The following is a 72,089-nucleotide window of genomic DNA, read 5'->3' on the forward strand; positions in this document are numbered from 1 at the left end:
TTGATCTGGTTTTGCAAGACACGGGATTTTGTTTTTAGACTCTGCCAATTCAAAGTTCAGTTAATTTGTTTGCATTTTGTGTGTCTCATTGGAAAGCCTGAATGACAAGTGAGAGTGATCCCTGTTCTATTTAGGTCATAGGGCATGTAAGGAGGGGTCCCAATACCCTGGCTAGGGCAGAGCACCCTGCTGAATGAAAGGCACCTTGTTTTGGTTCTAGTGACAGAGGTCCTGTTTTTCAAATGAAGCTTACATTCGACCTACCGTGATACACTTGCCAACCGCCCCAGGACAGGCTCTGCAAACCAGAGTCTGGATCTCCACTAGTTGTGGCTACTGTTTTGGGGACACCAACACAGACCAGCTCCTGCCCGGGTGCTTTGCCCAGCTCCTCCCCAATCGTCACAGCCGCCTTGCCTGGAAATATGGGAACTATTGTCCCTCTTTTGCTAATAGGAAACCTGAGACTAGGAGAGGCCAAGTTCCTTTCCCAGGGTCACACACCCAGAATAAGTAACAGTTTCAGGATTCAGTCTCAGGCATCCGAACCCCCATGTTCTTTTCTGTCACGTGTTTAAGAGGAGAGCCCCTGCCCCTTTGGATGCCTGCAAGACGGGTCTTAGTGCCTGAGGAGATGGGGCTATTTCTCCCTCCGCGGGAAGGGCATGCCTGGAGCCCGTAGCCCACGGATGTGCTCGCCCCCTGCAGCTGCGGGAGACAGAGACCACACTTGTCCGGGTTTGGGGGCGGGGCCGTGACTCAGCCTCCCTTGGAAGAACGTGCCGAGCGAGATGGCAGTGGACTGATCTCCGTCGTAATGGAGAGAGAATACGAGAGCGGGGCAGAAACAAAACAAACGAGCGCAACGGCTCCTGAACGCCCAGCTCGGGAAGAGTTCGGGCAGATAATCGGCTAATCCAATTTCCAGCCGGCTTTGCAGTGCGTGTCAGCCACCATCATTTTCCACCAGGCCTTCAGCTTCTCCAGGAGCCTGGATTTTTGAGCGAGCAAAAGATAAAGAACTGACCCCCATTTCCACAGCCTCCCCTCACCTCTACCTCGGCCTGCGTTGGCATTGACATGCATCCTTCCCACTCCAGGGGCAGCGCAGCTCCAGCACCTCCTCCCCTCCCCTGCACCTATAAACTCCACCCCAGCCCTGCATTCCTTTCTGGTCCACAGCAAAGCAGGGGCTGGGGGCACCCGTTCTGGATTCGCAGAGCTGGGCTTCTAAATCCGATTCTGCCACCCACAGGTTGCATGGCCTTGCCTATGGTGCTTGAGCTCTCCTGCTTCAGTTTCTTCATCTGTATACGGGGATAATAACCCCAAAACGGTATCTACCTTTATGGGCTGAACTATGTCTCCCCCAGATTCGTATGTTGACACCCTAAGCCCCCATATTTCAGAATGTGACTCAATTGGGAGATAGGCCTTCAGAGAGGTGGTTAAATTAAAATGAGGCTGTTGGGGTAAGCCCGAATCCAAACTGACAGGTGTTTTAACAAGAAGGAGAGAACAAGGGGGCAAGGTCACAGGGGAAAGGCCATGTGAGGACACAGCAAGAAGGTGGCCTTCTACAAGCAAAGGAGAGAGGCCTCAGAAGAACTTAATCTTGCCTGCACCTTGATCTTGGACTGCAGAGTGGGGACGGAATACACGTCTGTTGTTTAAGCTGCTGTATTTGTGATGGGAGGCCTAGCAAATCCATACCCTACCTCAAAGCATTGTTGTGGGGTTTCGACTAGATGGAGCATCTAAATTGCTCTACAAAGTGCCTGGCTCCTAAGTGTCTTCTATTAGGATGGCCAGTTCTATTAGTATGGGCTCACTTTCTGTAGCACTCATTTGGTAAGCCTTGTGCCAAAGTTGTGAAGGGTTGAGTTCCTGGGAGATCTAAGTAAGTTCTCCGAGGGCCCTGGTGGTAGATTTCTGGCCTCCGTCTCCAGCCTACCCAAGTGCCTCATCTATAAGAGCTGTTCAAAAACATTTGTAGATATAATATTCTTGGATTTCAAGAAATATCTAGGGACTGGAGTAGGTAACAAAGCAGACCATCTTCGGGACGTTGAGGGTTTAGCGGGGAAGGAGGAGACACTGATCATGTAACATTACTTGCTTTGAGTGGTGTCCTTTTGCTTCCACCAAGAAGCAAGTGAGCTCTGAATGGAGGTGCTCCTTTGAGTCTCCCGGTGAGCCCGGTGAGAGAGAGACAGCAGCTTGCACCTGCTCTGTGCCCACTATGTACATTGTCTGCACAACAGCCCCAACTGGTTGACTCTGTTCTTACTTTAGTTTTTCAGATGAGAAAACTGAGGCACAGCGAAATAACTTCCCTAGGCTCAGACCACGTGTAAGAGTTAACAGCCAGGATTCAAACTCGGGCAGTCTAGCATCAGAGCCCAAATGAGCAGGAAGCGCGTGCTGATGGAACCGCAAAGACAGTTCTCGCAGGCTTATGGTTTTCTGTTTCCGTGGCCAGGCACGCAGCCACTATGATGTGGGGCAGGGACCTGGTCTCCCCTCTGTGTTCTCGAATCAGTCGTGGACAGGGGAGGCAGCACCCACTGACGGGTACCCGCACTTTCCTTCTAGCCTTCAGAATGGCTTTGTCCCATACCTCCTGGACAGGGGACAAAGACAGACCTCAACTAAGAAATGCAACCACAGGAAGGAGTTCTATCAATGACTTCTCTTCTGTTTTCCTCTGGCCACTTTGTTGATGTAGACAATAGGACCAGAAGGGATTTTGCTTGTTTTTCCCACATTTACCACGTGTTAATGAGATGCTCAGCATAGTGTTAAGTGTTTTCCTCTGAAAGAGGCTTTGTTAAGGCCTCGGAGACGGATCTTGGATCCAAAGGGTTCCAGACCAAGCAAACACCGCAGGGAGGGAGTAGAAAACCAGTGAGGGGCATTCAAAACCTGTCCCACAGAGGAAAAGGTCAGGGGCTAGAGAGAATTTGTGAGGGTTTTTGGAGAGAGCTTTTAGCATAGGGTGAGTCCAGCCCCCCTCCCATGGGGCTAGGGGCCTGCCTCTCACCTCACCCCCAGGGAGAGCGGGTACAGTGGGTCCCTCGGAAAGGGAGGCTTGGGAACCTGACCCCAGCCTGGAAAATCAAAACCATGAGCTATGGGCTGGCTGGGGGCCCTGGCTGCAGAACACAGACAGAGCAGCTGCCGTTCTTGTAATTCTAGGGCGAGGAAGACCCAGATGCTTCCAATGGGTCAGCTGTGGAGCTCTGAGATGAAGAGACTGGCATGGGGTCATCTGAGGAGCTCTCCAAAAGGGACAAATAGATGACAGCAGCGAGAAGTTCGGGCATTTCCCAGGACAGGGCAAGCCACCAGCCAGAGTAGGAAGGCATTCAGCCTGTTTGGGGGGAGCTGGGGTAAGAGGGGAGGACTCCTCAGAGACAGTATCTCCAATGAACCCAGGAAGGACCCGGCAGAGTTCTCCCAGGCCCAGAGAGCCTGAGGCCTATCCCAGAAGGCATGCGTGTCAGGTAGGACCCCCTTGCTCCCTTCCCTCTCCTCCTTCTCCGCTCTTCTCAGTCCTGGAGGGGACAGAAACCCAAGTGGCAATAGGGTTGGGGGGCGTAGAAGGGGGAGTCTGGAAAGAGAGGAACCAGTCACCCGCCCTCCCCAACAACAGTGTCCTGTCTGCACCAGCCCGGGCTGCTGCCACTCATATCCCAGTCCACCAAACTGGAATTTGGAAGCCGTCATTTGCGTTACAGAAGGCTTTTTCACTCAACCCAAAGCATTCACCTTTGAAGAAACATCAGCTTTCCTTTAAAGATAGACCTTCTCTGGTGCATTTTAATTATTTGGATTATTAAGATTTTATATATCTCTATCTTATCCCCATACCTGACAAATGAGCTTTGATGAGCAGACACTACACCTTATTCTCCTTCAGCCCTCTCCACGGGACCCGATCACCAGAGACACTCAAATATTTGATGACTAAAGCACACTTTTCAGGGACACGCTGACTGTAAAAAGTGAAGTGCAGTCATAAGCAGGATCAACCCACTCCATTTTCAGATTGCTCCAGCTGAACAAATATATAAACCATCCCTCAGCCTTTTCTCCCCCTGCATTTCAAGCAGTAGGTGGTACTAATAAAAACACCACCTCATATTTCTATAGCACTTTACAGTTCCAAAGCCACCCTCATTGCCCAAAGTCACTCTCCACCCCCGCACAACCCTAAACCCTTGCCACCCCAATTGCACCCACGTGGCTGCCTTTCCCGATGGCCCGCCCTGTGCCAGTCCTTGCCTGGTAAGGCCACGTGCCCCCCTGGGGGGAGGCCATGTGTTATGTGAAGCGTCTCCTCATAAAGAGTCAGCTGGCCAGAAATGTGGGCAGAGAGCGAAGGGCAGCGTGTTCAGGTTCTGTTTATTATGTTCTCACAGCCTTGTTTATAGTAAAGGTGAACGACATTATTCCACTTTGCACAGTAATGAAACAACTCACTGAGGACTCCACCAGCCAAGCGGTTTATATGGCAGATGAGCTGCTACGAATCTCCTGTGCACGCCGCGTGACTCAGTTCTGCTGCTGTGGCTGGGGGGCACGCCAAGCCCAGCCACCTTCTCCCGCACGTGGCAGAGGGAAGGCCGCAGAAGGGTCCAAAGGGAGTAACAACCAAACAAGGGCACAGTTTATTGAGAGGGCCTGGATCCCACACCCGGCAAGGCCAGTGGTGCCCTCTTGGCAGTCTCCCATATTGGTCCCCAGCACCCTGTGGGGTCCTGAGAGGCCACGGGGACAGGAAGACATTTCTGCTCTTGGCTTCTTCCTCCACGATCTTATGCCAAGTGGCACAGGTTCTCAAAGGCAGGGGTGACTTTGCCACCTCTCTTGCTTCTAACCCAGAGAGACACATATTTAAAGAGGGCTGACACTCGGCCGACTGCAGGACAGTGTCAGATGGAAAATGAAATTCCTCTGCTTTGCTTGGAAGTAGGCACAGGCAGGGTCCGGAGAGTTCCGGGCGCTCATGTCAATGGGAGCCATCTGGCCTCTGAATGTGCCGCCTTTCACCTGTCCCTTCTGCTTGGTGGAAAAGCAGACGCCACGTCAGCTGCTTGTCTTTCCTGCACTGTTCCTTCCTCTTCTGTCTTCCCCACTCCTACCGTCCCCCAGCTCTCAACACAATGGGTTCAGGTCTTTCCCTCACAGTCCAGGGCCCGGGCTACGGGGACACCTCGGCCCTGCTGAGGAAAAGCACCCAGGCCCTCCCTGCACCCAGAGGCTGGGCCTGCAGCCTGGGCAGAACACCATTTCCCAGCTTTGGTTTGTTCAGAGCAGCAAGTTCTGGGGGGAGCACCAGAGAAGAAAATCAACTAGGAACCTTCCAGCTGCCCATCCAGCCTGAGACCAAAGAGGGAATCACGAGGGCTTAGAGCAGGAACTGAAACCCCACCGTGGCCTTGGGAAAGAGAGCCCCGAAGAGCATGATATTCCCAGGATGGGACACACCCTTCACCCACCACCTGAGTTCCAACTACCCTGTCGCAAGGCCTTGGACACAGAGGCACAACCTAATGCAAATGGCCAAACATCGAGTGCACGAACACACACAAACAAGGGAGAAGCCCAGGAGGTGAGCTTGGAGGAAGCACTATGAATGAGACTCGGATGCGTGGCAAAGCCTCTCTGAATCAAATACCCTCCAGAGCTGCCCGCCATCGGCCTACCCGCTGCCTCAAGCCCCGTGCAGCTGGGGCAGAAACATTTTCTCAAAGGGGCACCCAGAGTCCGACTCGGGGCTGGCAGATTCCTGGTTATTGTGCCGGTTTGCCTCTGGGTGTGCTCCAGCCCTCTAGGCCCTGCCGCTGGGTAAGCTCAGCCATACTCCTCCTCACTCCCCAGGCCGGTGCTTCCTAACCTCATCCGCATGGGGAATCACCAGGGGTGCGTTAAAAATGACTGCTGTCTTGGGTCCCAGCCCCAAGCTGCTCTGGGGTAGGACCTGGACATTTAGGTCTGAAAACTCCCCAGGTGATTCCAAGGAGAAGCCAATGCTGGGAGCCACTGTCTCAGACCATCTTCTTTCAAAGCCTACTACTCCATGGGAACGTATTAAAAATGCAGTTTTCTGGGTGCCCCCCAGGTCTTTTGGATCAGCATCTCTGGGTGTGCCACCTGGGAATTAGCACTTGTAACAGGCTCTCCCGGTAAGCCCTGGGCACGCTCAGAGGATGCTGGGCATGCTCACCCCACGGGCGCCCTGGGGCTATGAATGGTTGTCATTGATTAGGTTCTATTTGGTTTGCCGAAGGTAACAGGTAATCTCACACCAGCCTAACAACAGGTTGACACTCAAGTAGGGCCAAAAGGCCACTTGCAGGGTGAAGAGCAGCAATCCTAAGAATCGCAGCTCTGCCTGGCCCACTGCCCTGGCTTCCCTGGGTCTTCAAAGGGCCCAGGCCCAGAGCAAGCCTTGAGCCTGGAAGGCAGTCCACAGCACGAGCCCGGCCTGAGGACCAAAGGAAGACCTTACACGGAAGAAGTGGCACCTGCAGATGCCCACCTAGTAAGGCGGACGAGGGCCCATAGAAGAGGAACTAGGAGAGAGCGTAGGACTAGGAGACATGGAAGGTCAGGGATGAGGTATGCTTTGATATTGCTCTAGGTGTTGTAAACATTTCTCTTTGTTTCATCACAGACCAAAATCTGGCTTGGCATGACCTAAGTGCCTGAAAATAGACATCAGAGCAGAGAGCTCTGGGCCTTTTGTGGGAAGCAGGACAGAAAGGGTGTGAGGACAGCTCCACCCCATGGGAAGACCATCTCTGTGGGGTACTGGCCTCATGCTCACAATGGTCACATACACACGCACACATGCAGACACTCCACGGGAGTACCATAAATATAGCTATCACATTCCTCTACACACAGACACACGCCCACATACCCTCCCATAGCGGCAAAATTCACGATACCCAAGCTTGGTCCTTCACACCTCCCCATCGTGGAAGAAAGTCACCCAGCGCCATGACACCACCATTTGCAGCCTTCATTCCACAAACGGTTGGCAAGAACTCCAGGCCTCAGGTGAGGCCACTGCCCAACACTCTTGTGCAGACTTCTCCTGGGGATAGTGGAAGTGGTAAAAAGGCCCCTCTTAAACATTTCATTTTTCCGTAACTCTGTGCTGTTCCAATTTACATGCACTTCATATTCGACAGTAGAGTTGGCAGCAGATGCACATTTCATATGTAAACAATGTTTAAAATACCCTGTTCAAGAATTTGATCATTAAATTAATTCTGGCAGCTTTAGCTAAGAATGGTTTTTTACCAGTGGGTGCAGGGGAATACTACCTGATCCAACTAGGAACACCCTTTTGAGGCTTCAGAGTTCTTGAACATGAGATTTCACAGGATGCTTCAGTGTGAGGGCTAGGAGGCATGTGTTCTCTCTCTCCTTGACGGTTCAGACAGACTCACCAACCCCCGCTTACAGATACAATGTGTTTTGGCAGGGCAATGAACCCTAACGCCAGTGGGACTCAAGAGCCTCCTTGACCTTGTCTAGCTGCAGCCAGAGAAGGGAGAGATTCACAAAGTTACTGGACAGGAATGCAAACGCTGGAATCCCGTGTATCTAAAGAGGCCCATCACCCCATAAGGGGAGAATGCAGCCCAGTTCTCGATCGCCTAAACTCCAGAGCTTGTGCCTAATCATAGCTCTTTCATTTAGTCAAGCTGAAAGTTTTGGAGATCTGCAGTGAATCCAAATCCATCGGCTGTGAATTATCCCAGTAGTACATCCACCACATTCTCTATGATTTGGTCCACCTGGAGACCAGCCTCTTCCAGACTCCTCTTCCACTTTCTGGTCTCTCTGCTGAAGATTCACATCCCAGGTACTGCAAACTTGTGCCAAAGTCCACTTTTTCTCAGGCAGCTAGAGTGTTTTATGCTCATCCTCCAAGGAAGAGTTTCCTGACACAGTTCCAAAAGCAGCCTCAGGGTACCATGAAAGCATTTTCGGAAGATTCTCCACAGCCAGATGTTCACAGTGATCTTAGCCTCACCTCCTGTTCCATGTTCAATCCCAAAAGGTCAGAGATCAAGAAGGAAGTTGCTGAATAGCCAAGGTGGCCCTCATGAGAGAGACCTTTCTAAGAAAGCATGCTCCCAGGAAGCAAGCTGAAGAGTTACAGCCTAAGTTCCCATTCTCCCCCATCATAATTACATGACCTGCATGGAAGGGGGGACAGGGAGAGACAAGGAAAGTATTAGGCACCATGAGAGCTGTCCATGCTAGGGGAATTCATTCACCTCCCTTTGTCAAGCTGTCTGTCATTCTAAGAGATCAGTGATGTGTGATGCCACAGGGAGGTGAGGGCAGAGAATACAGTAAGCAACAGAAAGGATATATGGTGCCGCATTGCACAAAAGTCTACTGGTGCTATGTTCCCTGGTCATTTGACTTCTGGAATACTTCTTGGTAGAATCGAGGAAGATTTGCAAGCTGTATCTTTCTTAAAAGCAGCTCCACATCAGAAGTCATGAAAGACATCTCCCAAGACCCTTCCTGGAATTGCGAGGGTAAAAAAAGTCTTGTGAATTTCCTAGGCTAAGATGGGCAGTGATCACAGTTTTTCATACTGGTCCAGTGGAAATGGAAGAAATAGCCAACCTTGTGGAGTTTGCCCCTTCTCCCAGGGCCACCTGTTAATGACAGTGCTAGAAACCTGGGATTCCTCCAGAGACCTCTCTCCTACATTGTGAGGTCCCAGCACGCAGGACTGGCCATTACATTGTGACAGCAAATCACAAATATAAGCCAGAGTCTTCTAGCTCTTCCTCACAGGGGTATAGTCCAAGTTAGAGTCAGGAATCTTAACTGAGGAGGGTATGGAAGTGGTGGAAATTGCATTTGCATTATTTACACATTAGCCCAGCTAGCAAATCTGCCTTCTCAGTGGAGATGACCCAAGGCATTATGGAGGGCAAGTCGCTGACCCAGAAGAAGGGTAACAGCAGCAAGGTGCTACCACTAACTGAAACACAAACATGGGTAAATGGAATAGAGTCCAAGCTCTGGTGACTGGATCTTACTTTGGAATGGCCTTTCATCCACTTCTCATTCCCAGGCTCCCAACCAAAAACCATTGCTTTTTGAACACCTATGACATTTCACGTTAGAATATGGTCTTGGCAGCAAAAGGGAGGGGAAAAGCCAGTGATCTCCAAGAGTCCCCATCTGAGGTCTAACTGAGCCTCCTCTGGCTTTGGGACAGCAAATCTAAGTACATTTTGGACCTCAGGAACCTGGGATAAGAGTCTTTCTCCATGAGGCTGTGTACTTTTCCCTGGGCTTGGTCAAAGCAAGTCAGGGATGGCTCCTGCATGTTCTTCCTCGTGGCTTCTCGGGTCTGGAAGTCTATGTTTACCTGGAGACAAACAGAGAGCATGGTCACAGGCCCTCAAGGGCCAAGGTGCCTGGCAACTGCTCTAGCTACGTAATAATTATTAATGACAGTATCTTATATATGTCAGCTTATTCATGCTTTTCACACTGTTTTCCTGGAGGTCATCCCTTTTGATCCCAGAAAGAATCCTGTGAGGTCTGAAGACCAGATATACCTCACCCCAATTTACAGATAAGGACACTGAAGAAAGGAGATACTGGAAAGCTGGTCTAAAGTAGTATGGAAAGTTAGTAACAGAGTCAAGGCAAAACCCTAATCACTTAACTCCTAAGCCAGGGGTCTTCACCATATCAGGCAAAGGGTGAGACTGAAGGTAAGTATTAATGTGGATTCCGTAAAGAAAGCTTGCCCTACCTACTAGGGAAACAAATGTCCCCAGAAGAGAGACCATGGTTATAATGGACATCTCTGTTCCAAGTATTATAAGGAGCCTACAATGTCCTGGCCACTGACCAAAGATCTCCTACAACCCAAGTCAAAGGATAATTGAAGAGTTCTAGGTATATAATGCACTTAAACTCATAGAGAGCAAATATTTTTCTTCTATAAAACCATCCCAAGTAAAATTCTACTTTATAACTCAGCATAGCAATTCATTTTATTATTGTAATGATACTAAGTTATAATAAGATAATATAAATGACTGTAATGACTCATTAAGAAGCAGTGACAGGGGGCGCCTGGGTGGCTCAATCGTTAAGCGTCTGCCTTCCGCTCAGGTCATGATCCCAGGGTCCTGGGATCGAGCCCCATGTTGGGCTTCCTGGTCAGCAGGAAGCCTGCTTCTCCCTCTCTCACTCCCCCTGCTTGTGTTCCCTCTTTCGCTGTGTCTCTCTCTGTCAAATAAATAAATAAAATCTTTAAAAAAAAGAAGAAGCAGTGACAGATGTTGAATAGGTACTTTATCCCTAATACTCAAGAGTAGTCTTGAAAGGTAGGGGATATTATACACTTCTACACTGGGGAAAATGTGATTCAGAGAGACTAGCTGACTTGGCCAAGATCACACAGCTAGTAACAAGATTCCAAAGTGGATGCTCATCCCATTAAGCCATGCTGCCTTCCACTAGGAAAACTAACATGGATTCAATGGCATCTACCCTTGCAGAATCCCTATAGGAACACAGGTCCTGCAGGCGCATTTTTGACAGCTAAAACACTCCTAATAGAGCTCTTTTTTAGAAGCCCTGGGTTCTGCACCTTAAAAGTGATCCTTTTTTTTTTCATTAAGAGCCATCAGAGAGGTAAGGCTCTTTCAGAAGACAGTACCCATCAAGACTGGCTCGAACCCCCACAAGGAGAGTGATGTGAGCCAGGAGCCATGGATAGAGGTCTTACAAGACTCTCGCCACTGCCAACACACCTCCCTTGGAGCCTGCACATCCACAAACTCCTCAAAGATCCTATGGGCCTTGGAGACCAGCTTTGCAGTTGACCTGGTCTTCTTGAACTCCTCACACGCCAGCCAGAATTCCAGGTTCTCCTCGCTGAACTCCGTCTTCAAGAAGGCGCGGAATGCAGCCACCCCATCTGTGGATGTGGTGGGTGGGGGGAGGAAGAGAGAGAGAGGAAGAGGCTTAAGCTCATGAACTATAGAAGCAAGAGAGAAAGGCAGCAACAGTGTGAGACCAGCCCGGACTGTCCAACCCCCAGTGCCCCACATCCGCTTGAAGACTCTCTCCCAAACACACAAGTACCCTCAGAGGCAAGCTCTGCTCCTACTCAAGGACTGTAGCAATGTGAGGGAGAAATGTTGAGGAAGCCATAGTAATAATGATTATGAGAAGCCCTGGTCACTCTTCATAGCCTTCAGGGGTCACTGCCTGTCCCCTAATGCAGAGTCCGCTGTCCCCTGAGTCCACTGGTGAACCTGTGTTTCTAATTAGGCCAAAGTAATATTTGTAATGCATTTCCTACCCTAATCCAAGTTAACCACCCTGAAATAACAGTCTGTTACAAGACAAACTACAGGAGGGTGTGAATGCCTCAGGGCAAATCCTTCACTACTACCAGAAGAACATCTGAAAGTAAACACTGAAATTCAGTCACTAAAGCCATTCTATTACCTTCACAGGGTTCCCAGCCTCTTCTAAAAAACTTTCAAGGCCCTGTGTTTTAATGGTTTAGCCTGTGGATACTTTATTTTAAAAGATCTTGCTTATCAAATTACATGGTTTAATTAAGATTAATTACAATTTTTCTCCCGAATGATTTAATTATGAACACACCTTTTCATTTTTTTAAAATCCATGTCATGCATATTGCCAGAGTTTCCAATCAGAATAAGATGAGCAGAGTTACCATATAGATTTGGAAAACAACATCCACTGATAGCCTATACATTCAGTTAATGTTTTTATATTAAGATAAATTTTATAAATTATCTTAACCCTCAAAACACTCTCCTCCACTCAAATTAGAGCTATATCTTTCTACAAACTGTCCTCAGGGAATGGGCAGACACAACCTAGAATGAAGTGACTGCATTGGTTAAAAATGACTCTGGTCAGAATGTTTTCTTTCTTTTCTAAAACTTGTTAAAAGGACAATTATGTCAACAGTTCTTAGTTCTGAGAGAGGGGATCACCTGAGCATCTGAGGCCCACCAGTGTGCACCAGGACAACGTGCCGCCCGGGATCATCCCACAGATCAGTGGTGCCCTGCTACTGACATATTTAAATGTTTGTCTTTACTTTTGTGAGACATTTTCATTTCTAATTAAAAAGTCATTGGGTATCTTTGTCTTTCAAAATAGATGTTGTAATGCCCTACACTGGAACTGTTGTCGTTAAAAAACCAAGACTTTTAGTTGCCAGAGCCAGGAACTTGAGAGAAAAGGGTTTTGATGGAATTCCCAAAGTTAAACTTTAAATCGAAAAGAAATCTAAGTTTGGAGGCCTGAGTTTGAAGTGTTTAACAAAAGTAGGGTAGCCATGAAAACTAGCCCCCAAGCCAGTACGTTTTTGAGAGTCAAGGGAGGCATGCCTATTAATTACACAGAGACAATGGGCATAAACCACGGCCACCATAGACAAAAACCAGGACATATGATCACCGTAAGACAAGACATATGGTCCTCTAAGATAAGGAGTATGGAGAAAGCAGAACATGATGTAAGGCTGTTTCCCGTCAGGCAGGATGGAAATAAAATTGCTCGTGTGCCAGGGAAGGAAGAGGAGAGTAGTGTTTAAACTCATATGAGAGTTTGGCTCAGGGCCCCACGCACCCTCATTCCTACATTGGGTTTAAAACCCTGAGAGGAGGGAGTAGAAACCAAAGATAAAATGTGAATCAAAGAGAGCAGTAAGCACTAAGATGACAAAGATTAGACAGAGAAATGGCCAGAGAATCATTCATTCAATTTAACGATTTTTTTAAAACTACCAATGTACAAAATACGTCAGGTCATAAAATCCACCCATAAAATCTCTTGTGGATGCTCTTTTTTGCCACACCTTGTCTCCTCCAAGTTCTTTTAGAGGTAACCCAGAGGTTTCCCCGGGCTCTGAGGAACTCAGATCTGAGAGCTAGCCTGCCTGCCAGGAGATTGCCATTGCTTGCAGAAAGGGCCCCTGTAGCAGAGGCCACAGGCAGAGGTTGGTTGGAATACCATTTGGAGCTGTGGAAGCCTCCAAAGAGACTCAGTGCCCATGAGATCCAAGGTGCAGCTTGTCCAGCAAGGTGGTCTCTGAGCAGTGACCGGTCCACACATGACAAGAGCCATGGATGCTATTGGTGGATGCAGGGAGGACATGAGGACCACGGGCCAAAAGCCTTCTCCTGTGGGCAGGGAGTGGGAAGGAAAGGGCAGGGGGAGAACCCTAAAACACTGTGCATTTATCTAAAAGATTAAATGCAAAGTGGCTTGGAAGAGTCACTTGGAAGGGCCTCTTGTTTTTAAACTGGAAGAGACCAAATCCTTTGAATGGCAAAGCTGAAGTTTGTTGTTTGTGTTAGATTTTGTGTTGTTTTCCATCGAGAAAAAATTGAATCCAGTTACAGATAAAGAAAATTACCTTTCTGCCTCTCTTGATGGCATTGGTGGAGATAACCCGCTAGGGAAACTCTCCGACCTCATGCGAGACAAGAGACAGACATTATCTCCCTTCACTGAAGTCTCAGCTTTGTTGGGCCTTTGTGTGGATTGAAAGAGAGAGAACACCTGCAAGGTGCTCTCAGGAGTGTTGCTGTACTTCTCCAATCTTATAGGGAGAGAAGCTGATGCTTGGAGATCAGGCTTGGCCGAGTTCACACAGGTAATACTGACAGCATTAAAAATACAAAGTATACTAACTCCCAATCCAACATAGCAATAATGCCTCCTCCATTCATTCATTCGCTCATTCACACACCCATTAAGGGACCCAGGCATTCTTCGAGATGTGCTAAAAACAGGCACAACTAAGCCCTCAGAATTTGCAGTGAAAGGGCCGTTTGAGCCAAGAAAACATAATTTGGTAGTTATGATATATGTGATAAGTGGGATGGCAGGGTAAGCACAGGTTGCTGTGAAAGTACCCAGCAGGGATGCCGAGCCAGACCTAAGGCCCTAAGAAGGACGGAGAAGCTTCTAAGCTGAGATGTGAAGTAGAGGAGCAGGAAGCTAAGTGAAAGAAGGGAAGGGGGGATGGAGAAGCGAATTGTAGGAAGAGAGAGCCACACCAGCGAAGGCCAATAATTAAGAATGTTTGAGTAATTAGAAATAGCTCAGGAAGACTAGTGTTCAATAATAATCACGTAAACAATTACTGAGCCTACTTATAAGATACATCAAGAGTTCTGTGAAAGAGCCAGAGAGACAGAAGGATAACACAGCACTGCAAAAACCCAGGGAAGCGAAGGTTTTGAGGAGGGGGGAGCGGCCATGTGGCCAGTGCTACCCAGAGATCAAGCTAGCCACGGTCCAAGAGGTGGTTGTTGGATTCGGTGACGAGATTCAGCGACCATGGGCAGTTGCAGCTCTAGTGGTGTGATGGGGGCCCTGGGCACTGGGGTGAACATGGGGGTGAAAGAGAGGAGAGGAAACAGAAATAGTTCATTTAGATGTTTCTTGCAAGAAGGGGAAGAGAGAGATCAGACAGCATAACTGGAAGGAAATCAGAGGTCAGGAAAGAAGGGTTTGGGGTTTTCTGGTTTTGTTGTTGTGTGTTTTGTTTTTTGTTTTGTTTTGGTTTGGTTTGGTTTTGGTAAGATGGTCTTGAGTATGTTTGAATGCTGATCTAATCAGAAAAGACTGCTTGACTAGAAGGAGTTGAAATTAAAGGACAGAAAGAGTTTAACTGATAGAATGTTACAGAAATAAGCCTGAGAAGAGAATTATGATGGAGAGAAAGAGAAAGGGCTGCATGTGGATACAGGGAAGTTTCTAGTTTGGGTGCAGGAAAATGAAGGAATTCCTGTCTGATTTTAGCTGGAGAAGGTGGTGGGACCTAGGGATGGCAGGGTTTTATTTTTACGTATTTATTTAGGATTTGGGGCAGAAAATTTTATTTATTTACTACATGCCATATTTTTTGCTGGGGATTTTGCAAACACCAGCTCAATTTATTTTCACAACAATGCTGATACATAGATAGTAGCACTCTGGTTTTCCAAATGAAGACATTAAGACTTACTTACAGAAGTCGAAGAAGTGTCCCAGTTCCACAGCTGGCAAGGGGAACCAAGTTTTGCTACCAGGTCCATATGACTCTAAAGCAAGATCTTTTTAGATGTATTTGCAGGCAGAAGGAAAAGACCAAGGGAAGAGAAAGATTAAAGGATCAAAAGAATATATCTGGTGAAGGCAAATCCTAGAGAAGGAGGGGGACCAAGAAAGAGTAGAACTTGTCTCCCTTAAAGTCAAAAGTAGAGAAAAAGAAAGTGGGGTGGGTGAGGATAGAAAGACCTGACCAGGGAAGCGGCATCTTTGAGATGGATAAGGCTGAACAGCTTTGCTCTTCATTAATTTGGGGTGAAGTCCCCGTGAAGGTGGTCTGCCTCCACGTGCTAGGCTGTGAGGACATGGCATGAGTAAATCAGATGAAGTCACCACCTCACAGAACTCGAAAGCTAGTCCAGTATCACAGACGTTGAGCAATAATTTAAAATAATTAGTTGAATATTATAAGTCCAGTGTGTGATACAGGGGCTTGGGAAGGGTTTGGAATAGGTACTTCGGAAAAATAGGCAGGAATAGGGTAAGAAACAGGCCAAGACTTGTGAGGTCCGAGGTGCCAGCTCCTGAACAAGGTTTACGAGGCACCAGGAGGGGAGCAAGCACTTTTAACTCTGAGGATGCGCCCATCATTCAAAGAAAGGACCGTCAGTTCCAGGTTGGCAGATGAAGCTTGAACCCGGAGAACAGCAAGGATATTTAGGATCTAAACGTTGGAACACAGGAAAAGGAGAGAAGGACAAACATGAGGTTAAAAAAAAAAAAAAAAAGGTTGACGTTAGAGAAGGAATTTTGAAAACGGACCACTGCAGGCCCTGAATGTGCACTTACTTTGGGCCAGGTACCACCTTAGATGCTCTGTGAGCCCCCAGCACTTGCTCCATATGGCAAAGTTAGAGCATAGGTCCTGAACTACTGCCATTTCGTAGAGCGACAAAGGAAGCTTAGAGAAGTGAGACCACTTGCCCGAGGTCACAGGGTTAATAAGCGGCATGGATGCCAAACTACAAAGCCAGTGTTCTTACGTGAGCCAGTGGTCCAGTCCCTGGCTCGGCATGATGGCGGGGCCTACAGGACGCCTACACCAGCAATGGCTGGAGGGGCAGGGAGGGGAGTGCCATCTCAGCCCAAGACGGGGGGGCCAGGAGTAACTCCACAGATGGTAATGTTTCCAGGAATGATGGCAACAGATGAGGTGGGGAGAAATCGAAAGTCACTGTGGAAGGCAGAGGAGTATCTTGGAGCAGCAGAACAACCTGGAGACAAGGATGGACACGGGCAACAGAATTCAACTGAATGACACTGGAAGCAATTGAGACTGACTCAGGCGGGGATGGGGGTTTGAAATAAAATGTGTGGTAAACTCGTACCCAGCTCATGATCGCCTGTTGGCTTCACTGAGGCAGCCTATGGAGCCCTGCCGGTCCACCTGGGACAGAAGCACCACTGTCCCAGTTGGGAGCGTCCGTTCTGATCAGAGTCAGGCCCATAATTAGCTCTGTGACCTTGGATAACACATTCAACTTCCCTGGGTCTCAGCCTCCTCAACTGTGAAGTGAGAGGGATGGATCCGATGAACTCTCCCTGCGTAAGGTCGTGCTCTGTTCTGCACTCCTTTTGCAACTCAGGCCTGCGTCAGACACAGCTCTCAGCCAACTGTTTCCCACCTTCCCCCCAGCAACATCGCCACCACCACACACTGAGGACCTACCCTGGGCCCAGTTCTGTGTTGTCCTATCTACGTATATCAACTCATTCAATCCTCACACCCACCCAATTGTCAAGGCAGAGGTCCTGGAGTCAGACAGCCTGGGTCTGAATCTGTGCGACCTCAGAAAAGGGTCCTAACGTCTTGAAGCCTGCCTCATCTCATCTGTAAAATGGGACTTGCAGCCCCAGATAGTTATGAGGACGAAATGAGGTGATCCGGCAGTCAATACACGTTAGCTCTTATGGAAGCTCATTTCACAAAGAGGGAAAGGGAAACTTGGAGAGTTTAAGTTCAACACGTGGGGTCACTCGGCCAGAAGGAGGTGGACAGTGGATTCGCACCCACATCCGTGTGACTCCAGAGCCCACTCTGCCCGTGTCTCCTCTCGCGATCGGAGAGCCTCATGTTGGCTCTCCCTCCAGAGGAGGGATGGACAAAAACCCCAGATCAAGCAATCACACTGAAAGTACCAGGGCAAACGAGATGTCTAGCTCACAGAGCTGGAGATTCCCCTGCAGGAGGACACCTGCCATCACCTTATCTGTGGTGACAACCGAGGCCATTAGGTGCTACCGGTAACCTGGAATCTGTCTAAACTCTCTTCTCTCCCGCAGCACGGCCACCTCCCTGAGGCACAGGGCCATCCTACAGAGCAGACTGGCACACTCCCCAGTGGTAGCCTGGGGACACTGTAACAAAGTGTGGCTAAGTGACCTTGTAAAGACGTCAAGCTCTTTCAGGTGGCCTCAACCCAAGATGCGATCACCTGAATTTCCAGAGCTGGCTTCAGAGAGTGTGGGAGGGGGACCAAAGCAAAATATGGCACTTAAAATTTGTCAGGGATTTCAAAAGAAGAGCTTGAGGAGAGATGGGAAGTTGGGGGGAGAAGGCCTAGGGAGGTGAGATGGAGAAGTTAGGGGGAGAAGGCCTAGGGAGGTGAGATGGGGAAGTTGTAGGGGAGAAGGCCTAGGGAGGTGAGATGGGGAAGCTGCAGGGAGAAGGCCTAGGGAGGTGAGATGGAGAAGTTAGGGGGAGAAGGCCTAGGGAGGTGAGATGGGGAAGTTGTAGGGGAGAAGGCCTAGGGAGGTCCGGAGCTAAGGAGCTGCGGCATCTAGAGAACAGACTGTGGCAAAGAAAAAGCTCACAGAGCCCCACACAGACTGTGCCTGTCCACAGCCCTCGTCCTCTGCTCACCCACCCCTCTTGGTCCCCATCTCTTCCCACCCTGCCATATTCCCAAGGCTGCCTCTGAACAAGGCCGGGGTGAGGGTCACCGTGCAAACAAAAACTTCACCTGAGAACAATGGAAGTGAGAAGGGGGTGGAAGGCCCCCTGAGGCTGAAGGAGCCCCTCCCCTTCCCAGAGCAGACAGCACCAGCTGCCTTGGTATACAGACCACCTGGCCCAGACCTGGCCCACCTTTCCTGCTTAGGGGACCCAGCAAGGGAATTGTATGGGACCAGGACAGAGGCTTTTCTTCCCAGCTAGATCCTTTCCTCCTCCTTCTAACCCTTCCCACCTCTTCCCAGCAAACTTTCTGCCTGGTCCTCTCTCTGACTCTTCAGCATCTTTCTCAGCCCCTCATCCTTTCCTTCTGTCTTCTGTCCCTTTTTGCCCCTCCTTCCCTCTTCCTCCTTCCTTCTCTCTACCAGGACCCTCTCCTTCCCTTCTGCTTGTCCATAAACTGGGGTTGGTTAAAATGAAGGATGCCCGTTTACTTCTGAAAGGCTCATGAGCACTTACTGGCATATCTCTCAGTGGGACCTGCTTTGCATTAGCGGTGCTCCTCTGCCTGGGCCCCTGTGTACCCCAGACCCTGCTCCTTCCCAGATACCTAGGGAACTGGAGGCCCCCCCTTTAGTACCTCCACAGATTCCAAGAAGCTGGAAAGAGTGACTTCTCTCTGATCCCTCACACTATCCTGCCTGGGATTCTGTCCTGAAGCTCTTCTGTCCTGGCTTGGACATGTAACTAGCTCAGCACTACCGCGGGCACCATGCTTAACCGCTCTGTGCCTCAGTTCCCTCATCTGTGAAATGCAGATCCTAACAGGACCTGCTCCATGGGGCTTTTCGGGTGAGGTGAGTTAATACACGCAGGGCCCAACCCTCAGTGAGGGCTCTGTGCGTGTTCGGGACCATTATGCCCGTAGAGTCATCATGCAGAGTAAACACACCTAATTCCCCCAAACAATCCTGGTCACTTAAAGGTGGTAGGTGGTAAACAGCTTAGGAAGATGGAAGAGTAAAAGGAGGATCTGCCTTTTTTTAAGTTTCATTTTTTCAGTTCACTTTGGTTTTCTTTGTAGGGCATGCTAAGAAGTCAAGGCTCTATGAACATTACACATTTTTTTAAATTAGTATCTGTCCAGTCGCAGGAAGGGAAAGGCTTGTGTCCAGAATTCCTGGAACACTCGGCAGAATCCTGGCATCCCCCTGAGCATGCACAGAATCTCCAAGAACATCCCCATGGCCACACATGCTGCTGCCCACCAGCATTCTCCCGCTTGGTTCTGTGATGCAGGGTGCTTACATAAGAAAAGAAACTGGGTCACTATGAATGAGCAGTGCAGCTGGTGCAGCAGGGAGGGTGGCTTAGGTAACAGTTCAAGGTCCAGGAGCCCTGATTCAGCTGGCATGTGGGTAGGCTTGAGCCTCACTCAGTTCCCAGGCTTGGAAACATACCAGATCACAAGAAAGACTTTTTTTTTTGGGGGGGGGAACCTCTCTGTTTACCAAAGTGTTGTCCCAAAGACCAGAGTCCTCTTGCATCCCTGATCGATAGGAAAAAAATAAACTGGTGAATGGGTTCCAAGGTCAGGCATTGGATGGGAAAGGAAAATATGTTTATAAAATCCAGGATACATATACTAATGGTGAAGTCAAAAATCTCTTTCATTCACAACTGAGTTCACCACTTTGAAATCTGTGATGAGAACAGCATTAGGATCAAAGTCTTTTTTGTGTGTGTGTTATCTGTAAAATACAGGTTTTTTTTAAAACAAATAACTGGGGCTTAGCAAGGTTTAGGTAAGGAGATTATTTAGAGAATAAACCATTTCCAGTTACTGACATTTACTGGAAGCAACTGCCATGCTAATTATACTTCAGTCTTGTGATTAACATAATTTTCTTCAATGATCTTCACTTTGTTAGTATACATAGAGCAAGATGGTATGTTACAACAGTAGTAGGACCTGACAGTTGTTAGACTCTTTGAGCCAGAAGGGACATGAGAGACCCTAGGATCAAGCCCTAAATTGGACACCAGGGAATGGTGAGGCTCTAAGGTTGAGTGGCTTCTTATTCCTAGGACATGGTAGCAGCCGACTGAGGACAGCCTGGGTCTTACAACTCCCATTCCAATGTTCTTTTCTATTTTATCAAGCAGAAGCTGGGTCCAGTCACAAAAACCACAAAAAAATCAAGCTAGAGCCTGTATCTGCAACTATCGTGAGAAATTAGCAACGAGTTTTCTCTTGAAGGGAAGACAAAAGAGAAGGGTCCCTAGTAGGGTAAAAGCATTCACAAATGACTCCTTCAATGTGAGAGAAGTATTATAAAACTCCAGGTGCACCAGTCCATCACCTAAAAGATTCTAAATGTCCCGGAATACTTGTCTAATTAGCCTGATATAGGAACACTGAGGAGAGGCTCAAAGAGGGAATATATCAGATTCGCCTGCAGGGCTTTTGAAAACCAAATCCCCGGAGGGAGTCTCTCACAGCCCCTGAGGGGAAATTGGGAAGGGATGAGGCAGGGATACCAAAAGCTCATGAGGCAAAGGAGGGTGAGGTATTATGGAATTTGAATAAGCCCCCCTGCGATTCTAATACTGTCCCCACTCAACCCTTGGGTTCAACCTTCAGCTGCCTGTGGAAAGAAGCGGATGCCATCTCTATAGCTTACAGGAAGTGTGAAATCCATGTTTCCTCAGTGAATTGAATGTTGTATTATAACAAAAATAATCAAAATCATTCTCCTTTATGGAGCGCCGCCCCCCCCCCCGTGTCACGTTATCATGCTTAGCGTTTCACAACCACAATCACAATTAATTCTCAAAACAACTGTGCAAGGCAAGTCTTACTCCCCTTTTACAGATGAGGACAGCAAGGTTTAGAGAGGTGATGTAATTGGCTGGAGGTCACATAGCTGGTAAGCAACGGAATGGGTGTTGGAGGCCCAACCAATTGCTTTTCATTCAAACTTTTTGCAGCAGGCTTGGAATAGTTGCCTTATCTATTCCAGGCACTCCTTCTAGAAAGGTTAAATGCACCCGCATTCCTGGGTGCAAGTAAAAATGATAGCAATGCAGACAGGTTGGCAGGGAGGAAGAAAAGCTTCTTTTCTATCCGTGTGGACTTCCCGTATCTCTTTCTAACCCTTAGCCTCCATTTATCCAGAAAACACACTTGCTGTATATGTTTACTGCGAACAGCATCCACCATACCTGCTACATAGCTGGCATCAGTGATCCATGGACGTCATACCACCGAAGGGACATTGGAAGGCTATGTGATCCAGTGTTCAGTGGGTTTCTTGGAAAGCACAGGCCACCTGCCTCCCAAGATGCTCCAGATTCATGCTTTACTTCCTTATGTTTTAGAGCAGTGCTTCTCAAGCTTTGGTGGGCATAAATATTACTGGAGGGCTTGAGGAAAAATTACTGCACCCCACCCCCCAAAGAGCTGACCCAGTAGGTCTGAGACAGAACTCCAGAATTTTCATCTCTTCCAAGAGCCCAGCAGCTGCTGGTGCTGCCTTCTTTGGATCACACTTGGAGTAACACTGTTCGAGGATTTTTTGGCTTGGAGAAGGATGTGGGGAGGGCGAGGCAATAAATGAGAACCGGATAGTTAAACTGTACATTCTAAAGCTAAGGACCGTTTGGATGAATAATTAAGGAATTTCATTAGCTCGTAACTTTCATGTTTTTGCTTGTTTGGGGTTTTCTGCTGGGTTGCTGCGTGACCAGATCAGGTCATTGTATTTTCCTATATTTCAATCATTATCCCAAAGGGGCTAATTTTAAAAAACTAAAAGCTTCTTTATTGGTCTCCTTTTCGCAGAGCTGGATACTAACTCTTGTGAATGCAAAAGAGCTTTCAATTGTACTAGTCCACTAACCTGGCATTCCCTGGGCCTGGCGGGGACAGGTCAGCATAGACCCTCTACACTCTGTGCAAACAATGAAACAAAGCCAAGGACCAAATGGATGCCCAGGGTGAGGTGCTCTGTCATTCAGGTGTGGGATCAGGCTGAAAAAAAGAAGAGGAAGGAGAAAGAACCCTGTCTACACTGTCCCCTTAAAACTGGAATGAATCCAACTTTTATGTCCCAAAAAAAAAAAAATCCCACAAAGGAAGGAAGGAGGTAGGAAAGAAGGAAGGAAGGAAGGAAAATCAGAGTTTGAACTGATTCAGAGCTCAGGACTGAATGTCCCACTAAAAGCTGGACAAATAACAAGCATATGCCTGAACCTCATGAGGAAATCAAAGCAGAAGACATACAGTTTTGTGCACGCTCTCCTGCAACCCATCAGAAAAAATCTCCCACAAGCTGGGAGCCTTCACTCTCCTGGGTATGAGCTACAGAGACAGGAAGTCTTCTGGGTGTGCGCACACACACACAGACATGCACACACACACACCCTCGGGGGCAGCCTAGGTGCACAGCTCACAGACACTAAGTCTAACTGTCCCTGAGTGAGCAGGAAAAAGATGCCAAATTAACCCATATTAGAAATCCTTTGGAAACAAACTGAGGGTTCTAGAGGGGAGGGGGGTGGGGGGATGGGTTAGCCTGGTGATGGGTATCAAGAAGGGCACGTACTGCATGGAGCACTGGGTGTTATATGCAAACAATGAATCATGGAACACTACATCAAAAACTAATGATGTATGGTGACTAACATAATAAAATAAAAAATAAAATAAAGTAAAGAAATCCTTCGCTGGGGTGCCTGGGTGGCTCAGTTGGTTAAGCGTCTGCCTTCGGCTCAGGTCATGATCCCAGGGTCCTGGGACCGAGCCCCATGTCTGGCTCCCTGCTCAGCGGGGAGTCTGCTTCTCCCTCTCCCTCTGCCTGCCGCTCCCCCTGCTTGTGCTCTCTTTCTCTCTGTCAAATAAATAAATAAATAATCTTTAAAAAAAAAAAAAGAAATCCTTTGTTAGCTAATAAAGTCATCAGCAATTTCAATTTTATTTTTCATTTCTTAGTTTAAAAAAAAAAAAAAGCCCTCAGCAGGTGTCTATCCCCCAGACCTCCATGCATGCTTCTTCAGCTTTATCCTTGTAAGCAAATGTGACTGGAAACCAAACTGCTCCAAATATTTACTTTCCAGATTTCTTTTCCCTCTTAAGTTTAAAAAGTAAAGTTGCTTTCTTCTTTTCCTGAGGTTTGAACCTGAGAAGTGCTGCCTACACAGCAGGACCCTGTCAAGGAGAGAAAGCCTCATAACACAGGTGCTTTAGCCCCTCATTTGGTTGCTTGAACCATTTCAGCTTTGAAGGGGTTTTACATGACCCTGCAAGCAGCGCTGACTCGAGCCACCTGCCCTAGGTGTTTGCTAAAGGCCCAGTCTCAGCATCCTAGAACAAGAGGGTAGGACTGGATCCAGTGTCTGAGACATCCTCTTCCAGATCCTTCAGTGCACAGATGAAGAACCAGATTTTCCAAGAGATTGAGGGATTCCGTCAAGGCTACCCAGCTATTTGGAAGCAAAGGGTGAGTTAAAATCGTCCTTACGCCGGTCTGACAACCAGCTAATGTTCGTAACTTAATTGTACAGAAGCATGTTCTCCAATTAAGTGGAAACCATGCTCTAAACCCAAAGCAGACCTGCTGCTGTCAGGTCAGTGAGGACTTTTAATACTGACAGAATGGAATTGAAGAGGAACACCGAACGTCAGGATTCTATTTGAAATCTTGAAGCTCCCTCGTCTGTAGGCAGCACGCTATTATTTCTTATGTGATTTGTATGCATGTCCATGTCTCCGAAGGCTGCACTCTCCACCAGAGACGTACTGTCCTGTTCATCTTGGTGCCCTCGCCCCCAACCAGCTGCTTAGCACAGACTTCAAAAATCATGAACACTTAGTACACCTTTCTTTAAATAAAGGAGTGCCCAAAACAGCCAGGCAGAGCAGGGAGGGTAAAGATGCTCTATAAATTGAGAATGGGAACAAAAATAATTATCTGAATTATCCAAAATAGAAAACTCAGGGAGGACAGTTTCCTAGGTATAGAGGATTACCAGGGGGGTGGTTTCTAGACTAATGCACTTTTTTTTTTTCCGGAAGCTCATTCAGTGATTCTCCTTTCTTTACTTTTTAGGACATTTTGCTATCTTAATTGAAAGCCCTGCACACCTCTGATCAACTGCTGTCCCTCCTAAGGGACCAGCACACATGCAATCCCTTTGGAAAAGCTTAATCAGCCCTAATTGAGTCACAATATTAGCCCAAATTAATTAGACTTTAAGAAAGTTGTCAACACCCTTCAAGGTAACCTGGCTCTGAGGGCTCCCAAGGAGGAGTCGGTCAAGCTCTAAAACCTTGAAATTCTGCCAGTGACCCATGAATACAGGCCTCTTTCTTCTCAAAGACATTTACTCCATTGGCTTTTTATTTCCGTACTAAACAGAAATCAAAACAGAACATCAGACTCCAAGAAGGATCACAGAACTTTACAGTTCATTCTGCAGTGGTCTGACAAAGAAGCAATCTGGTGTCAGCTTGTAACCCCTTAGTGGAATCCCCATCTCAGAAAAGTGTTAACTGCATTCCTGGAAACCGAAACCATCCCCCAGAGAAGCAGAAGCAAGCATCTTCAGGTCTAAAAGTCATTGAATCAAATAACATGAAAGCTCTTAAATCTCCAGGTCTTGCCACTGCAGCAATCCAAATATACACTGAGATTGCATCCATTAATTGAACCACCATAAACTCTGTCTATAATCGCTCAGCATTAATAATTGGCGGTGAAATTTGCAAACCTATTCTTAAGGCACGTTTATTTTGCATTCAATAAATAAAAGCATCATTTAAAAAAAAATACCACCATATTCTTTCAAAATACCTTTAAGTAGAGAACCCCAAATCATCTAAAGGTGTCCTCTTATGAAGATTCCCTGACCCAGGTGACAGGTAGCACACAGGTATTTCTATCACCATTTTGGAATGAGGAAACAGCCTCAGGGACTTGAACTAAGTGAGTCAGTCATGAGGCTGAAATAGAAACCAAACTCCAAGATGACCTTGAAGCAAATGCAGCCAGAAAAGAAGGTGTAAGTTAATAGTGACATTTGTTTAGCCTACTGTGACTCCAGAAAACAAGTCAAAATGGCCTCAGAAAGAACAAGCCTTACTGTCAAATCCTAACTATCACTGCACATATGCCATTACCTTGGCAAATTCACCACATAAGCTTGCTGTTTGTGACATAAGCCGTATGTCACACACACTGTGTCTCTGCTGCCTTGTTTTCCTTCCTAAGTGTAATCCATAGAACGCTAAAATGACTATTTGTCTCACAAAACTACATGCTACAAATATATGCTTATTCTTAGATTTTGCATTTCATTTTAAAATCTATTCAAGAGCATTTAGTAACTAGTTTATTAGGACCAGGGGCCTAGTCAGAGGGAAGTGCTCATCCAGCTGAAAGCAAAATCACCTCTAAAGACATCTGAAGATCGGGGGACTCCATCAAGGCCACTCAATTATCTAGTAGCTGAGCTGGGTCAAAATCAAGAACACAGGTCTGACTACCAGCCAATGCCCTTAACCTCATTGTACAGAATCATGTTCCCCAATTAAGTGGAAACAAGACTCCAAGCTGAAAACAACCCTTCTGTTCCCAGATCAATCAGGATTTCTAATATTGACAGGAAGAATTTAAAAGGAGCACTGAAAGTCTGCGTGAAACCTTTTCTCTGCAAAAGACCCTTCTCTCTTCCTCACCCCTGCTCTCCCACTCCCATGTATTTCAATGGCACTAGGATTTCAAAGCCCGATGAATTTGGACTTGCTTGTGATGAGAAGAAAGCAAGAGCTAAAAAGTTTGGCCGGCGTCAAGGTGTCCTTCCCACAGGGAAATATGCATGATTATTTCTGCAATTTGGAGGGGGTGGTGGGTTTGGGAAAACAGAAGAGGAGAGACAGCAGAAATGCATTCTAGTAAAACCCACACCCAGCCAGAAACTGAGGAGTATGATACAGCCGGGGTAGTAAACCCCCAAAATAAAAAACAACAAGAAAACACAAAACTCTGCCAACTCAAGTGACTAACAAAATGCACAGAATATTCATTTGACAGATAAGTAAACCAAGACTCTCCAGCGACTTGGGGGGAAGGTCATTTAATTTTATAAACAAGATCTAAGATGGACACTAGACTGTCATTCCCACTGAGCCCATCACTCCAACTCCCTAAACTAAATTCTTTCTTGCTAAAACTGCTGAAACATGAAGGCTTCTTGAGACCATCCTTTCAACCCAGAACACAGAAAAGAAGGCCCTCTTCCCACTACATTTAAATTACGTCTTATTATCTGTATACTCCCCTAAGCAGGAGGCTCTGTGAGCGTAGGGACTGGAGCTGTCTGGGACACCCGGCATAGTACCTGGATCATGGTGGGCATTTGGTGCCTCTTTTGCTAAATGGATGATTTGCCGCAACATGACGAAACCTGAATTCTACTTACACTTATGGGACAGAAGCACGTCAAAGGAATCTGCCCACCTCGTGGCTTCTTCTGTGGATAGTCTCCTAGGAAAGAAGAAACATCTCTCTTGAGTATTTCTGAAATCACCCTCCTTCTCCATCAGCAACCACTGAGATTTGCTCGGGGAAACAAATCAGAACAATGGCGGGCGGTGGGGGGGGGAGGGGGCGTGCAAATGAAAACCACCCCTGGATTCCTGCAAGTCTGTTGCTGTAAATGTGTACATTCTTAACTAACTGATGGCAAACCTCAGTACTGGAATTCAATGTATTTGTATATTGGCTTTCAGTCTAAAAAACCAAGCTAAATAAGCTCAGGATATAAAGTTGTCAAGATAACAATGGAAAGAAATCAGCCTTAGCATCAGAAAAAGTAGGCTGAGCTCCCAACTCCATATTTTACCAGGACCTTAATCTCTTCACCTCTGCAATGGGGATCACGATGCCCACATCCCCGAACCCCGTGAGGGTTAAATGAGGTACATCTATGACATCATTGAAACCAGTAGTTGCCCAGTATAGGCACTGAATCCAAATTATCTGAACCTAAGCAGAGTTTTAGAATATATTTGAGTGTTTGTTTCCAAACTGAGACCTCAGACTGACAACTAAGTAGAACCAAGAAGCATCCTTCACCACAGCTTTATAAGAGTGGTGGATAATACAGTTTTCTTAAAAGTAAAAAGAGGGTCCCTATTCTGAGTTAGGTCACACATTCTGAAAAGGAAAATTCACATCCATGCCTCAGGGATATAAAAGGAGCCGCCAAGTGGCAGGGATTTATTGTCCCTCGGCTCATCTGGTCAACAACTCACTAGAGGAGAACAGGTCCTACAGCCCAGTGGTGGGCACCCCACGGTGAGCACCCTGGGAATGCCATGTGGCCAAACTACTCACTTTAGAGCACGGTTGGGTTTGTCGGGAAGAATAGCTGTGAAATCGCTACACGAGTCTGACTTGTGAGACAGGCATCCCAGGCGGGTCCTCATTCCTTTGTTCCTGCAACAAGCACAGGGGCAGAAGGACGGGAAACTGTCATGATCATAGCTGTCAGCTCTATAAAGGGCCCCCAGGGACTCTGCTGCAGGAGCCCGCACTGCCTCCCCTGACCCCCCATCCTTCCCCAGGGCGTCCCTAAAGATTTCATGAACAAGAGGAGAAATACCTAGAAGATCAAGGGATATATATACTCACTCCCTAACTTGACTCCTGGCATAGTAGTAAGTACCCTACCCCTAGAGGCTTAATGCTCTTTCCCAAAGCTAACATGCAAGTTGATAGTAAGTCAATGAAGGTCATTATCTTGGAAGAATTTCTAAATTAAGATTCTCTGTAGGGAAAGGAAATACAGTGAAGACAAAATAACAATCCACATTTTGCTCTCCCAACAGGAGGGCAAGACAGCCGCAGCTCCTAATTGCAAAGCCCCAGAAGAGGTACCCGCACGCACGCACGCACGCACGGAGAGTAGACGGTTGCTTGCATAATACAGAGGTGCATATCACAGAACCTCCAAGCACAAACGAAGCTTCCAGGCAAATTAATTCTGACTCAGGTGCTCCCCACTCATCCCCCAAACCTGGGGGTACAGATGCATGAATGACTACGGACCAGCCAGGACCAACACCTGTAGGTGAGGGCCAGAGCAGCTGGTACAACCAGCAGCTAAGAACCAGGGCCCCTTTCTCCGCCGTTCTTTTAGTCACTTAACTAAGCTTTCATATTCCTATTTGTATTTTGGCTTCTCTCAATCAACCTGTTTAAAACTTTAGCATGTATCTTTAAAATTCTCATATTTTTTTTATTTTCCTAAGGACCAGACATTTACATGTTATCTGTTATGGAAGGTCCGATGAGGAATTACACTAGTGTCTCTCTCCAACGTCCAACATTAGCCCCTTTTTACCTTTAACCACAGATCAGCAAACTGTGTCCCTGAGAGATGCCTGTTTGTGTAAATAAAGTTTTATTGGAACACAACAACACCCATTTATTTACATATTGTCTAAAGCTGCTTTCGAGCACCAGGGCCGAGTTGGGTGGTTGCAACACAGACTCTATGGCCCATAGAACTCAAAATATTTACTCTCTGGCCCCTGACAGAGTAAGTTTACTGACCCCTGACCTTTAACCCATGGCAGCTCTTCACATGGAGAGCAAAGGGAAGTGGGAAGGGTTGGCTGTAATCCAATCAGGACCAAAGAGTGACTTATAAAAGGGCACTGCCACATGCACGCTGGTAACAATGTGCCACAGAAATAGTCCCAGAGATGTAATTCTCCACGTGGAAAGGAAGTCCTTCTAGCGTGGCTTTCCCTTCCCCTAATTTGTGAATCCCGGGGCCTGGGCAGAGACGCTAGAGGCTGTCCAATTCAGTCTCTTCCTTCCACTCCAAATGGGCATCCATCCCTGACCCACGCTAGTTATTCCCAGAAATCTTATCCAACAAATCTAGTGGGATGGTATTATATTTGGCAAGGATGGACAACATTTGTATTCCACAGCCCATCTCCAAGAGCCTTTTAAAGCTGGAACATCCAAGTTCCCAGAAATATCCCCTCTCCTGCAGAAAATTGGGCCTGCACGTCCTGTGCTGCCACCTCTTATCTCAGCCAGGCGCGTGATGAAGCCATCGATTTTGTGGCGTTTCATAAAACATTGGCAATAGATCTTCTCTCTCCTGCGATGGTGAGCATCCTATGTCCACTCACTCTTATAAATCACAGGGTGCTCTGACCCCAGGTCATGTGAGCAACTGATTAAGCACCCTAGAGTCACCACATTCTGTGAATTCAAGTAAAGGTCTTTCTTGGGCTGCACCAAGGCCAAAACCCAACTTCCAGTGAGTCAGTTCACTCCTCCGTGCCCCAGGATCATCAATCACAGAATAGTCAGGTCGATGCCCCCAAGAGCAATTAAGAGAACTTCAAAAAAATGGCAAATCCACACAAGCCATCTAACAACGTTTAGCAGGGGCTAAACCCTTTAGATGTAAAGGGTATACTCGTTACCGAGACAACAGTGGTTCTCCCCAGTAGTTTGCAAAAATCTTCCACAAAATATTCTTTGGGGCCCAGTGGTTTTGATTTTCCATCTGGTCTAGCTGAGATCTGAATTATAACCTTGTTAGTTAGGTTTGAAATAATGGAAGCAGAAGTGAGAGTCAAAGGTTAAGATTACTTAAAAAGGAAGAAAGGAGGGAGGGAAGGAGGGAGGGAGGGAAGGAGGAGGAGGGGAGGGAGGGAGGGAAGAGGGAGGGGAGGGAGGGAGGGAAGAGGGAGGAAGGAGGGAGGGAGGGAGGGAGGGAAGGAGGAAACAAAAGTAAAAAGAAGTAAGCTTTCCCTTGTCTTTCTTTCCTGTGCCAGGACCCTATAGAGGTCCCTAAATAGTTTGATGCAAGCTCATGCACAGTCCCACCCCATGAGTCCCCCCAGTCAATGGCACTGCGGTAGGTCCGGCTTGCAAGGCCACGACTTTGCAAGAAGAGTCCCAGGAAGAAGAGCACCGTCCACACCAATGGCCTGAGGGGACGGACCACCCATGGGAGGCTGGGGCAGGCTCACACGGCAGGGGGTGGGAAGGGGCAGAGAGGGGGGAAGGGCAGGGGCAGGGAGACAGGTGAGCATCATTACCTGCGTGGCATCAGTAAAGCGGCCATACAGGCACACGCTTACGGTTAACCCTCTGGCCGGTGTGCAGGGACGTCAGGGCGGGAGATAGGACTGCGGGGCACAGGGATTTACCCTTTCACGTCCTCTCACCTAAAATCAAAGAATCTGCTGTAAGAGGGGAGGGGCCCTCTCTTATCTGACTGTGCTACAAATCCTCTTGGATGGCTTTCCTCTGACAGAGGGCCTCCCCCTGCACAGCCCCTTCCCCACAAATGCCTGCTTGTCCTGACAAAGGGCGACCAGCTACGGATGACCCGGGACAAATTGCTGGCTGGATTCGCATTGCTGCCTGCTGGTCAGGAACTCCTATTTCTCCAAACACTGGCCATGACCGTGAAGTGGGGCATATTGCCCCAGGGGAGGAAGGCTCGGCCTGGCAGGCCAAAAATTACTGTTCTCTTTGTCTTTTTGCAGTGGGGCCCAAGTGACCAGCCAGCCAGGGATGGGGGAAAGGGGGGGGAGGTCAGCACTTGCTCCAGAATTCCTTGATTGGCTGCTCTTCTGATCCTGGCCTGCCTCTCGGGAACCCGTCCTGGAGTTCTGGAGCTTTGGGAGGGTGTGAGCAGGGGGGAGGGTGGAGTAACTCCAAGGGAGACTTGTCAGGCCCCTGTCACCGCACAGGCCTGCTCCTTTGCAGGATCACAGGCAAAAGCTGAAGAAATGAATATGCAAGCCACTCTCTCTTGCCCAGATGGAGGCCACCCGACCTTCCTCAGCCTGGGACTGGCCCATTCCAGACCCAAAGCGGGAAAGTCTGGAAAGGGGATACTGAGGTTGAGGGCTTGTTGACTGATCATCTCTCTCTCCTGAGGGTCCCCGTCTCAGTGCTTCAAACCCTTTGTTCCCACAGAAATGATAGGAAGAATCACGTGAAGAGAGCAGCCTATCCGTAAAGGGCTTCCCTGGGGAACCCTGACACCAAACATAGAATCCATTTTAAAAGAAACCTAATTTAGATAGATAAGGCCCCTATTGGATCTACTCCGTTTAAATTAGTTTGGTATTACATGGAATATTTCACAAATACTTTAAAAAAAAAAAAACACCTTCTCTAATACCAAAATTCATAAAATTAAAAGATTGCTTTGTTAAAACTAAAAAAAAAAAAAAATAGCTAGACTTTGTATCAAAGCTCATCCTCCAGGAGACTGGGCTTAGACTGTGTTCCCTAACAGTAGGAACAATTCCTTAATCTTTGTCCTAAAGGTGCATCTACTTGCCTGCCCAGGAGTCAGGAAATCGAAGCCCTTCCCAGGTTTACGGTTCTCTTCCAGCTGTGAGAAATCACTGTTTGGGGCACCTATGCCTCATTTTCTCTTGCTTATGGTCTACCGCCCAGAGGAGGGGAAACCCGTGCCAGGGGCCTTCATTACGCTGGTGCTGAACAGAACCAAGGATGACTCCCCCACAGACAGAGCAGGCAAGGTCATTTGGGGCAGGTATTACCAGACCTGCAGTCACTGCCTTGTCGCTCTTCCCGTTCCCACTGCTAGCTCACCCTGGCTTGCCGGGACTGCTTCCATGCCTGCCTCTCTCCCTCCCAAATCCAGCACTGCCCACCACTGCCCCTCAGACCTTCCACCCTCCCTTCACTTAGCCTTGACTTCAATTCAATCAGAATCTGCAGGAGACTCTGGCCCCAGCTTCCTCATTCATCCCAGCACCTTGGGGCTCTAATTCCATCTGGCCCTTGACTTCTGGGGGATGGAGTTTGGGGTCCCCAGGGCCCAGGAAGGCCCACGGCAATGTGCCCTGTTAGGTGGACATCAAGTGACAGGTGACTCTGAGGCAGACAGGATGGGACATAATGGAAAGGGGGAACTCAAGGAAAAAAAAACAAAGGTTAAAAGCAAAGAGCAGCGATTTTTAAAGAGGGGAAGAGAAACTAAGAGTCTCAGCGGGGAGAAAGCAATCAATATGCATGGAGAGGCAGGTTAATTAAATATGGATAATGCAATCAGCCCACATGGGCACTTTGAAGAGGAAAGAGAAAAGCAAAAGCAATACTCACTGTCTTTGACCAGTCCTCATGGCCTGCGGGTCTTTGCCAACAGGGTGGTCAGAGAGGCTGTGGGTTAAGGAGTTCTGGGGAAAGAGTAGATCTTTCTTTTAGCAGTCAGATCCTTGATGGGTGAAGAACATGTGTGCATGAATGCACAGGCACAGTCGTGCGTGCACACACACACACACACACACACACACGCATGCATGCACAACACACCTCCCACCACTTCAGCCGGGCAGCAAGCGGGCCCCGCTGAAAGCTCTTCTCTCTGCTTGTCACATCCAGTAAATACTGAAGCAGCCTACACCCAGCGGGCGGCGGCTCAGCTCCCGGGCACAGTCTGCACGCCCATCCTCATTGGCAGGATGCAGGAGGTGCCCCTGAGCAGAGCTCGCCTGGCACTCCTCCCGTACCTTCCTCTTCACTAACCTGCTTCCTTGCTGCTCTGGCTGAAGCTCCGGGAGAAGTCCCCACAGCCCAAAGCTGCCTCCCTCTGCACCCAGAGGCTGGGCAGGGGGCAGCGAAGCCGTCGGTATTAACTCTTTCTGGCCACCAACGAGCTGAAAACCAAGTGTCCAGGGGGGCCTCTTCTAATGAGCTCTGCTGCTGGCTGAAGGCTGGTTGCTGCTCAGGGAGCAGGGAGCATAAAGATCTTGCCCCAGACAGCTGCTGACAGCAGGAGCCAAGCCGAATCAAATCTCCTAATGAGCCAGGAGGAGGGGGGCTGTCTTGCTGGGTGTGATGTGATGTGATAAATGCAGAGAGCAAGAAAGCTACGGGGCAGGTCACACATCTAAATTCCACCCCCTTTCTCCCAATTTCTATTGTGCTTCACTACCAAGCCAAACCACACAGCCCTGAAATTACCCCCTCTGCCACATCTCAACTGTCCCCCTTACTCGACAGAGGCATTTCTCCCCCAGTCTATCTCTACTCCCACCCCCCAGCACCAAACACACCACTCCTCACTTCTTAATGAGAAATTTCCACCTCCTCTGCCTCCTCAAAACATGTAGATTTCCAACTCTGTGCTCCTGGTTTTTCCTACAGTGGAAATTCACCTCTCTCCCTCATCCATCACCTAGCGACTTCCCCCTGTTTGCATTTGTTATGGAGTGAGACTTTTCCCTTTGTTCTGCCCAATCGGCACATTATCCCTAATTTTTCTGTCTTCTGCAATTGTTTCTTCCAAACGACCTTACCCACATAGATCTTCACACTGCCTGTTTCAGTTCCAGAAGGAGGACTGTCGCTTCCTGCTTGCCCTAGTAGTGTAGTTCTCCGAGTATGGTCCTTGGACCTGCAGCGTCAGCATCCCCTGGGAATGTGTTAGAAATGCAAACTCTCAGGCCCCACCCCCAGACCTATAGAATCGTACTCAGGGGATGGAGCCCAGCCTCCCAGGTGATTCTGATGCATGCTAAAGTTTGCAAACCACTGCCCTGGGACAAAGCTTCCCTTCTCCCCATTCCACTCCAGTCTCCTGCTCCCACTCAGGAACTAGCTCCAAATTCACCTAGCCTTTACCATAAGTCATTTTGGACACCCGGAAGGCGGCATTTGCTGGAGGCAGCAGAAAACTCTATGGAAAGTGATGGCTTGGTACTAAAAATATTAGATTGCATTTATTTAACCTTCTATAAGGTAGAAACATGTTCATGTATTGTTACTCAACAACCCTATTCCATAGCCAGAGAGAATATTATCCCTGAGTTACAGAGGAGAAACTTGAGGCAACTCAATGACCAGACTTGTTTTCTTAGCACTCTTATAGCAGAGCTCTTCCCACCACGTCATGCCGGGACCCAGAATTCCTGGCAGATCTATTGGTGGCATACCCTGTATTCTCACAGTGACATGAGTCTGCTGCAACCCCACGTTGCCTGACGAGAGGATGAAATAAAAAGTCTGATGCTGCCTCCACAGTGACTCATTGTCTCTCTCGCAAAATGTCCACAGTGTGCCTCTGTTAGGTAAAGGGAACTTAGTGTTATGAAATGAGACGCAAAAGAAATGTTTCCCTGCGTTGAACACCAGTGCTAGCCAGGGTTTAGAATTGAAGCATAAAGAGAATCCTTTGCTTCTGGACATATTCTTGATACACTGCCCCATACCAAACAGGTTCACAGATAAACTGGGAATAAAAGCCCAGTGATAAGCACTTCCCTAATCCAAGATTAGGTTATACGGTAAGATGGAGCCTCCCAGATTCCATGCACACAGCCATTGTCCAACAAGCCCTCGGTATGTGCCAGGTACTGGGCTAAACATTGCGCTACTGGTAACTCTCTCAACAAACTTAAAAGGCTGACATCTTTATCATCCCCATTTTACAGATGGAGAAACAGAGACAAATCAGTTACAAGTGGCAGAGCTGGTGCCTGATACCAAGCTTCCTGTTCCCAACCCTTGCTCTGCCCCTTGCTTTAACACAAAGGTGGTATCATCACGGGACTCCTCGTTCAGTGCTAAAATAGTGAAATAAAGGCCCCCTCCGAGTCTCATGCTGCCCCATTTGGCATCCAGGATTTAAAGGCACTGAGGAGATAGGGCAGGGCTGTGGAAGGGCCCAAGTCTCAGGTGGGGGCTGACTAATATTAACTAGGCATCAGAATCTTCAATTAGCCTTTGGAGAAATAATACAGTCCTAGGAAGTCAATAAGCCAACCCAAATGTTTAAGGAAAGATAGAATTATTACTAACATTTTAAGAAAGAGCAGGAATATAAAGAGCCGAGGGATAAGAGTATGTGGACATGCATCTAGCAGGAGTAAAAAGAAAAAATTAAAAAATTTTTTTAAACCAAAACACTCCTGAACACCAAAGCATAACCACACAGCACCCTAGTTCGAGAAGCACAGACCTAGTACAGGCCCCCTCTCAGGGGAGGCCTCTATGTTAAATCTTCCTTTCTGTAGAGGCAGGTGCATAAAGAATTCCAGGGGCTGGGGTGGGGGGGTGAGAATTAAGCAGAACCGAGGGGGTAAGCATTCTGGCATGGTCTCCTTTCCTGAAGGAGAGAGATAGGCAAAGGCAAGCAGGCTGGAGTACTAGTGAGAAAGGCACGCACCTACTTGGACTCTGTGTCCCAGGGCTTATAGCCCTGGCCCAGGAATAGAGAGCTCTGGATTCCTTTCTGGTTGCTGCTCCTGAGTTTCTGGCCGGAGACTGGGCACAGCACGTCTCCGCTGGCAGCGACATTTGGTTTTTCCCAGGAAAACAGGCATTACAAGCCCTGCTCTGGCTTCTCAGGCTGCCCTGCACCTCTCAGCTCTTCCCATTCTCCGTTTGCTCCTCTTGGGAAATCCAACCTTCCCAGGCCTGCGCCGCTGCATCTCTCCGGCATTGGTGCTTAGTCCTGCCTCTCATGAGCTCCAGACTGGCATTTCCAGAGGACAGCTAGACAACTCCATCCCTCTCAGACTCTGCAGATCTAACTGTGTCAGAAACAACCACCTTTGCCTCCAAATCCTTCCTTCCTGCTGGGCCCCCTATGCTTGCTAATAAAATAACTCTGTCCTAGCCCCTCGAGGTAATACGTATAGGTATCTCTGGCTTCTTTTTCTCTTTTGCCTTGTTGAATTGATTTTTAACACTTCTCATTATATTTCTGAAATATTTCTCAACTTTATCCACCCCATCCACTGACACCGCCATTCAGAGGTTATTGGGCACCCACCACGGCGCATGCCTCTTCCACGGTGTCCTAAGTAACTGATCTTCCTGCCCCCATGTCATTGCCTCCCCCATTCCCCATAAACCTCCTGGCACGCTACACTACTACCAGAGTTACCCACTGAACAGGTACCATAAATGGTCTGTATAGTAATTTTTGATGGGCTTCATGGTAGCAATTTGTCCTGCCTGACATTCTAACAATTCAGTCCCATTTACCTATCCAGGCTTATATCCCGTTGTGCATACACACATGCACACACACAGGCCTGATTCCTCTGCTGCCCCCTCTGCCCAGAATGTTCCCCACCCTTGCCCCCGGATCTGCCTCTTAACTCCCAGTTCCTTCTCTAAACCTAATACCTGCAAGATAAAAATTCCCCTTTCCAGAGCTTTTCACAACGGCCTCAATCAGAAGGAATTCCTCCATCCTAACACCACCACCACATTGCTGTGTGACTCTCTGACAGCCCGTAACATAATCTGTAGTTTATCCTTGTGATTTATGTTTTCTGATCCTCCCAAATGACTACGTGTCCCACAAAGACAGACTCTCTGACTTACTCCCCTTGCTATCAATTTTCATTGCCTCGTATGAAGCAAGTGTTTAATAAATGTCAGCTGCATTTGATTTTGAGTTCATGAAAAAAATCTGAAAAATCACCGAGGATTCCTTATGGCGGAGGCACTTTAGACTTCTGCAGTCTCCGGGTCAAGTCTGAAATCGGTCTAATGCTAATGACTCTCAGGGGCAGCCGCATGGGTACCTAAGGCATTTGCAAACTATTGTTCCCCACAGCCTGGTCAGGGCAGGGTGGAATTAATCAAGAGGAAAAGGAGCACCTGGCATTGTCACACAGGCCACAAAAATGTAATTAAATTGAAGATAAAGGGAATTAAAGTCTGCAATATAATATTTTTAAAAGCCATGTTATAGAGGTGCAGGTTTATTGCCAAACGCCTGCTGTGTGTTTATTTAATCAACATACCACCTAAGACAGTAGCATATTAAAAGCTTTTAATAAAACAGTCATTCAGATATTAGATTTGAATTCTGGTCAGCATGCTAAAGCTCTTCCACAAATCTTTTAAAAGCAATTTCCACTTCGTAGCTTCCTAGTAACGGCAGAAACATGAATCAACATATGCTGCATTGATTTGGGGTTTCCATGGAGACTGGAAGGACACAGGGAAAGGAAGGACAGAAAGAGGCCACTCGGCCCAAAATTCTACTAAAAAAAAAAAAAATACGTCTCGATTTCATTCCTCTGAGTATTAACAGCCTCATTTCCTGCTCATCAGTTCAAGCATCCGGATACTTAATTTGTAATAAGCCTGCTCAACTTCTCACAAGGAGCATCAGAAGGGTTGTGGAAAGAAGTCAGCAGTCAAAGGTGTCAGCCCATGAGGTTTGCAAAGAGAACTGAACAAGCACAGGATCTGGAATGGGAGGAAAGGACCTCTGGTCCTAATTCTGTCATTAACTAGCTCTGTAACACTAACTACCTTAACTAGTTAGCTATGGGATCCCTAACACAATGAAAAGAGTTGAATTTCAATTCCTTCTTCTGTAAAACCCAAATTACCTGTCCTGTCTGTTTTCCAGAATGGTTGTAAGAAAGAAATAAAAAAGTCTGTGGGAATGAAAATACCTTGCAAATTCTAGTCCACTGTATTACCCTACCACAGACGGTCCCCAACTTACGATGGTTCCACCTATGATGGTTCCCTTCTGATTGTCTGACTTTACCACAGTGAGAAAGTGATACGCATTAGGTGGAAACCACACTTTCAGTTTTGCATTTTGCCCTTTTTCCCAGGCTGGTGATATGTGGGATATCAGGGTGCTCTGTCGTGATACGGCTCTGTGGCAGCAAGCCACAGCTCTGTCAGTCACGTGATCACCAGAGTCAACAACTGATACACTTACAACGACCCTGTACACTTACAACCATGCTGTTTTCCACTTTCAGGGCAGGACTCAATAAGTTACATGAGATATGCAACACTTTATTTTAAAATAGGCTTTTATGTTAGATGATTTTACCCAACAATAGCTAATGTCGGTGCTCTGAGCATGTTTCAGGTAGCCTAGGCTGAGCTATGATGTTTTGTAGGTTAGGTGTATTAAATGCATTTTCAACTTATGATATTTTCAACTTATAATGAGTTCCTCGGGACATAACCCCATCCTACGTCGAGGAAAATCTGTGTTATGCTTGGTGACGCTCTGAGCTTCTTTTTAAACGGAATTCTGCCAACAAGCAAGTATATGCGAAAATTTTTTTTAAAAAAGAGAGAGAGAGAGATTGCTGATTTAGTGGGAAGTAGACTGACCTGGAAAAAAGAAGAGTGGGTTGGACCAGCCTGAGTTTCAATCCCCACTCTGTAATCTTCCAGATCTGTAACTATAGGTATATTACTCTCCTTGAGTCATTTTCATCGCAGGTAAGAAGATCACAGTACCAATGTCGTAGGCTTGTTAAAGGATTGTTATACATATTAACTGAGGGATTCGCGCAACGCTTAGCAAATGGCAAATGAGTGTTCAGTGTGAGCCAGTAATATTAGCTATCTCATCTGCTTCGTTAGATGTAAAACGGGAATTAGAATTCCTACTCCTTCCTTACTTCACATAGAGGATTACTTGGATGACATCTGCTCAGCTCTTTGATAAACTGCTCCGGAAAAGGCACTAAATAAATACAATGTTATTATTTAAAGATGCATGTTTACTACCTGCTAACGGAGGTGAAACAAAATGAAACACGTTTGTGAGGATTTTCAAACGCCTAGGAGTCTAGGCGGAGAGGAGGTGACATGTGTCTGCTACATTTTCATTCTCTTTTGTTCCTCTCGAGCTTTCATTTGTCTCCTTGCTACTTACTCACAGCAGCCTTTTCTTTTTTCTACCTCTCCTCTCTCTTTACTATCTTTATACTTCTCCTTTCAAGTGTGTCTAGAAGGAATTTTAAAATTAAACTTCAGAGACTTTGGGGTCTAAACTGAAGTTGTTCCTTAGGCCTACTAAAATTAAATGGTACACCAACATGGGGCAAAATGACACAAAATCAGGAGACATCATAGGATTATAGGAATTACAGGACTGTCCCTCTGACAGTGGTCACCAGTGTTAGATATATATCTATATATTTAAAGAAACACATCAACCAAAAGCAGTATGTGAGATAGATTTGGGATCCTGATTCAAATTTAAAACTATAAAAAAATCAGGAGACAATTTGGGGAAATTTGAGCACTGATTAGGTATTGATATTAGTGTGATATTGATGTTGAGGTTATTTGTTTTTAAGCAACTTATTAGTTAGAGATACATTCTGACATATTTAGAGTTGAAATGATATGCTATCTGGAAATTGCTTCAAAATCATCTAGGGTAGGAAGTGGGATGTAGTACACAGGTGCTCATTGTTCTATTCTCTTGACTTGTGTATATTTGAAATTGTGCATAAAAATGTTACAAACGGTGTGACCACTGACAATATGTGCTTCAGGCAAATGAGCCTACAAAGTGTAAACTTTTAGTGCAAGGAAACTGAAATATAGAAAGAGGCCATTTGAATGGGAATTGATTTCCTGTATTGTAAGTTTTCTTCCCCATGAATAAATCCATTTTCAGAAAAGCCTTGTATTTGACTTCTAGGGAGCAGGTGCCAAAATTCATAGAGATTTAGAACGGGTATGACTCTTAGATATCACCTACAGAAATTAAATTTTAAAGAATTTGCCCAAGAAATCACACTTTTTTTTTTAAGATTTTACTTATTTATTTGAGAGAGAGACAGAGATAGCAAGAGAGAGCATGAGCAGGGAAGAGGGGAAGAAGCAGGCTCCTCGATGAGCAGGGAGCCCGATGCGGGGCTCCATCCCAGGATCATGACATGAACCGAAGGCAGAAGCCTAACCAACTGAGCCACCCAGGCGCCCCCCAAGGTCACATTTCTTAAGGCATGGCCGGAACTCCAGCCCAGAGCTCCAGGGGTGGAATCCCACTACATCCTATCTTCCCACTGCTGAGCTGCTCACCCACACATCCAGAATCTAGGGCGATAAGTCAACCTCAGATGAAGATACAAATGATGATCTGTTCACTTACCTCCCCAAACCTTCTCCACTCCTATCATAACCAGAGACTTAAACAGTAAACTTGGTTTTTATGAACTAGTGTGATCTAGTCCAGTGGCCAGCAGCTGAAGGGCAGAAAGCCACACAGTTTAGGGAAAGAGAGGGCAACAAGCACAATCCTTCACACACCCCCAGCCGGATCTCCTGTTTCACCAAGATAACCGAGGCCTCAAGTATGAAATATCTCAACCTCTTTCCCTGTCTCCTCCCCTGCAAGTCTATCCACATTTACACACAAGCTTACGTCCTACCCACCACTCACAGATGTGTCTACTGAAGGTAAATCCTTCCTCCTCTTGCCCTGAGCCCCTCCTTCCCACCTGCCCAGCTTTATCAATCCTTTATTTTTACTGTCCTTCTCCCATGTTATTCTACACTTACAAATAAAAATAATTCCATTTAGAAAAAAAATTCTCTCCGGGGGCCGGGGGGGGGGGTCCTCCTTTTGTCAGTAAACTACCTGAAAACATTTCCTGTTTCCCTCCTTCCTATCCCTTCATCAGACCTTTACAATTTTGGCCTCCATCCCTACCAATTCGCTGAAAGAGCGACCTCTATATTGTGAGGCTCAGCGGTCCAACGGTCCTTGTCCTTATGAACCTCTTAAGCTGCATTTGCCATGGTGACCATTCAGTTCAGGTACCTCCACCCCCTTGACCTCCTCAGCTTTACACTCTCCTAACTGGCCTTCCTGTTGGTCTCCTTTGCTGGCCCTTCCTCTGCCTACCTTATAATGCTGACGTTCTCCTACCCTCTAGCCTTGGTTTCCCGCACTTTTCTCCTTAAATGCACCTTGAGCAATCTCATTCTTGCCCATAGTCCCAACTACATCGGGTATACTGACCATTTCTGAATATTGTCCACTAATTCTGGTCCCTCTTCCAATTATATAGATTTTTATGGCCCATGGATTGCTGAACATACCCCTCAGGTATCCCACAGACACAACAAATACAAATACATCTAAAAATTGAGCACATCATAGTCCCTTCTTTTTCCGACCCGTTCTATCCCCCACCCCCATCCCCCGTGTCACCTCACACACACATACAGATCTTCTTCCTCTGGAATTCCTGGTCTCAGTTTCTGACACCACCATCCACTGAGTAACTCAAGCTGGAAATAGGGAAGTAATTAGACAAGACTCCTTTTCTCTCATCTCCTATAGTCAGCCAATTACCAAATCATACTGATTAAATCTCCCTCGCAATTTTCCCATCTGTCCCCTCCTCTCCATCCTTACTAGTACTGCTCTGCTCCATGTCCTGCTCCATGGTCCCTGGTTCTTGTCCTCAATGTCTTTTGTCTCTGTGATCCAGACATGCTTCTCTACATCAGAACGTGCTGTGATTAGGTGCCTGCAAGTCTCTTCTCCTAACTGGACTCTTAAGTCCATCAAGAGCAGGAAAGTGTTTTCATTCATTCATTCCTTCATTCATCCACTTATTCAACTAATATTTAGGTATCTCCTATGTGCCAAGCAATGTACCAGGCATAGTACACTACCTATGCACATTGCATATGTGAAAGCTGTATTTTTCATCTCTATATCTCCCACATCTAGCACAGTGCCTGGAACCAAGAAGATGCTCCATAAATGTTTGTTGAACCTAACTGAACCAGCCAGCAGACAGGTGAGTGAGACCATGTTTAGAGCAGGATACTGGCAGGGAGAGACAGCTTGAAGTCATAGAAATGGCACAGGCTCCAATGTCTAGTGACGAGGGTTCGAGTTCCCACTCTGCCCATTCATGGCTCGGTCATCTTGGCGGAAGGCCTTGCTTTCTTATCTATGAAATCAGAATTCCTAAGGCCATGCTCACCTCCTGTTTTATTGTAAGAATTCAGTGAGATAGATAAGCAAACATGGATTGTGCATTATTCAATCTCCATGAAGTCACATTGACAGCATTGGAGTCATAGAAAGCAGGGACCCAACACCACATGGGGGCGGGGGGTGGAGGCTGCAGAGGAAGGGGCAGGAGGCCAGAGAGACAGAAGCAGCAGGACCTAGTTTTCAAAGCCCTGGGGCTGCAATATCAGCACGAGGGGCTGCCACGATTGCAATGTGGCTCTCTCCTATCTCGCAGTGCCAGGGCGCTGGCTATCAATCTCTTCCCCTCCTTAGACAGTGACAAAAGCTTTACCACTTGCCATCAGGGTCTATTGCTGTGGGCAGAAAGCAGCTTCGGCCCTCTCCCCTCCTCTGAATACAAAACAAGCTCTTGCTAATCCTCCATTTTCAATGACTTCAGCCCATGGCTTTTATGTCCGCGCAGCTCCATTCTGGCCAGCCACTTGGAGTCACACGAAAAGGAAACTCCACGGCCATCAGACCGGGGATGGGCTCTGGCTCCGGTGCAGCAGGATAGTGGTAGGAAATAGTGGAGTGGAGTCCGGGCCACATCCTGGGACAGCTCTCCTGCTGGGATCTGCTCTTCCCTGCACAGAGCCCTCAGGGAAAGGAGGTGACTCGCTTTTGTACCTGTGCGGGGTGCACATTAATGTCTATACTGGGGGCAGGGGGAGGGGCCAGGGCTGTGTGGGTGCGCTCTGATGCACAAAGATGCTGAGCAAATTCTGACACTTTTCCTGGCAGGCGAGACAAGGCCTGGTAGGAAGGTAGGAATCTACCATAAGCCATTCAGCTTTTCTGAGGCCTTCTTCCTCCCAGGACTTTTGGTTGAAAAATTCAAAAGCCTTTTGGAAATTCCATACACAGCACACTAATAAAGGCCCTGATGAGAAGGCTGACACTGCCTGGGCAGTGAAAAATATCCTGATCCCTGAGGCATGGATGGGAGCAAGGAGCAGTTCTAGCATCTCTGGAGATGGAGGTGTTTGGACAAAGAGGAAATTAAAAAGCACAAAACAGAGAGCCTGGGATCGGATAGGCAGCACAAAAACGCTAAGACATAAAGTCATTACACACAACAAAACTCACGTTTATATGGCACAGTCACAATCTCCAAATTGCTTTCCCTTCTCTGGCCGAATCTGATCAAGTTTCTTAGCCTCCAGGAGCCTCAGTTTGTTCCGGGAAGTTGAGAAGATGAAACAGCATAACATAGGGAAAATACCTAGCCACGCTGTCTGGTACACTGTGATCATTGGCAGCTACCATTATTCCTTTTAGTTTATCTCACAAACGCCTCTGGAGGTAAGCTGGGTGCTTGCTCCTGTGCCCATTTTACAGACCACGAAAGCAAAGCTGTTCAGTAGCCCTGAGTGAAGGGCCCGGGATAATTCCACTAATGGCCCTAGGGAGACTTGAACCCAGGACCCCCAGGGTTTTCCCTACTCTACACACATTAAAACAGACTCAGTTGCTGCTGCATACCCATCACTGAGATCCACATTTGCAGGATTTTTTTTTTTTTTTAATGGAAGTATAATGGGTTTTGTTCAGCCATCCATCCACACTCTCACTCAATCCCCTGGGAGTACCTGGCATTTGTGAAATGGCTATCTATTTAATTCAGCTAGACAACAATTATGAGAAAGTTTTCAGATTCTTTGTGTGTTAGGCACTGGGTGAAATTAAAGGAAAAAAGTGCCTGTCGGACCGGGTCCCTAGGAGCAGCTTACCGATGCCTGGCCCTGGGGGGCTACGGAGCAGTACAGACTCCAATCCCTGCTTACCCTACTCCTATCAACCTCCTCCAGGAAATCTACTCTGAGGATTGACCAGAGAGCAAACGGTTAATAAAAACTAGTTTACTGGATTGATTGAGTGCTCATGCGGCTATCATTCCCAAAATAATAACAGCCATCAATAGCATAATAAATACCACATTGCACATTTACAGCTTTGAGATTTCCCCAAACATGTATAGGCTCTCATGATAACAGCTATCTTGCTGCCCCACTTTCCAGCACCCCCTCCCTCTTCCAAAAAAACCCTGAAGTTTTCCAAATCTGTACGAACAAATAATCCAAAAATAACCCAAGTTGCAGGCTGTGGTAGGCTTTCCTTATTTCACTAGGTTGAAACCCCAAGATCAGGACTTACAGAGACCTGAAAACCAGATTTTCAGTATGTGTGTGAAACAATGGATTGAGAGTGAATGGCTCTAACACAGAAAGAGAAAAGCCACTCTCCTCCTCTATGCCTCCCAAAAGTCACTACCGAGACAGCCCTCAGAAGGACCCATTTAGCTGATGCCAGGGACTCATTACCTCCTGTAAGTGGCAACTATGTGCCCTCAACTCATTGCTTAGCAATTGGTGACCTGTTAAAAAAAAAGAATTGGTAGCTACGCGTGGTGATGGATGTTGACTACATTTATTGTGGTGATCACTTTGCAATACGTACGTATATCAAATCATTATAGTGAATACCTGAAACTAATATAATGTTACATGTCAATTATACCTCAGTTAAAAAAAAAAAAACGCTTGCCCCAGCGAGTCTAGTTTTAAGAATACATCTAAGAAAACAATCCAGAAGGTGAGCAAAATTTTAACTATGATGTTATTTCAGTGTTGTATATAATAATAAAAAAATTTTTAATTAAAAAAAAAAGAAATCAGCAACCTGCCAATGGATGTTAACTTGATTGGGGGGGGGAGCCTTTCACAATGTATCTGTGTATCAGATCATCACATTGTACACTTTAAACATATCACAATTTTATTTGTCAATTCTACCTCCATAAAGCTGGGGGGTGCGCGGAACACAGACGAAACTGGTGACCTCCCATGTATTTTAATCTCCCTCCGACTCATTGGGATGGTGAGTCCTTCTGCATCGAAATGTGTCACCAGTGTTAGTCACCAGCAACGCTGGAGACCTGCACGCTGACAAAACAAAACAGATGCTGTGGGCAGCCAGACGGCTGTGCAGGCGACCCACTTGAAACAGCGGCAGAAAAGACGTGAATGGAACGAAAAGAGACAGTGTCACAGTGCAGATATCAAACCTACGATATTTTCAGAGCTCCCGCAGGGCTCTGAGTGAAGAAACCACATCTCTCAGGGGGGCCAGGAAACAGGTTTCAGGGGACGTGGGGAGTCAGGACTGAGAAGAAGGGAGAACAAAAAAAGAACCTTTGCAGCTAAGTGCCCACTAAGTGGGAAGAACGGGCATAGTCCAGCACTCTTGCTCCTGGCAGGGGTGACAGGCTTGCCCCCCTCTGCAGAGCTCTGTTAGAGAATGAACGAGGACCGACAAGAGGACAGTGCCTTTTCTGCCCCGAGGTGCCCTGCACTTCTCACAAGACTTGTGGCTGGGGATGGCCAGTCCAGGGACCCATCCAGGCCCTGCTGGAAAGAGCTGCTCTCTCTTACCTGTCTGGCTGTGGGCAGTGCAGCGGGGAAGGTGTGGCTGGCCCCAGCCCCAGCTGGGCACGGCTCGGTGAGGCCCTGAGTGACAGAGTCAGCCACCTCCTGGTACATGGGAGAAGGTGGCGGAGGACGGCCCACCTCACCTCAGCGCCCCTAGCACAGCTGCTGCAACGTGCCGCCCGCTCCCCGCTCCCGCTGGCTCCCCGCTCCCGCTGGCTCTGCTCGCCGGGGCTTTGCATCTCATGAACAGGGAAAGAGCGAGAGGCAAGGGAAGGGGGTGGGGAAGCAGAGGGAGGGAGAGGGGCACTCTGACAGATGATGCGCACTGCCACGCAGAGTCGCAGAGTCGGGGGAGGACCCAAGACTGGAGCAGGATGGCACTGCCTGTGTGGCTCTCTCACTGACAGCTCGTCACTGAGGGGCCAGCTGCTCCAGAGAATTCAGGGAGAGGCAGAGAGCAGAGGGGGTGGCAGATCCAGGAGGTGGGGAGGGAGGAGACCCCGGATTGCACAGAGGGGAAGGAGGTGAAGTGGGGTAACTGGCACGGGGGAGAGAGGATCACCTGCTTTGGCTCAAAAACAGACCAGGTTGGAAGCATCACTTTATGAGGTGGTGTGGGGGAAAGACTGAAGCACCATATGCCTGGCCTGCCTTCAAGGTTGTCTCTGTCCCCACCCCCACCACCACCCCGTTCCATAACCAAAAAACAAGGCCACTCTGCCTTAGGAATTTGGAATGGCTAGATACTTTAGATCAAGGACAGCTCCAACTTTCTCAAAGAAAAGAAAAAGAATTGGCATGAAAGAGTATAATGCATGAAATATTTGGTGTCATATGTCACTCCACCCTGCAGGCAAGTCTGAGGGTCCCCTCCATCATCTGCCCAACATCTGACCAGGGGGCTGAGGTGGCAAGAGCAGGAGCAAGGGGGAGCACCCACCCACCAGAAGGGGATGGAGTGTGTCACTGATGCTTCTGTCTGTAAAGTTCTGTTTGGATGGTCAGGAGCAAAATCTGCTGGGCAGCTTGGGCCAGTGCCTGGGGAAGCTTCTGAGCCTGAGGGGTACCCCATAGCATCTGCTGCTAGAGTCTACTTGACCTGCCACTGACACATGGCGGGTTCACCACACAGGCCCCAGAGCTGACAGTCATCGGGCTCTACTTACAACCACAGCAGAGGAAGAGGCTGACAGGGAAGAAAATAAACAAACAGTGGAAGACAGAGAAGACCAAAGGAAGCTGCAGCTGGGGCACAGGCCACCAGCTCAGCTAATGAGGGGAAGAGAGCACTCAAAGAAGGGCCTTCTCCGGAGGGAGGGGACTGGAGGCAGAGGGGGTGGAGAACCCGTGTGCTGCGAACTTCTAGGGAGCTGTCCACCCCTGGTGCAAGCTAGTGCTCTTCTCCAGGCCTGTCTCCAGAGTCCTGACGAGTGCTGCCCCAGACGACCCCTCAGGGATGGCGGATGGTTGGCACGCCGCCTCGCCTCTGTAGACAGTCACGGGCACCATCTCACTGAGACATTAAACATCACACCAGTTCAACAAAATCAGGTCAATTCAGCAAGCCATCGTTGAGCCTACTGTGTGTTGGGGGGATGCAAAGGCGACAAAGACAATCGACTTAAGTCTCACATGATCCAGAGGAGAGAGAGATTTAACTACGTGACTCTAACACATGGATAAGTAAGCTGAAGACTCAGTGACACCATGACACCGGGCGGAAAGAGAGACAGTCACCTAAGCCATCACATATGTCCTCCCAGAGGAGGTCTCATCTGACCTGCCCTTTGAAGGTGACCCATGGATTTTGACAAGCTTAAGTTTAATGGAGAGAACTCAAGACAGAGGAACAGCCTGGGCAAAGGCACAGAGTCTAGAGGTGCCTGGTATGTTTGCAGAATAGTGAGTGCTCTTTCTAGGGAGGCTGGAACAGAAAGTGAAGTGGGATAGGGGGCCACTGTGGAGGATGTGATTTAAGGGGCGCACTGTGACCAGATAGTAAAAAACTTGAAACGAAAGAATGTTGGTCAAGTCATTTTCATGATCAGACCTGTGCTTTGAGAAGACACTGAATGGTGAAGGACTGGAGGAGAGGGAATGATAATCAAGGTTATGCTGTAAATCCCCAGGCAAAAGGATGAGCACCAACATAAAACAGTGTACCCAAGAGGAAAGAACAAAGGACAGAGACTTGGGACGGCTGGATCAGCCGGACTTGATCTGGTGTGAGGGATGGCGGGGAGTCCAGAACAGGGGAGGGTGGGAAGGAGTTGAGAATGACCCTACAATCTCTCATTTGAAAACTGGCTTCGAAGGCTAGGGGACCTCAGTCCTGCCCTGCAAGGAACTTGATGGATCCAAAGAACCCAAGAGAGCTAGGAAACAGGTTCTTCCCTAGAGCCTCTAAAAAGGAACAGAGCCCTGTGGACACCTTGCTTTTATCCCAGCGAGACCTGTGTCAGACTTCCAGCCTACAGAACTGTTAGAATGTGATCATTTGTTACGGCAGCAGTAGAAAATAATGTAAAGGAACTGTCCTTGGTCATAGTTAGGACATGTTTTGCATGATGTAGAAATACAGAAACCATTGAAGAACCAACATCAGAAATTAGATAACCTCCTCATTTCAGCGAAGCGTAAGGTCTAAATATCTCCTTTAGAGTATGTCATTCTCACACACACGCACAAATGCAAGCACCCATGTGCACACACACCCCACAAGTGAATGTCTGAGCTCAGTCTTAAATGATTTGTTAGGCTCCCTCCCCGTCCCAGGCATATTCTACTGCTAGCAAAAGTGGCCATATCTCTCTGATAGATTAGCCATTGTTGAGAAAGTCTTTCTTTGCTCTCCCATATAGTATCACCTGTCAAAGGAAACACAGTTAATGCTTAAGGCTTAAGAGAAGAAAAGTAGAGAGGGGGACACCTCCATTAGCAGAAGAGAGCCTCTGGCAATGAGAAAGCAGAGCCTACCAACCTGAAAAAAGAAAGTAAACAAACACAGAAACAAAATCAAAATAACCCTATCCCAGGGTAGGAGAAGTAGATTCTGAATGGGAAGAAAACAGAATAGAAGAACAGATAGCTACAGTTAATCAAAGGAGCAAAGAGAGCTGCTGAACCTCACCCTCTGGATCCATCTATACATAGGTCTGTTAGAGTTGAACCCTCTCTATACTTGGATGCATATGGGCACAGGCCTCCATGTGTTCATGTGCAAATACACATAGGAGCATCACTCACAGAGTTGGAAACTTGCACGTATCTGAAGGTTATTTATAGAGAATAGAATTTATATGTATCCAGGAATTCTGTTCTCAACGAGATCATTCTGTAGGAGGTCTGAATGATCCTTCAACTATACCCACTTCTCCCCTAACCCCATTTCCACAGGCAGCAGATGGAAATGATAAAGAACATGGATTCTGGTATATTAAGAACAGGTACTCTGTAAACAAATTGCAGTTCTGCCACTTACTGGTTTTGTGACCTCGAGCACATCACTTAACCTCTCTGTGGCACAATTTCTTTTCCTGTAAAATAGGGATACTCATAGCACCTGCCTTATAGGGATGTTATGAAAATTAATGAGTTTATATGTAAGCAGCTTGGACTACTAACAGATATCCCATCTGCTCTCTCAGGATTTATGCCTCCCCTTGATTCTTCATAACATCCTGTACTTATCCGTGTGTGTGTGTGTGTGTGTGTGTGTGTGTGTTTAATTATGTGGTTTCTTGTCTGCATATTCCCACTAGACTTTAAGTTCCATGAAGGCAGAAACTATATCTTGTTTCACTTTGCTTTTCTCACATCATCCCATGTGTTCAAAAAATCAAAGATGAGATGGAGCTTTCTTTTTTTTTTAAGATTTTATTTATTTCAGAGAAAGAGAGAGAGCACAAGAGGGGGTAGGGTTAGAGGGAGATGCATACTCCCTGCTGAGCAGGGAGCCCGACGTGGGACTCGATCCCAGGACCCTGGGATCACAACCTGAGCTGAAGGCAGACGCTCTACTGACTGAGCCACCCAGGCACCCTGAAATTTTCCTTCTTAACCAAGATTAAATTCCCGGAGTATAGGCTTAGATGTCTAAAACATGTATCAGTACTAGCTCTCTGTGGGCAAGCCATCCAACTGCTTTGTGTCTCCATTTCCTCTTCTATTAAATGACAGGGCTAAGCTAGGTTATCTATACATTTTCTTCCATTTCCATAATTCTACAATTCTGTCCTACATTTCTCCTGCTCATCTGGAATAAATCCTTGGAAGACTTTGGACAAAGGATGTTCAGTAATTTGGTAAGACAATTGCTCAGGTATTATCTATCACAGGAGTGTAGACTGCGGAAGTGATGGCCCTCAGTTTGTTCACAGCTCTCTGTACCCACACCCTTGGATACTCTCTCCTGTACTGATTCTAGATGCAGCCATGTAACTTGCTTTAACCAATCAGACAAGAGTGAATAGGACACAAGTAGAGGTTTGGGGAGCACTTATGAACGGGGGTTTTCTGTCTCTTCCTGCTCTTGGAATCCTGCAGCCTCCATGTGAAGAAATCCGCACTAGCTTACTGAGTAGAAACATGTGACCTAGTCACCACTGTCGTACCAACCAACAGCCAGTCAACTGCCAGACATGCGAGGTCGTGCTAGATAATCCAGCCACCAGCCAATCCACCAGCTGACTGTGGACACATGAACAAGATCACCTAAGCCAGCCCAACCAAGATTGCCCAAATGACCTACATCATCATGACCTCAATAATGGTTGTTGTTTTAAGCCAAGTAGTTTTAGGATGTTTTGTTACACAGCAAAACCTCACTGCTACATCATACAGTAGCCCAGATTTTGAAGCCCATTCTGGGTACTTCAAGCTCCAGTCCCTGAACACCACTCATTTTTATTGTACACCCCCCCAACTTCATTTCTAACATTAAAGCACAAAAACTGACATAAACCATTAAATGAAATCCAGGCTTTATGAGAAAGTCAATTTGTGTTTGTTTCTTCTGAAACCTTGGACAATCTTTCTTTGCTTCTGGGTGGTTATATAATAGGTATATTAATTTACCCGCCTATCAAGGCATAGTCCACTTATCAAACACAGCTTTGGAAGTTAACTTTGTGCAGGCAATTTTGCCAAACTAATTTTTCCACAGGAATTGCTTACACTTGGAGAGCAAATAGTCATCCTTCTTTGCCCATCACAGTCCCTAGTGTAGCATTTCAGTGATTTCCAGACCTGTAAATCATGGCCCAGTTATGTTTATAAAATTCCCAAATGGCAACCACAAAGTTGTCAAACTTTTATTTTTCCAAATAAGAACATTAAAAAGTTATCTACCATTGCCATCATTTTATAAAATAAAGATAATTTTGATGCCAAAAACATACAGGACATAATCTCAGAAGGGAAGATAACTCTTCCCGTGAAAGTACAGTTGGCAACCCAGCACCCACATTTAGGTACATAAATATTAATATAAAAAAATATTTAAACACATGCATATGCCCATGTACACACATGCACACAAACACACACACACACACACACACATACACACACACTACATTGTGTTATTTTTTTTCTTTCATTTCTCTGTGACCAGTGATTTATCTTTGGCACCTATGGATGGACTTGATTTGGGAAACACTAGCCTACAACATTGTATATACAAAACAATTATGTAGTAGAACACCTAGGGGATATTTTAGCATTCATAACCTCTGCTTAAGGGGCTAGTCTTTTTCCAGACTGACCTGGAAGCCTACACTAGAGCAGGCTCTGACCCTTACCACTGCAGCAGACACAAGTGAGATAAGTTTGCAGCGCCACAAAAATGGATATGTTGTAACAAATAGCTGCCAACTCACATTTTCCCAGAACACTTTGAGGGAAAACGATCTTCCTCCATTCCAGTACACTCAGAATGGTGCAGCTAATGGAGATCAGGAATCCTATTGAGGGGACTCTGTGGACCAAGTCTCAATTTTGAGAAACTGCAATGCTGCTTACAATCACTCTTAAATAGGCATTTAAAAAAGCATTCTCTCCAAGACTAATATCTAACATGAATGGCTCAGTATACAGAAGTGGTCACTAAACAATGCAGAAGCAAATGAAAGAATAAGATAGTTACTACCTGAACAGAAGAGATATTTCCCAGTCTGCACCCTGTCCTTAGATATGAAACATTGGACACAAACAGCAGAACACACTACAGCGCAATGTACATGTTGTGCACATGCTTAAGATATGTGCTTAGTAAACTACTTATATACAATCTGTGTCTGGTAGATGTGGAATTTCAAAACTTCCATAAAATGGTGCACCTGCATCTACTCATTTACGAGCATCTGTGCCCATATATACTCAATATAAAATTTGTTGAAAGGATGAATGAATGAAAAAATGAACCTCTAAAAGAGAGATGATTTAATTAATTTAATCAACATATGTTTATTTCGCACCTCCTATGGGCCAGGCACTGTGCTAAGGATACCATTGCTAGGAATACTCCCATGAGCAAAACAGGCTGGACTTCTTTCTTCTCTAGTTTTCATTTTCCCTACTCTGCCTTCATTCCTTTGTCAAAACCCATCTAATTTAAGAATCCACCAGCTAGTCCTGAAGATAACTCATAGACATCCCAAGGCCTTTCTCAATGATGACTTAATAAGCCCATCTTTTGTTTTTCAATTGTGGTTGCTCCAAACCTAGTCTCTTATTCTAAACCGTTAGGTCTGAATTTATTTCCAGAGTTTGAATCTCTCTACTTGCCCTGGTGATCTCAAACCTGGCTCACCTCCTTGACTTTTCCAATCCTCTGCCTTAGGTAGGTATCTCCACTCAATTTCCAGCCCATTAGGGGGCAACCACCGAAGCCAGCCCCTTCCTAACAAGAAAGAAGCTCTGACCCCTTCCATGAGTCAGTTCCCTTATTCTTAAATAATCTTTCTCTTGTCTTGAAAAAGAGCAACCCTTCAGCTATTGTTAAAAATAGATATCTGAACCAGGCTGAACTCCAGCTGACTACTGTAATCAAAATTTTGATACCCAGAGAGAGCAGACCATGTAAGAGGAGCCCTGACAAAATACTACCTTAACGAGGCTTATTCCTTGCTGAAAGATGGAAATAAAATACATTTTCTCAATTCTAAAACATATTTTTCCTCACATTTTTACATTTCTATAGCAAGATGTTTTATAATCAGCATACAATTATAATGTGGTAAAGGTTGGTGACCCCCATCTGTGTCAATGCCCCTCAAAAAATAAAGCTGTATTAAAAACATAACTTATCTTTCAATTGACGGAATCTTATAACTGAGAAACTAGTGGGCCACGACATTGCCAAAGGCCAAGTGAGGGCTTATTAAAATGATTCAAATTGAAGTAGGAGAAAAGAAAGGCCAAGAGAAAGGGTAGGGTTTCCAAAATTTTTAATGCATTAATAATGTCTCTAATTTAGGGAACCAGAGGTAATACTGGGAAGGATGACACAAATAATCATTTTCCTCACTTGACAGTTTCTAGAATGGCTGATGATCATTGGAAGTGAAGGGATTTGAGTTCCCCTGTCTCTCCCTTCCCCTGCTACCCTCTGGCATAGGAGCTGCTGGATAATAGAATGAAGAACAATATAAAATCAGGAAGAAGGAAGACGCCAAAGCCACGCAGATTCTACAAACCAGTTGATAGAATTTGAATAAAGAGCTGACACCATTTGGGTCATTGTAGGGTTTGTTTCTTTGTTTAGATCTTTGTTTTATTTTATCCATCATAAGGACTAATTTAGGGCAGGTTCTGGAACCTCACTGTTTTCATTTGAATCCCAGCTCCACCACTTAAAAACTGTGTGACTTTAGGCAAGTGACTCAACCCAGCTGTGCCTCAGTTTTCCTATCTGTAAAACAGGGATCATAAGTAAGTTGATACCTTTACACTTACACTTACTTTACACTCCACATGGAAGCACTCAATAAGGTCATTTATTATTACTTTCTATTTGAAATTTCCTTAAAGAAAAATAATCCCTTCTCTCTGGAAAGCCGAGAAAGAATTCCTTCCATAAAGTCCTAGAAAAAACTTACATCCTTCCCTGATGCAGAATTATTTCCCCTCTAAGATTAAAGTCACATATACCTTTCCCCAGGACTTTTCCTTTTGGTGGGTTAAAAAAAAACAGCAATATTATTTAGGTGAGAGTGAATTTGCTACTGGGCAAAATCCTTTTTCAGTGTTCAAAATTTCACTAGTCCTGAATAAGAAAAGGGCAGGGTGGTCCCAGCTGGAATCAGATGCTAACCATTATTTTGTTTAACCCTGAAGTGAGTCTTACTTCACAAGCACAGAATTTACTGATGAAATTGGAACAGGAGGAATCAGCCACTGTGTGTACACAGCTCCATAACCGATGTGTAGTTCCATACAATCAACTTGTCTATGTAAGTGCTCAGAGACTTACAAAAAAGAGTCTGCAAAAGACTTAGAGTCTGCAAAAAAAAGCACCCAGAGAAACACAAACCATTTATTTAGACTGTTTTATATATATATATATAATCCTGCAGAAGGTTAAGCAGAAGATGGGTTATTGCGTAGACAGAGCTAGGACTCATGCATTCTGATTCATTCTTTCATATCAAAAGCAGCCTCTCCATTTTTGCAAATGACATATCTGAGAAAGAGTGTCTAAAATATATAAAGAACTTATACAACTCAACACCTCAGAAACAAATAACCCAATTAAAAATGGGCACCAGACATGAACATACATCTCTCCAAAGAAGACTTCCAGATGGCCAACAGACACATGAAAAGATGCTCAATATCACTTATCATCAGGGAAATGCAAATCAAAACTACAATGCTAGTTTGAGCTATCACGTCACACCTGAGAATGGCTAAAATCAAAAATACAAGAAACAAAAAGTATTGTCAAGGTTGTGGAGAAAAAAGGACCCTTGGGCACCATTCGTGGGAATGCAAACTGGTGTAGCCCCTGTGGAAGACAGTATGGAGGTTCACCAAAAAATTTAAAAATAGAACTACCCTAGGATCCAGTAATCACACTACTGAGTATTTACACAAAGAATACAAAAACATCCCTATGTTATTGCAGCATTATTTATAATAGCCAAATTATGGAAGCAACACAAGTGTCCATCGAGAGATGAATGGATAAAGAAGATGTGAGATATATATATACAATGGATATTGTATATATACAATATTACAACGGAATATTATTCAGCCATAAAAAATGAAATCTTACCATTTGCAACAACATGGATGGAGCTAGAGAGTATAATGCTAAGTGAAGTAAGTCAGAAAGACAAACACCATATGATTTCACTCATACGTGGAATTTAAGAAACAAGAAATGAACAAAAGGAAATAAAAAGAGATAAACCAAGAAACAGACTCTTAATATAGAGAACAAACTAGTGGTCACCAGAGGGGAGGTGGGTGGGGGATGGGGGAAATAGGTGAAGGGGATTAAGGAGGGCACTTGTCATGATGAGCACTGAGTAATGTATAGAATTGTTGAATCACGACACTGTAACCCTGAAATGAATATAATGCTGTATGTTAACTATACTGGAATTAAAATTAAAAACTCAATTAAAAAAAAAAAAAGCAGTTTCTCCTTCTGCTGTACTTTCATTACCCTGAGCTCCACCATCCCCGGGCCAGAGGGTTTTCCATATCATGATAGAAACAGGCCCTCGTTCATTTCATCTATTCCATCTGACATTAAAGATATTGAAAGGGGAGTTATGGCTGATTGTGGGTTTCTATCAGCAAGGCCTCGTGTTTGGAAATCAGAGAAATTTGCTCTCTGTGTGGGTAGCGGGGTGCAGGAGGGAGGCGGGCTTCTGCAGACCCATGACTGCTCCAGACACCTCCCAGGGAGCAGACTAGCTTGGAGACCCAAGCCTCGGTGGCAGGAGGACAAGGGAAGTGGGCCTGAGAACTTTCCCAACTCCAGCCTCTGGGGATCGGCATTTGCCACAGGGAGCATGGAAAGGATTTTACAGGAGAGGCTAGACACGCACCATATGGCTGTGTCCTCAGAAAACTCTCATGCACATCCCTGTTGGAGGCTCTTCTCCCTGTGCACTGGCTCCCCAAATTTGGCTTCATTGCTGCGGGGACTTTAGGAATCCAAGGGGATTCACAGCACCATGGGGATTGCAATGAGGATGCGGGGAAGGAAATTCTCGAGCGGCCTGCAACACGCTGCAGACTTGGGGCCTTCCTGGCAGGGCGGATATCTCTATTCCAGGAGCCAAAGGTCTGAAATCTGGAGAAAGGGCTCCCTCGGGACCTATAATGAATGCTGTGCTCCAGCAGCGCCAGCATGGTTCAGCTGTTTGATTAATGCCACATGAAAAGGCAAATTTAATAGGAGAGCAAACCCTTCCAGGGTGCCTGCACTGGATAAGATCCGACACCTCACACCCCCATCAAGAGGACTGCAGAGGGGTTGGTAAGACTCCTTCCGGAGCTCTGGGCCAAAGGCAGAAGTGTGGGAAGTGTGCCTTGGTCTCAGCTTCTGAGTCCTGAATGCATAACAATGTGCCCTGAGAGCCAGCCAAGGGGAGAACGGCCTCCATCTGCTCCTTCTCCATTCTCTGCTCCAGCGAAGGGGAGGGGGCATCCTTCAGCTGTTAGGCTGGTCCTGTCGGGCTATTGGCTGACACATTTTGAAAGCCACTCTCAAAGGCTTTGATGAACTGGCTTGTTGCTGGGCAGCAGCTGAAGCCATTTGCCCTGGAAAATGGAAGGAAGCAGGTGTAACCACTCACCCCAAACTGACCCCCCCCAAAATATAACCCCCCCACCCCACATACACTCTACAACTGATTGGGTTACTTTGTCCCTGTACATTTTAATGAGTGCACCAATTTCTGACCTCTTAGCATCCCTCCCCTAAAATGAAACCAAGGGCAACACCGTTCTTGACCTCTCTTTCAAGGAAAAGGAAGTGCCAGCCCAGGGTGGTATCCTGGATAAGACTCCAGGTTCTCCTCAGGCTGACTCTGGCTGCAGAAGATGTGGGAGCTCTCCCGATGTCCACTTTCCATAGCCTTCATGGAATAGCAGAGAGGCCGGAAGTCTCAGGAAGACCGAATGCTTTTTATTAGAGTCTCATTTCATTAAGTACAAAAAAAAAAAAAAAACTCAACCCTGAAACAACACTTTACTTAAGAATTAATGCAATCTCTAATTTTTATTAACTGATGGGATTTTATATCTGAAAGTGCTTTGAATTTAAAATTTAATATTTGAAAGGACTCTTTTGCAATCAACTAATTTGATCACTACCACAATCTAGTGGGCTAAGTGCCTTTGAGGAAATTGAGACACCAGAAGAAAACGAAATTATCTAAGGATTTATTCTAGTAATATAGCAGAACTGGGATTCATATTCGAGTTTTCCCAATCCCAGCTGATTACCCTCTCCAAGCTTCCTAATTTTAATAAATTATATAGATCATGAATCATTATTTAAAAACCTGTCATAAATTTACCCAACATGTGTGTCATGTTTTCTTGCAAACTTGTTAAATGCTGCCCACATGACGCTTAGGCCCCTTCTTCCTCTACCTGCAGCTCTATCTCAAATGAGGCAAAGAAGTGAAATTGGTGGCAGAGAGTAGAAGAGTGGGAGTTTGAGCTGATGGACAACAGACAGCCACTGGATGTCCTTGAGCAGAACTGTGACCTCATCGCAGCAGCATTTTAGGAAACTGTATCTGGCAGCAAGGTACTAGACTCCAAAGCAAAGGCAGATCAAAGTTATCACTTCTCTTGGGCCATATTCATGCCCGATCTTGCTTTGGGACAAGTGCAACTTTTTGCCCCTCAAAATGTACCACGAATGAGTTTCCTGCAGCTGTTCCTGGGACGAGCTAAGACTTCAGGGTTGACCTCAAGATTAGTTTAGAAACATCTGTCACATCCAGCAGCCTGAAAAACTGAATGCTACTGACAAAGGATCTTGACTTCCTGCTGGTGATGGGGCAGAGCCTGGATGAAACTGGGAAGCAGGTTCTTCTATCTAAATAGGCAGAGTCAGAAGTCCAGTCAATCTTTGAGCTGAAATCCTTGAGTTGTCACCTGTCCTCTGATCTTTCCTCCATCACTAATGGCTTCTCTGCTTTTAAAGCACTTGCCTTGTATGTCAGATACTCGTTAACAAAGGAATCAACCAGCTAACCTGGGAGAAGGGTAAATTCCAATCCTAAGTAAAATATTTCCATCATCTCAGATGTCCTAAATAAGCACATATTCTGTTTTTCTGTGACTTTCTAAAGAAATTCAATTCTTTAACTTTGTTACCTAATCCCTAAGTGATAATAATGATGGGAATTTTAGACCAGGTCAAAGGCATGGGTCACCAGAGGATGACCCAATATTTCCAAAGAGATAACAACTTTTGTCTCATGATACCTAGCATACTTATATCACAGTTGTCTAATCGCAAGCACATGGCCCAGTAGGTCACCTCTTCTAAATGAGAGTACATGGGATATGTAGGCAAATGACAGAAGGGTAGGAGCACTTTGATTGTTTCCAGCAAGTTCATTCATGCGCTCATCCACTCATTCATCAGAGAACCTGTTATGTGCCCTGCACTCTGCAATGCTGGACAAGATAGAGGGGTCCAGAATGGTCCAGATTCAGTATACAATTCCAGGTTAGAACCCCAACATAAATTTTGCAAAGATCCCTACCTCTAGGGGTGCCTGGGTGGCTCAGTCGGTTAAGCATCTGCCTTAGGCTCAGGTCAAGATTCCAGGGTCCTGGGATCGAGCCCCATGTCAGGCTCTCTGCTCAGCCAGGAGTCTGCTTCTCCCTCTGCCTGCCGCTCCCCCAGCTTGTGCTCGCTCTCTCTGTCAAATAAATAAATATTTTTTTAAAAAAATCCCTACCTCTAGGCTTCAACCTCTCCAAAGTCCCAGCTCCTCCCCTCTGAAGAGGAGGGACCACTTTTTCCTGCCACCCAAATTTCTGGGAGAGATGCTTGTGCGGTAGCAGAAGTTATAAACCAGAACTCTTCTCTGGGGGCTGGGAAAGTTGTGGCATCTAATCTGAATGACAAACTGCTCTGGTCTCACAGGTCCTACCTACCACCCACACCCCACCTTCCACCCTGAACAACCTGGAGAGAGAGCAAATAGAAATCATCCAGGGGTGGCCTAATGGTAAATCTGTGTAGACTTCAGCTAAGAAAAATACTACCCTCTTGTCTTGGGTCTTCAACTCACCACAACTCCAGGGTTTCTATAACTTTATTTTCTCCTAATACATGCTTATAGCATCCTCCCATCTTTTCCCTCTGTTCTAAAGTAGAAATGCAGAACCAATATCAACTATAACCTGATTATCTATAAAAATTGGGCCAGCACAGGGTCATGGATAATAACTACAGACAATTCTGAAGAATCATTCCAATTTGCTTTGGCCTACATTTGTTTATATGTGTGCATTTCAAAGTAGATTTACCTTCCTAATTAGGTTTTGTTGGCGTTCCCTCAACACGCATTGACTGAGAAGTCAGGGAGGGGGCCGTGGAGTGGGCTGAGTGTTAAGAAAAGCTGGTTTGAGATAAAAATTTGTAGGAGTGAAACCTCAAGTTGCATCATTCATGTAACAAATATTTATTGAACAGCAACAAATGGGATAGCACGGCACTCGGTTTTGCAGGAGATACATAGTCGGGATGAGATACAGTCTCTGCCTTAAAGAAGTTTGCCACCTTCTTAAAAAGAGTGCATAAAGACTTTACATTTATACAATGGAGATTTCACTATAGCTTTAAACATGAGCCTAAATAGCACTGTTTTGTTTTGTTTTTTTTTAAGATTTTATTTCTTTATTTGAGAGAGATAGAGAGAGAACAAACATGGGGGAGGGGCAGAGGGAGATGCAGGCTCCCTGCTCAGCATGGGGGTGGGGCTCAATCCCAGGACCCTGAGATCATGACCTGAGCCAAAGGCAGCCGCTTAACCGACTGAGCCACCCCAGCGCCCACAAATAGCACTGTTTTTAACCCAAATATCCACAGGGCCCAGGTGGCTTTTGATCTAGTGAGACTCAGATAAATAATGGTTCCTCCAGCAACCACACTGCAGATTTCTAGGTTTCTCTGCTTGTATAAAATGCAAGTTACTCAGCTTATATAAAATAGCACAGGAATCACTTCCCAAAGTACATGAGTGTTCACAATAATGGGTTGGAGAGGTTTCCCCTTGAGACTCCACATCTGAATTTACTGACAAGTTAATCACCGAGGAAGCAAATACTTGATGTCTCACGTTGTCCTCAGTTTAAGGATTTCCAGGCAAGTCCCACCACAGTTTTCCCTCTGGTTTATATCCCTGAGCCTGGAATCTGTTACACTCCCTCAAAGGGCAGAAGCCTTCCCGATTCAGTCATCCACAGAAGCAAAACATGCCAATTTTGGGAAAAACAAGTAAGGGGGCAGGGCTGTCTTGGACCCACAAGGAAAGTGGGACAAACATATAGCGCCATGCACTAACCTCCACCCCGGTTCTCCCTACTAAAACTGGTTCCTTTCCACTCCCTCTCTGTTATTTCCACCAAAGGGAATTGGCGACGTGGATTATGTGCATGTCTCTTGTTCGGTGTGAATCCCAGATCCACCCTTCCTGCCCCCATTTCTAGGAGCCCATCTCAGACTCAAAATAACCTTGGTAGATTGTGAGGAGAGAAAGTGTCTCTGTGCTAGGAATGAGTGAAGAATTCACAGAAGGCACCTCCAGCCAGGACTACCAAGGGCCAACATTTTTAGCATTGTTGTTAGAAGTACTCACGATACACCTGGCCATTGATGCTCGTGCAAGCCAGGGGCAAACGTGAGTCTTGGCCTCCTGACTGCAAGGGACCTATGAACTCTGTTTCAGAGGTCAAACATCAGTTTTTACACACAGTGAAGGTAACTATTGTTATGTGAAATGACAGATACATTATGGATATTCTTATTCTGTATCACAGTTTAAAAAAAAAAAGCTACTCTATCTACAGTATACAGCATTAATGTAGGAGAGTGTGAAGCAGAAAGCCTTAGAAATGATCCCCTAATATTCAATGAATCAATGCTATAGTAAGAGTAAATATTTGTACATGTACAAGCAAATGACAACATAAATAAAAGGACAAGGGATGTAGAGGGTGAGGTTCCTTTTAAAATAAGCCTATGTATAGGAGAACTGTCAGCCCTTTCCAATTCTTGGAAGGCATTCAGGTTCCCAGAAATGACTCTCATTCCCCTGACTCAGCAAGGAAAAAGCAGCCATCGATTCTAAATAGCTTCTCCTATAACTGAAGAGTTTTAGGAACAAGTCAGGGAGCAAGAAGGTGAGATTCAGTGATTCAGAATCCCAAAGAAATTTTCGGACCTAGATCCTATAAATCAGGATAATAATTTGGCTCTCCTGTTCAACCGGTGCTAATCACGCCACCTACGAAAGCTGAGCCACACAGGAGAGATTTGAAGACCAAGATAAAGCAGGTAATTAACCACCTAAGTAGGAAGACCTGATGTCCCCAGAATGCCTTCCCTACTCTTAAAATTAATATGAGAAGATACCATTTTATATGAAAATCCAAATTCCCCGGAAGAAGTAACACTTTAAATTGCCAGTCATATGCATCTCCGTGTGAATTTGTTTCAGATCATTTTCTAAAATAAGGTATTGATTGGAACTAGAAAAGATCATGAAGACCCCACATGCCTTGGATACTACTAGGGTAAATGGGGCCTTGAGGAAGATGGCTGGAGAGGCAAAGACAGCCTTTCTACTTTGCTTTGCTCAGAGCTGGTCCAGCTGAGGAACATGGCCTCCTGCCCACTAAGAACACTGGAGCGACTGTGAACATTTGGCCATTTGAGCTTGGCTTTGAACCTAGAAGTCCAGCTTTCTAAGAACATTGGCCATTTGAGCTTGGCCTTGAAACTAGAAGTCCAGCTTTCTAAGAACATTGGCCATTTGAGCTTGGCTTTGAACCTAGAAGTCCAAATCCAAGTATGAAGCAGGGTAGGACATCTCCAGAAGCGTCAAGAATTTGATTTCAGTATTTGTCAAACCATTTTTATTCCTTTTCTGACACCTACCTCTACCTGCCATCAGGATAATCATTCCAATAACCCCCTAACTTGGGACCAGATGATCTTCAGGCTGTGGCCAGAAAAAGTTCAAGGGGCAGAAGCACCTAAGACAACCATCTGGTCATCATCAGCATCAATAAGTAGAGGTGTTAGATACTTGCTATATGCCAGGATGGTGCTACATTTTTTTATGTGGATCATTTCTTATGGTCATCACAACAACGTGTGTGGTAAGTTTATCATTGCGCAGTGATAACAATGAGGCTGAGAGAGGCTAAGCCAAGGTCACATAACTTGTAAGTAGTACAGCTGGAAGTGAACCAAGGTAGCAGCAACTCTTGGGAAGAAGTGCTAGTTAGTTGAAGAGACAACCAGGAAAATTCTACCTCCTTCTGTGTGTCTTCCACTCAGTGACCTCATCCCTTCACAACGTGACCTGGCAAAAGAATTTTTGCCCATAGTACCTTCCGGGTCGTAGTAGAGAGGAAAGCCTGGCCTGGGCCCTATGATGTTCTTCAAGGAGATGCATGAAGGAGAAGACAGGACCTGGCTCACAGCCACTATTAGCCCTGTGCTGAAAAGCAGCCCTCTCTATGGAGGCATGCCTGGGCTCCCCGACCCCTGAGATGAAATCATGGCTCAGACAAGGGGTTTGAAGCCATCAGTGGACTGACAGCATTATACCCATGACTTTCACAGCATGTTGTCCTTCAGCTGCAGTAATAAGGATAGGATAATTTTAGCTCTGCGTGTCTTAACACGGCTCCATCTCTGCTGCCACCAGACTGGCCCCAGACAGAGGCCAATTGTGTCCTTCTGCACTGAGGCTCCCAGACCCTGCAGAGAACCACTGACTGCAAAGCCCGGGGAGTAAGTTTGGGCCTCAGTGCAGAACAGGCCTCAGGGCTACCACGAGCTCTCACCCCAAGGGCTAGAGCCGTGTGTCAGCAGGAAAGCACTTCTTGTCTGACCACAGGCCTGAGGTGGTGACCTCTGAATGAATGTCCAGACTGCTGCCCCAACCTCTGCTCACTGACACATAGCTCCCCTCAGCAGCTCTCCACAGGCAGAGGACAGGGGAAGGAAAGAATCACCTGTGTGGAATGCCGGCATAGCCAACATCCCTTGACCTAGAAAGAGGGACCCAACCAAAATGCCTTTTCTCATTTTCCACACACCTTCTTCTCCTAATTTCTTTCTTTGGTTTTGGTGGCTTGTCCTTTTTCCTGATTTTCCTCCTACTTTTGCAAATGTGCTTCTATGTATGTGTCGGGTTGTGCCTTTTTTTTTAAATCCCTTATAGGACATTGTACACCTCTCTTGCAAAATCCCCATTTTATGGGTCTTATGTCTTAGTGGGAAAACCTAGGGTCTCATCATGTATACTCTGACCAGTATTGCTCTCTTCAACCCATGTCTCTTTGCTCATCAGAGGCCAGGCACGAGTGCTTACTGAGGGAAAAGACACAGAATCTCTGAGTTATGCACACACATGCTCTTCCCACTCAGGCCACAGTATGCTTGGCTCAAACTCGCCAGAGCCCTTTGAAAGGATGACCTTTCTCTTTTATGGTCTGATTATGGTCTCCACATCAGTATGGTGCCTTACACCTAATTGCCTTTAGAACCCAGGGACTGAGCTTCCTCAGCTCTTGGTGAACTATAGGGCCAAAGACTGAATGGGCACCTACCATGGTGGGGGGGCGGGGCACAAGGCATTGCCACTGAATGACACTATATTTCATTGGCACTCTGCTACCCAGTTGGAATTTTAGTTCTGACAAGCTATCTCTATTCTCTGTCTTTAAGAAGAAGATACCAAGTTGCAAACTATTGTCAAGTTAATTCTTCTTTTTTTCAAATCTCACTACTGCCCTTTACTTGCTTTGTGAACTCAGGAAATCCTAACAATGTCTTTGCTTCAGTTCCTTCATCTTTAAAACAGAGATAATAAAAACCACTATCCTTTAGGGCTATTGTGTCAAATAAATGGGAAACACTACAGTTCTTCGTTGCAAGCAACAGAATCCAACTCTGGACAACTTAACCAATGAGACAGCTCCCAAATTCAAGAGGAAAAACTGAATGCTCAGGTCCCAGAAAAGGCATGGTCCAGAGAAACACCAAGATTCTTGGTTCCAGAAATGAACAATTTCCCCAGGGCAGCCCTATCTGGACTAATCAACCCTATTGATTTTTCCCACCTTGTTTCACTGAATTCAAGTTTTTATATTTCCGCAGGGAGAGACCCTGATTGGTCCAGAATAGGTCACACACCCATCCTCATTACCAGGGGAGGGCACAGAACTTGGATTCACAGGTGTGGTATAAGGCCTAGAATTAAGATCCAATATTACACGTGCCTTGACATCTGGGGAAAACAGGGAGGACCTCAAGTGGCCTACCCACAGGTTCATTCTCCTCCCCCGCCCCCATTCCCGCAAATAAGGTCCCCTAGTCAAAAGACCCTTTGTATCAAACAGACACTATATGGTGCAATTCCTGTTTATCCCTGAGTAGCTGGTTTCAGTTCCCTGCCAACTCATGGAATTACTCAAACAACCCAATCACATCCTCATGTGAGAACCAAGGGCCACCTTGTCCTCTTGGTCCTATGAAGTCTGCCTCCCACAGCCCCTGCTGGTTTACTCTACTCCCAAGGGCAATCCCTGTGTGGCTCTGTGTGACATGCTGTCTCCTCCTTCCCACTGAGTATATATGACTAAGAAACTGCTGTCAATCCCATCTGTCCAGTGCCAGGTGTCATGCATCCGGCTATCCCTTATAACCATCACCAATGGGGTGAAGAGGAGGTGATCAAATAGGTCCCCAAAGATCACATACACTAGGTGAGTCCCAAGAGAAAAATCCAGGTGGTATTACCAGAAGATGAGGAGGAATGCAGGAAAAGCACAAACAACAGGTGTTCGATACATCATGAAAAGTGTTCAATGCAGAGCCTAAAAACCAGAAAGTGATCCAAAACAGGTAGGTCGTAGTAATATTATTTCCACATTGTCCTAGAAATCGACAGTCCCTGAGAAGACTCTCCCACTGTAGCCATTTTCTATGTTTAGAGAGTACTTTTCGCCCCCTTCCCTGGCACCTCTCCCTAGCACCTTCCTGGCAATGCAGAGCAACAGGCATCAGGAAGTCAGAGGGAACACCCCCTCACATGACACCCCCTTGCGTGGGATTCCTGACTTGAGCAGATGGATGAGGCACCCGGAGTACATCACACAAGCACCTTGCTCTGCAATTAAAGTCACTGTCAGCCCAAAATGCATCAGGCTGGAAGTGAACAGGTGATGAGCCAGTACCTCCTTGCACTGAAGCCTTCTCCTGATTATTTCCCTCCTCCTGGTAAGAGTTAAAAACACGACTTCCAGCAAGTAGTGGCCTTCTGCACCGGAAGTGTGGCCACCACACCATGATGTGTTCTAACCACAAATGCTAGACACTGAGTCCCCGGACCTCAAACGTCAACCTGTTGCCTATTGTTCTGCAATTAAAATGTAATTCTTCCAGTGTCTGAGAGTCCTTTTCCAAATAACACGGGTCCCACCTTGTCAGCAAATACCTTTGCAGAGGTTTGCTCTCTTTAAGCTAAGAACCAAAATAGGACACGGGTACCTGACTGGAAGCAGAACACCTGACTAGGACAAGACCCAGGAGGAAGGAAAGGAGGACTGGGAAGTGGCTGGGGACACACACCACTGACAAATATCAAGATAGCTACTCAGTGGACCAGGGGCAACCAGCATTGGCCCCACCTTCAGCTGTGGGACCACCCAACTTAGGGATGTGGCTGCAGGCAGGCATCACCCTAACGCCCCTGTTTGCCAAGTACTTGGCATCTGCATTGACAGCCAGGAACATGCTGGCCCCAGAGATTGGCTAAGTTCCCTGAATTTTCAGATGCTGCACACAGCCTGGGATCTCAGCTCCTTGAGCACCAGGAAACCCTAACTCCGGCTTCCCACCATTTTCCATACAAACCACTCTGGCACTTCACATTTGTGTTATGTTTAGAAATAAAAATTCTTGAGTAGCAGGGCACCTGGGTGGCTCAGTCAGTTAAGCATCTGACTCTTGATCTCGGCTCAGGTCTTGAACTCAGGGTTGTGAGTTCAAGCCCCACATTGGGGCTTGGAGCCCAGTGTGGAGCCTACTTAAAAAAAAAATTCTTGAGTAGCTGCAGGCATAGCTGCACATATTATGTGCAGCTTAAAAGTGCACATAATAACAACAGTAAGAGCAACAATTAAAGACATTCTTAAGTGCCGGGGACTTTATAAATATTATCTTATTTATTTCCCTACAATAATCCTGAAGGTGGGCTCTGTTACTCTCGTTTAACAGGTAAGGAAATCTAAGCCTAGATGTCAAGGAACATGTCCAAGTTCACACAGATAATAAGTGGCTTAGCTAGGACTCAAATCTAACTGCAAAGCCTCTAACACACTCATTGCCTCTTGAAAAAAAGGTGCTGACTTATCATCATGTCCTAAACATGCTGGGAAGGTTAGCCATACACCCATGAATGATGCATGAAAACAGGACAGTTTTTCCTGGAGTTTTTACTCAGACATTCAGAATGTAAACTCATACAACTACTTGGATGTCAATCCATGGCCACATTTGACCTTATTACCCAGGTCCCAGAGAGCCCAGACCCTGCCCTAGAAGCTAAGTAAATAAACATATCTCGCCACATCTGAATTCTGCCATGAATCCTCTAGTCTGTTTCTCGAGTCTTTATTGATATATCTTCCCAATGTGTTCCCATATCACCCACGACTAGAACATAAAAATGGGTCCCTGGCTTGGAACACCATATGAACAGCATTACACCTTTTAAAAATGTGGGCATCCTTTAAAATAACCACATTTTACAATAAACAATGCCATTTAGGATGTTCTGAGACAGAACCATTCTTTTCCTTCTGTTCTTCTATTGTAGTCATGGAGACCTCAGATTTGGTTGGAATGAACAGACAAAATTAAAACCTGCACAAAAAGTTGGCATCAGAGAAAATAATAATGACTTTATATTATAGTGATATTTGTGTGTGAGGAAATCAATCATCCTACAGAGCTGACCTTGTTATGATCTCTCACTAAGGTAGGAAAAAGACAGGTGCTCTTGATGCTCCTAAGACCCACACGGGACAAATGGTGAAAACCATGATAAGGAGACAGGGAGTCCATATTACGCAGAACTATGCAACTGAGACGTTAAAAAAAATTGCACCCACCCAGTTGTTTGGCATCAGACTGGTCTTTTTAAATTTTTTTAAAAGATTTATTTATTTATTTATTTGAGAGAGAGAGAGTGCCCCCACCCTGCCAGGCCAGAGACACGTACACCTAAACCTTGACCCCATCATTGCCTATTTGAAAACACCCTTTTCTCTCCTTCTCTTCAGGATTCACTTTTTTAAAGTAGCTTTATTATTATTATCCTTACAAGAAAGTATATCAAAAATATAGTAAATAAAACAGAAACAAGAAAATTAAAAGTAGACACAATCCCATTACCCAGAGATAAAACCCTGTTAGCATTTTGGTATATTCCTTACAGAATTCTCTATGTGCACGGATAGAAGCATTTGGTACCAGGCATTTGGGCAGAGGAAGAAGGAGAAAAGCAGATTCCCTGCTGAGCGGGGAGCTAGACATGAGGCTCGATCTCACAACCCTGAGATCATGATCTGAGCCGAAATCAAGAGTTGGACGTTTAACCTGAGACACCCAGGCACCCCATCAGACTGGTCCTAAATTAATCATTTGAAGCTAATGATTAATCACTCAACTCGGCCACATTGGTCCATACAAACAGGAATCACCAAATTTACCAATAAGCCATGAAGAGTAGCTGAGGTCACTCAGTTGAATGTACCACTTAAAAAAAAAAACAACATTCCCCTGCCCTGCCCTATGTTGCTCACCCTGCTAACTACCATTGTCCCACATAATCTCTCCATTGTCATCAGAGGTGTGTCTCTAAAATACAGATCTGATCACCTTACTCCATATTGACTTGAAACTCTTCCTGACCACAAAGGTCCTTCTTGACCTGACCTCTTGCCTACTTTCCTGTTCCATCTCTCACCCCCATCCCCACTGCCATGCTGTAGTCATTAAGAAGACATTCAAGTAATGAGCAGTTATATAAACGTTGCAAGCTGTTGCCTGGCAATACAACCCACCCGCCCCCACCCTGCCTGGCCAGAGACACGTACACCTAAACCTTGACCCCATCATTGCCTATTTGAAAACACCCTTTTTCTCTCCTTCTCTTTAGGATTACTTCTTTAAAGTAGCTTTATTATTATTATTCTTACAAGAAAGTATATCAAAAATATAGTAAATAAAACAGAAACAAGAAAATTAAAAGTAAACACAATCCCATTACCCAGAGATAAAACCCTGTTAGCATTTTGGTATATTCCTTACAGACTTCTCTATGTGCACAGATAGAGGCATTTGGTACCACACCAGTTTGACTTCTGAGACTCCGTTCTAGTGCCACTTCCTGTAAGAAGTTGCTTCTAACCTTTCCTCCCCCGCCTCCCCCAAACTTAATCATGTTCACTCCCACTCACCCTTCAGGTCTTCACTTAAATGTCACATCCTCAGACAGTCCTTTCCTGAACACCCAAAGCAAACCGCATCACCCCATTACTCTCTCTGATAGCACAGTACTTTCCTTTCATCCCATTATCTGAATTTATCACCTTGTGTTTTTGTGTTTATACATTCATGTCTTTCCCATTAGACTGTAAGCTTCATGAGAGTAGAGACCAGAGCTGGTAATGCTTATCCCTGTACCCTCAAAGCCTAAAACAGCATCTTTGTCATTAAACAACAATGAGTATGTGTTGAATAATGAAATGAATGGTGGTTCCCTTCTCCACAAATACTCCCACCCCCACAAACACCTTACCAATCTCTACTACGTCAATTTATTTCATTATACCAGTTGCTCACCGCTAAACTATGTGCTCTTGGAAGACAAAGATTGTCTTCCTTTCTATGAAGTAATACTTACATATGAAGTCATACCTACTCCCCCCCCCCGCCCCCACATAACACAGGATCCCGAACACCGCAGATTTCTATTCTTTTGAATGACTGAAAACATGAAGGAAGTAATTGCTGGACGGGCAGCATACCTTGCCACTGATGCTCTAGGATGATCCTATTTCTTGCATAAATCCTTTATTCCTGGCTCTTAGTAATGGTCTCAAGACGATACAAAAATCTAGCTGAAAAGTGAAAACATGCTCCCGATGTTTTCATTTTCAGAAGCCAAACATCCGGATTGTTAGACACATGAGAACAACTAAGTGTCTCTTCATTGAGCTGTCTGACATCTTCTTGGCTCGTCCAGAGTCTAATGAAAAAAAAACAAAATGAATGCTTTGCCCCTCCACCACCAATACAACTAAATAAATATAAATAATTTTAAAGAAAACTAAATAAATAATGACTGTGATTAAAGCCCACATTTTCCGTGCACCATAATCTTTGCACATTTCAGAGAGCGCTGGTTTACACAGAGACAACTGTTATGTGGGAATATCAGACAGTTTGTTTTCAACTGCAAATAAGAAACCAACTAAAAGTAGCTTACATATCAATAATTTTATTATAGCACATAAAGGAAAGTCCAGAGTTTGGCTAATTTGTCATCTCAGCAGCATTAACAAAGACCCAGTTCTTTCTACCTTTCTGCTCTGCCTTTCTTAAGAAACATCTTCCTCATAGTTTCAAAGTGGCAAGAATAATTCCAGGTGTTCCATAAACCACAAATAGCATCCTGTAAGGAAGAATGTACCTCTTTAAATGCACAAAGAAAACTTTAGCACACTTCCCCTTCCCAGCTGACTGATTCCTTCCCAAGTCCTATAGACCAAGACTGGGTCATATGGCCAAGCTTAACCCAATTATTGGAAAGGGGAATAAGATTATCATGATTGTTCTAGATCAGTGGTTTTTAAACTTTAATAGAGTCACCTAGAGGGTTTGTGAAAACACAGATTGCTGGGCTCTATTCCCAGAGTTTTTGATTCAGTAGATCTTGGGTACAGCCTGAACTTGTGTGTTTTTTTTAAAGATTTTATTTATTTATTTATTTATTTGAGAGAGAGAGCACAAGCAGGGGGAGCAGCAGAGGGAAGGGAGAAGCAGGCTCCCCACTGAGCAGGGAGCCCAAAGCGTGACTCAATCCCAGGACCCTGGGATCATGACCTGAGTCAAAGGCAGATGCTTAACCAGCTAAGCCACCCAGGCACCCCTGAACGTGTGCATTTTTAACAAGTCCCCAGGTGATGTTGATACTGTTCATTCTCGGACCACATTTTGAGAACTTCTGACTTAGACCAATCATGATCTACCTACCAGGGATGGGGAGAGGGTCAAGTCTGTCAGGTATTGTTGTTGCTTGAGAGCTACAGAGAATTGTGGTTTCCTTTGCCAGGAAGTGGGTGGTTGGCTGTAGAATGGCAATAGTAGGGTCTGCCACAGTGAAATGGAATGATAATGGCTAGAAAGTACTGAGAACTTCATATGAACCAAAAATTGCTCTAAAAACAGAATATGCATTATTTAATTCTTCCAAATAATCCTTTGAGGTAGGTGTTTATTATGCCCACTTATAGATCAGAAAACTGAGAATCAGAAAGGCTCCATAAATTGCCCACAGTCACACTGCTAGTAAGTTCCGCAGCCGGGATTTAAACCGAGATCTGTATGACCCCCACCACGGCCCATGCTCTTAGATATGATGCAATCTAGGGACTTGAGTTTGAATTCTGGACCTGCTGCTCTTCCATGACTCAGATCAGAGAGGTTCTGGGGTCACCTACATAGGCCTGATTTCATCTTAGGAATGATCATAGTTTGATGGAAAGTGAATGGTGTTTGGGAATCAGGCACAAAATTATGCTCAGTACTTGTGTGGCTTGACAACCTTTTCATCTCTCCAACCTCAACTTCCTCCAACACATAATGAGCATACTAATGCTTGTCTCCTAGAAAAATTGGAGCGAATATGTGGTAAAAATACTTTAGCTGTCCCGGCACATAGCAGGTAGTCACTCTGAGTAGCTCTCATTACTATTACTAGCTCTGTGACCTAGGACACTCATCTGTACAAAATAGTTAGGAAGACGATATAAGCTTTGAGAAAATGCCTTGTGCATTTGTTTATTTGAATAACATGCTGCATTACAGTTTTATGTAGTTAAATGAGGGCCGCACTATGTGCTGGTATAAGAAGGTAAAAATCATGCTGAGATTGGGAGGTGAGGGGCGGGGCAGAAGAAGCTACTGGAAACATCAATAACTTCTGTATGGAAAAAAGTCAAGCCCATTTTTCTTCCTGAAACAGTGTCTCCTTCCTTTTATATGCCAATGACTCTGAACTGAAATTATTGAAAAAGGATGACACCTCTGACCTCAGGACACAGATATAATCACCTCCCCGGCTCATTTCATGACGACGCCCAGAAGGAACTACCCGCAAGTAAAAGGACTAAAAGTTTGGTGTTTCAGAGACTCTGAGAGGCCTGCCCTGAGGGATAACCCTATCTCAAAGAGTGTCCCCCGCACCTATGCCCATCGTTACTCTTAATTCCCTTTCTGGTTGTATTTCTTCAGAGAACTTCCTGCTATCTGAAATCACTATGTTGGTTTACTTTTGTCTGCCCATGGGAAGGTGACCTCCAAGAAGGGAAAAACTTTGTCTGTCTTGGTCACTAGTTTGTCCTCAATCCCAGAACAGTCCCTGGTGTATAGTAGTTACTAATGAAATATGTGTTGAATGAACCAACAAATAAATACATGAATGGATATTTAAATAACAGAAACAAGCACATCTCCCTTTCAATACTGGAATTTTCATTGGGTATGAGACAGAAACCAATCATCCTAATGATGCATGCACTATTTCTCCAAGGAGCAAATACAAATGAAAGGACTGTGAAAACTATTATCCACATAGCTGACATGAGGGCCTGAACTCCATCCTGAGATTAAGATGAGTCTAAACATGACCAGGGGTGTGAAGAGCCTCACGTGATGGACCAAAACACCTCCAAGGACAGAACATGGCCTCAGGTAAGAGAACACTGAGACCTATAAGAAAGATCCCAGCACAAACCAGGGAGTATTTCTGAGGCTAGCCTCGTTCTGCCTCCCAGCATGTCCTATGACCATGGTCTCATAACTGTGTTGTAGAGAGAGGGGACTAAAGTAAAAACCACAAGGGAACAGAATGGATTCCACAGTTGGAACAGTGGACAACCAGCATCCACATCTGGAATTGGAAATGTCAGAGATGGTATGATATCAAACATAGGCAGTACCCTGGTACCTTTAGAGGCATTCCCTTCATAAGGTAGTAGGCAAAACCTTCAGTTGATTTTGGCAGCATTGTCAAGTCAGCCACACCTTGGTGGATATCCAAAGTGGCGACTTGAGTGGTTATCTATGACATGATGGTGGCCATGATATCAAAGACATCACCTAAGCTGACTAGAAAAGAAAAAATTGGTGGAACCAGATGGTAACTGAGAGGATTAGTGCATGAGTACACATC

At 45.9% G+C, this 72,089-nt stretch overlaps 1 protein-coding gene across 1 annotated transcript; it reads right to left on the reverse strand.

The window, feature by feature from the left end:
• Positions 1-9,238: 9,238 nt before the first annotated feature.
• Positions 9,239-30,211, reverse strand: RGS8 (regulator of G protein signaling 8). Its single transcript, XM_028121567.2, has 5 exons — positions 30,186-30,211; positions 27,451-27,552; positions 26,534-26,598; positions 10,824-10,990; positions 9,239-9,421 (listed from the first exon to the last, which is right to left on the reverse strand). The coding sequence occupies exons 1-5, from the start codon at positions 30,209-30,211 to the stop codon at positions 9,239-9,241; spliced, it is 543 nt and encodes a 180-aa protein (XP_027977368.1).
• Positions 30,212-72,089: the final 41,878 nt, after the last annotated feature.

Source organism: Eumetopias jubatus, unplaced genomic scaffold (assembly GCF_037043125.1).
Source record: "Eumetopias jubatus isolate StellerSeaLion01/CBP00866 unplaced genomic scaffold, mEumJub1_p1.0 scaffold_12, whole genome shotgun sequence".
NCBI lineage: Eukaryota > Metazoa > Chordata > Mammalia > Carnivora > Otariidae > Eumetopias > Eumetopias jubatus.

Excerpts from the sequence above, each read along its gene's own strand:
- RGS8 (XM_028121567.2), bottom strand. The coding sequence starts at position 30,211 with ATGGCCGCTTTACTGATGCCACGCAG. Across the intron at positions 26,599-27,450 it reads AAACCCAACCGTGCTCTAAA|GAGACTATCCACAGAAGAAG; the intron begins GTGAGTAGTTTG and ends CTTCTTTCCTAG. Across the intron at positions 10,991-26,533 it reads CGTGCTTCTGTCCCATAAGT|ATGGGGTGGCTGCATTCCGC; the intron begins GTAAGTAGAATT and ends CCACATCCACAG.